At 32.2% G+C, this 72,089-nt stretch overlaps 3 protein-coding genes across 5 annotated transcripts in view; 1 reads left to right on the top strand and 2 right to left on the bottom strand.

The window, feature by feature from the left end:
* The first annotated feature begins 10,976 nt into the window (after positions 1 to 10,976).
* Positions 10,977 to 32,511, top strand: LOC106102416 (elongation of very long chain fatty acids protein AAEL008004-like). 2 transcript variants are annotated; one of them, XM_013281888.1, is made up of 9 exons: positions 10,977 to 11,124; positions 23,785 to 23,930; positions 24,111 to 24,218; positions 24,482 to 24,562; positions 24,826 to 24,882; positions 26,833 to 26,938; positions 30,249 to 30,385; positions 30,853 to 31,008; positions 31,957 to 32,511. In XM_013281888.1, exons 2-9 carry the CDS (start codon positions 23,790 to 23,792, stop codon positions 32,101 to 32,103), a joined length of 933 nt encoding a protein of 310 aa, XP_013137342.1. In that variant the 5' UTR covers positions 10,977 to 11,124; positions 23,785 to 23,789; the 3' UTR covers positions 32,104 to 32,511. The 2 variants fall into 2 exon arrangements, with proteins under 2 accessions (XP_013137342.1, XP_013137351.1); XM_013281897.1 differs by lacking the exon at positions 10,977 to 11,124 and adding an exon at positions 23,616 to 23,704.
* Positions 32,512 to 38,456: 5,945 nt separating this feature from the next.
* Positions 38,457 to 46,144, bottom strand: LOC106101923 (mucin-2-like). 2 transcript variants are annotated; one of them, XM_013281311.1, is made up of 3 exons: positions 46,064 to 46,144; positions 41,260 to 41,481; positions 38,457 to 40,776 (listed from the first exon to the last, which is right to left on the bottom strand). In XM_013281311.1, exons 1-3 carry the CDS (start codon positions 46,104 to 46,106, stop codon positions 39,026 to 39,028), a joined length of 2,016 nt encoding a protein of 671 aa, XP_013136765.1. In that variant the 5' UTR covers positions 46,107 to 46,144; the 3' UTR covers positions 38,457 to 39,025. The 2 variants fall into 2 exon arrangements, with proteins under 2 accessions (XP_013136765.1, XP_013136756.1); XM_013281302.1 differs by having other exon boundaries at positions 41,230 to 41,481.
* Positions 46,145 to 67,866: 21,722 nt separating this feature from the next.
* Positions 67,867 to 72,089, bottom strand: part of LOC106101785 (serine/threonine-protein kinase STK11) — a 9,764-nt gene continuing 5,541 nt past the window's right edge. The window contains exon 6 of the mRNA XM_013281124.1: positions 67,867 to 69,540. Within this exon, the coding sequence (XP_013136578.1) occupies positions 69,419 to 69,540 (122 nt within the window). The 3' untranslated portion in view covers positions 67,867 to 69,418. The remainder of the gene's footprint in view (positions 69,541 to 72,089) is intronic.

The raw sequence follows: 72,089 nt of genomic DNA on the forward strand, positions 1-72,089 counted from the left end.
TGGCTAGGGTTTAGGGTAGCATCTGGAGCAAACAATCGCTTATATTTATTAAATACAATGGCTAGAACCACTATCAATTAGGAAATGTTTGTACTATATGATTGATGACGAGAAAACATAGTCACACACATACAAAGTAGCGCCATCATTTCAAAAAGCTACAGGTAAGTTCTAATTTCAAATATCATTATAAAACTGGATCATGCAAAAACTAAACGGCTAGTAAGAAAATGAATTCGCAAACATTCATTAGGTTATTTTCCACAAAAAAAACCAGACTAAAACATGTCTGTTAATTCAAAACAACCAAACAAGATTTGAAATAATCCTTTTATTAATTTATCTCAATAAGGTCGTACGTAAGATATTTTTAAGCAATTATTATTTAACAAAACAACACAGAATCTATTGTGACCTGTTTGTAGTGAAGTATTGTTATTTGTTATTGCATACTAGTTTCACTTTAATAATATTTAGAAGTAAATCTAATAACATCTTATTCATCTACTACCTATGCTGTAGAAATTTATTATATTGTTTTAAGTGTGATGCATATTTCCAGTGAATATTAATGAAAATGAAAACCAGATAATCATTTTAATATTTTTATAACTTGCTGTATGCTAGTTGCTTGACACTTATATAAATAAAAGAAAGATGAACCGAATTACTTATTGCCCAAAACTTTGTTATCTTATGACGCGAGTTATCTTATTATTTTCCACTCATCTGAATTTTTAACCATAAGTATAAATTCAAAAAAATATGCATTGCTCTTTGGTCTTAAAGAACTTTTGTCATTCTTATAAAAACTGCAATTTGAAACTAAACATTTATAAACCGGACATCTAAGTGAACAAAAGCAACAAACAACAACAAGATCTCTATAAAGACCTTATTTTATCTTTTACAACAAAATTGCTTAACACGATTAAATTCGATACTAATCGTGACAAGTACTTAAATTCCTCGATACAATATGATCTTTAGCACTTACAAGTCGGAGCAACATGCCCATCGCTCGATAAACAAAAAAGAAACAATAAAAAAGTATAACATCTTTAATTATAAAAATATCGGGCATACGAGAGATAGGCATACTATGATGCATGACGCAAATAGACAACACCAGAGGAAGCCTTTAAGGAAGAGTTAGGCACGCTTCATAAAGAACCGTAAATTGGAGTACCCTTTTTGGTTTCAAGAGGGTCAATCTTAATATAGGTACACTGCCCACTATTAGGAATAGTTAACTTTTATCTGTTTCACCCCCTTGGAGTGTCTAGTGCGACAGGCGGAGCTCCGGGAGTTTTGGTGTTATATCAGTGCTCTATTTCGTGTCCCCAGGTGATCTCGGATTATTCTCAACCGTCACCCCGCTCTGTCCCCACGTGGATACAGGTGAGAATAAAACTTCATCTGTCCTAGCTTTTGCAACGAGGGGACGGTTGGAACTTATTAGTGATAGTGTGACTAAAAGGTGGGACAGATGAAACCTATTATTCTCACGTGGGGACAGAGCGGGGTGACGGTTGGGAATAATCCGTGATGTGCACAGTCATTTCCCATTCGCGGCTGTGTTTAACGGGCGTTGAAAGAATACTTTACAGTGTTAAAAACATGCTAATGTGAATCGTACATCGATTGGTTTTTCCAATTTTAAGAGATTTTTATGAGTATCTTATGCAGTAAAGTTTTTACACCTTATATTAAATAACGTAATACCGTAATTATTATGTATTTTTATGCAACTTGTGACATATAATAACGAAAAATTATTTGCAACATTATAATCCTAAAATTTATTTAGTATTGCTATATTATATCTATTGTTTTTGAAATAACTATAACATTTAAGAACCTATAGGACATGCCTAGTGTTCTAGGTCCTAAAGGACAAAAGGATAAAAAAACGCCTAATTTATAAGCATTAGTCCAAACGAACCGTAAGTACGTAGTCCAGGGGTCAAAATATCAAGGAGGTCAATTGGTATTCAAAAAGAATCTTATACCTCTGATATCTAACAGAAAATTGTGAGATTCATCATCGCATCAATTTTATTGATTCTTGTAAAAAACAATAAGGAAATTACATAACAAAAAAACATGCAAAGAAAATGATTTCGAGCGAATGCCAAAAATATTTTACAATTTCAATTAAATGTATATACAAAAACATCAAGATACAAAAAGTCACAGTAAAGACCTCATAAATAAGAGTTAATCCTTTTAATAATTTCCTTGATTTTTTCTGCATCAAAACCTTACTGTATGACTTTGGATCTTCAAAAAACATTCATGCATTTAGATATTTAATCATTTTCGTTCTTTTCCCGTATTATTACTTCCTTATGTAGATGCTTTCCTATAACAGCAGACCTTTGTTATATTTTTGTTTATCCCTTTATTTTTCAATTTCTCAATGTAATATAGAATCTCTATTGCTTAAGTTAGTATTTATCAATACTTAAAACATTATCGTTAGGGTTGGTTATGAATATATCGGCTGGAGGTAGCACGATATCAGAATTACGACTATTCGGGACCATGTGTGGGCGTTCATGGGTAATGTTGGTTTTAAGGACACTCACACCTCTCTATCAGATAGCATCGATTTACAAAACTAGTATAATATAAACAATGTTCTCGCAACGAATACGCATTTTCAGAATGATTGAAGTTCTCTCGAAAGTCGCTCGGCAGCGCTCGTGTTCTAATTATGAAAATTAATTTTTTCTTCCGATTACGACAAATGTATTAAAAGTAGGATTTAAACCAGTAATTAATGATCAAATATACCATCTTAGTTTATACTAGCTTTACCCGCGACTTCATCCGTATGCTATTAAAATCAAAATTTTTACGTATCAAGTAAATATATCAAGACAGTAATTAAGCTCTGTGCAAATATCCGATACGTTTATCTGTGTTTGTGTTACGTGGTATTCCCAATCATCCACCCAAATACTCGCATTTTTACTACAATTTTAGATTTTGTCCGCGATTTCGTTAGCGCGTAAATGAAAAAACAATCAATAAGTAGATTGTTTAATTTTTCAAACTATGTACTATATGTGGGCTAAATATCATAGAAATCAGTTTAGTTGTTCTGGAAATATTTTCTAACAAACATCTGTCCATCTTTCTATCATCATCATCAACTTGCCTCGGGGTGCAAAAGGGTCGGCACAGTATGTGCTGCTCTTCCATACATCTCTATCAGCAGTCATATCTGAATCCACTCCCCTTTCACACAATCCATCCATACTTTCTTAGGTCTTCCTCTTTCTTTGTCCCATCCACATTCATTCTTAACACTTTCTGGTTTATGTCCCCATCGTCTCGTCGCATATGTCCATACTACGCTAACGTATCCGTCCATCTATCCATCTTAACTTAGTAAGAACTGATATTAGTAAGGTTTACATAACACAATTATTTAATTCGAACGTAATATGATCGATGTTGTATATAAAAACATATTAAGGCGATCAATTTTAATAGAACGATATTGTGAGTTAACCGGTTCTTAAAATTTTCCGCGGAAATACTTCGCGTGTTATATTTAAAAAATTTACGGTTAACATACAAAACATAGCTTCACTTCTAATTATAACTAGCTAACCTGATATAGAAATATCAGTCAAAATTAAATTAAAGGTTTAAAATGTTAAATTTAAAAACGTAGAATATTCTATTTTTTTGCTCGTCTGATTTTATTATCTAACTAGCTGTTCCCGTGCGACTTCATCCGCATAAAATTATAAAAATAACATTTTAATGTTCACATTTGTCAAATTATAAATTTCAAATGTCAAAATAACATGATAAGATGTCAAACCTTGGCAATCTTGCTTCCAACAACTTATGGTCTCTTTCCCACATTAGGGTTTTTATCCAAAATATTTACCCCTTAAGTTTAATAGCGTGAAAATATTATGCGTAAAGCGTGACGCAAGTATAGGGCTTTTCATTAAAAAAATAATTATTCAAAAATATGTTGTAATTGCTGACATCTTAGGCAACAAAGAAGTATGTGTTTACGCTTTATTATAATAGTATAGATTAACGTAAGTGGTTTTATTTAATTTAAGTAGAAACAATTTAATTGTTTATTCTTAGTAAATTATTAGAGAAGAACCATCGAAACACTGATTTTATTATTACCGCAGATTTAATTTTTATAGTTGGCATGTTTAAATAGCTTTTGTATTTATTAATTGTAGTAGGTTAAAAATCAATGGGTATTATAAAGAAAAATTTCTTCTTATAAATTGCGGAAGAAGGAAAAGTTGTAATCAAGTCCTTGCAAGGAACGGAAATCCCTTTGGAGCTAACAACAAAATTTCATTCCCAAAGTCAATTATCGTCTCAACTAGAGGTAACCAATTGGTTTACAATAACAAGTTTTACTTTATTGCTTGGTTGGTATTTACTTTGACTGAAGTATACTCTTATTAATAACAATAGTGAATTAACGTTGTGTGGTTATTTCGTCCGTCCCTTTTTGTTTTTATATTGCATAAGGTGGAAACGAGCAAGCATCCACCAAATTACGCCAAAATAGTAAAGTGACCGCTGCCCATATACATCAGCATTTACAGATGCGTTGCCTGCCTTTAAACGACAGAGGAGGGGGGCGGATATCTCTCCTGCATACTATTCTATCGTATTGTTTTGCACCTTACATTCCCATCCTTTCCTTACAAGAAAAGGGGTATGACCAAAATGAATCTTTGTTATAACTGATGTTGACAAGTCATCGACCTTTCGATCTAATGCTACATTATCTTGCTATAAACAACACTAATAGCCTTACCACTACTAAACTGTGTATAAATGCTTTGTCCCTCTCATTCTATTTGAAAAATACAGAGATACCTATATGTCCACGTGTTTCAGCTTACGGTAACCAGTTACATGTGAAAGGCATCAAAATAAAAATATCTTTAACATTGATCCGGATATTTTATATTTGACATTGATTGTGGCAAATATTTAAGTTATTTATTTATCTTTACCGCATTATTGGCTGATGACTACATATCTAGTTAAATATTTTGATAACTTTAATGGCGTTATATTTTTATAAGAAACTAGCTTTCTCCCGCGACTCCGCCCGCGTGATATTAAAAAAAAACAAAAGTAAGTAGCCTATGTGTTCTTCTAGACTCTGCTCTACATCTATGCCAAATATCATCCTGATCCGTTCAGACGTTTAGGGTACAAACTCTAACAAACATCCATCCATCTAAACTTTCGCATTTATAATATTAGTTAGATTTCTGGAGTATTCTATTTGTGTCTTGGTAGTTTAAAAACACACTTTTAAGGTGTTATATATTTAGGAAGCGGTCTGTCCTGGCTTTTCACGGATATTTATTTTTAACAATATCATATAGGATATGTTATTCAAGGATAATTTAATTTTTGACGGTTTTCGAAATCGATTACGTATTCTTTCAATTTATTACTTACATACAACTCTTTATTCATAATAGTGAAAATGTAGATCTGATAAATAACAGGCACTTTTGTTTTATAATCTTTATTAATTCACATTCAAAGATTTTGGCGATTAAAGATGCTGTAACCAGTACGTGGCGATAAGAGCTAAGTTTCTTAATCTCATAATGATAACTGCAATCTACAATTCACGTCCATCACAACGTGGCTTATCATTTTTCTCTAACAGAGCATATCGCTCTCGATTGTTGCCTTTTAAAATATATGAAAACAAAAAACAAGCTAAACATCCTGTACATTAAATAAACTAATCATTTGAAAAATGAAATTGTTTTTTTAAATGTGCTAAAATTAAAATGAAGACTTTTGATATAGTCTTAAGTAGAGATTCCAAAATGTTTTTCTCGGGGCCCTATTTAAAATTTTACTGTCTTTGGTGAACTTACTGCTGATAAGGAAATATATCCAGATCATTTATACTTAATTTAATAATCTAATGAGACATATCTATCTAATACGAATATCGAATACTATAAATTTAAAATAAGATTGTTCGCGTCAATGACCTCATTCTGTCGAAAAGCATTACAGATTTCAACAAAAAATATTATTTTATATCTTAGATTGAGATTTAAAATATGAAATATCTGTTCCGTCTCTACAGTTTTTTTTTTACAATTTCAGCGTAATTACGTCACAGTATAAAGCGGGTTCATACTTTCATTCGCATTTTAAAACGTACCGAATTCTGTACCTTTTTTGCTGTATAAAATACACAAGGAAGGCGGATCCGATGGGCCAATGCACCGAATTTTATACCAAGGATTACTAATGAATTATTTTTTTCTTTTTCGTTTTAAAGAACTCTCTAACTCTTTGGAATCTTGGTTAAATGATACCAGTTATCACCGGGTGATTGACTTCTATGGTGTATTATTTTATTACGACTGTTTTTATCTAAAGTAAAACCGACCGATTCAATCAATAAACGAAAATATAAAACTCTTTGAACCATATTGACAATAGGTAAGGCTGTCAGTATCTTGCTAATATTATAGTTAAATAGTACAGTAAGTACGTACACAACTTTTATTTTATAAGTCAATTTACCACTTTTTAAAACAAGGAGGATGTTTATTACGTCATTGGCATTGCTATTATTATTTAATCGGAATGTTTTCAATCCAAATATAACACGATACTCAAATCGTGAGTTTATCTATTTTTTTTTCAGATGATCGGAAGTAAATTCGACTAATTTATCTGTGGTGTTGTAAAAAATTACAAAAAAAAAATACGGTGTGTTGCCGTTGCAATATTATAAAGCCTTGGCAGTAATTCAAATCGTGTAAGGTTCTCTCGATATATGATTCAAATCGAGATATGCTTTAGAAGTAACATTGTTAATAGCATTGTTCTTACCTTATTATTGTAGTTCAAACATGTATTTTTGTTTTCCTACGTAGTAATAGAAATAGGTGTGCAAAATATTAAGTCTTTAGGCCTAGTAGTTTAGGCTCTGCTTTGATATAATTCTTTCTCTACATACTAATAAAATTGGAGTGTCAGTATGTATTGTTTCAGAATGGATGGATTGATAAATGTTTGTGTGTGTTGTGTCCAGAAAGGATAAACAAATGTCGTTAAAATTTGGCATAGATCTAAAATATAGTCTACTAATACCATTGAGGTTTATTCAGCGTTTAGTATACTAAACTAGTTTTTATGGTTTTGTATTGTTATAAAACTCGCGCGGACAGAGTCGTACGCGACAGCTAGTGTCCTATTATTACTCTCAATACTTCTCGAATTCTTCATTCTTCTTGGAGTTGTTGGTACAAAGGTCATCTTGAAACTTCGCGTTAAATATAAGCTATTACATTTATTTTATGACATTTACGGAATACTTAATTGTGTTTAATTAATGAAATTCATTGCTTCATAATATTAAGATTTAAATCAAATTTATTCCGTTTCTTTCAAAGTTGCAAAGCCATTACTAAAAAACTAAATTAATGCGAAACGAAATGATCGTGCAATAAAATCTCGTGCGTTTTTCTGCAACGATGTATTATATTGATAGATATCATTTAGCAACAATAAATTAAAACTGTTATAGAGATAGTAGTTAATTAAACTAGCTGAATCCGCCCGTCGTCATAATTTGCAAGAGAACGTCAAAAATCATAAGACCAATGTCAAATAGTTTTATTAAAACCGAAAACATTTTATAACCTAACTCTAGCGCACAGTGCGGATTATTTACCAATTCTTTTTTAATAGATCTTTGAGCCATAAAAATTCAATAGCGTCCTCAGGGTGTAGTTATTTCAATGTTATTGTAGAATATAATATACTCTTATTTAGACAATTACATTTACTACGGCTGACGATTTCATCATCCCTACATACATCTACGTTTAACAACTTTTAAATTATTACAACTATCCAGTATTCAGCTTCCGTTGTGACTTGTCAAAACAATGTAATTTATGATTTTTATATGTAATAATAAAATTGTTCTCGTAAATTGAAATAATTCCGAGCTACTGTGAAGTGCATGGAATCGAAAAAGTAACAATTAATTTTTTTGTGGACGAAAACAATAATAGTATTCCGAAATAAATTGTATTATGTTATCAAAATATTTAAATGTAACTGAAGTTGAAATTAAGATATAAACGAAGTTGCGCCAAAAGTTATGAATCTTAATAATGTAGGAATAATTAAAGTAAATTATTCTATATAATTAAATAATTAAAGTCAATTCTTACTTAGGTCACTATGAAAAAACAATTGAAATATATTAAATATTTATATCACAGTTGCCTATAATGGGGTATTTTATCTTTGTCTGATGTTTTTATACTTGATATACAAACTAACTATCGCTCGCGACTTCGTCCGTGGGGAAATTAAACTAATCTGATTTTGGTTCAGTTCACATGAAGCGTAGAGCAGAGCATATTTTAATGCAAACAAAATTGAGCTTTATACAATTGAAACAAGGTTTAGTTTTTTTACATGTCTTCTTACGCTAGCTGTTAAGAAAAGATGTAGTTAAAATATAGACATTTCAGAATTTATGCATATGGCATACTAAATAGTGTTGTGTTCGGTATTCGGATTGCCCTTAAGGCCTTACGTTACCGGTAACTTTATATTTAGTAAATCAACTTAGTTATATGACCTAAGAATATCATACGTATAATTATTAACCACAATTACTTGTAATTATACCGGATAAATTGCTATTTTCCGTAAATTAATTTCCTTATTTTATGAGAGTGTAACCATTGCGTTTAAGCAGTTATAGGGATCAATTGGCAGTTAAAAACTCATATAAGTCTTTATGATTAATATATTTTTTAATCACTTAATAAATGTGTTTACAATTCACAAAAGAATATGTTTGTAGATATCTAAACAAGGTTTTCTATATATTCTTTACTAGCTGTTGCTCGACGTCGCCAGCGTGAAATTAAAAAAGAAAAAAATGTTAACCATTTAGCATATGTTACTTACAGATAAATTACCTTTCTAATGATGAAAGAATTTTTGAAATCGGAAAGTAGTTTTTACGTGAATCGAATACATACAAAAATATAAATCTTTTCTCATTAGTACTAGTTGTTCCCGTGCGGCTTCATCCACATGAAATTATGAAAATTTTATTTCATTGTTAACATTAGAAGTTTAATCCAAAATATTATCCCCCTAAGTTTATTGGCGAGAAAATATATAGCCTAAAGCGCGACGTAAGTGTAGGGCTTTTTACTAAAAAAAATTATTCAAAAATGTGCTGTAATTGCTGACATCTTAGGCAACAAAGAAGTGTGCGTTTACGCTTTACTATAATAGTATAGAAGACTAATATAATAAAGCGTAAATACACACTACTTCGTGGTGTAAAATGTCAGCAATCACAGCATATTTTTTAATAATTCTTTCTTTAGTAAAAATCCCTACACTTACGACTCGATTTAGGTTATATATTTTCACGCTATTAAACTTGGGGGTAAATAAATTTTCATCGGGGAAAGAGACCATATATTACAAGCTGACAACATTAAGAAAGCGAGGTTTTTAAGGATACGGCAATTTTGACATTTGCAATTGAAAAATAATCGTATGTCCTTTCAAAACAATTAGATGTCGTTGCACTTATATGATGGAAATATTTGCGTACACAAGTCATGTAGATCGTTAGTATAATTGATAACTATAATACAAACACTCGATGATGTCGGCGTTTATTAATGTATTTAAGTTTTTCTAGAGTAGTCTTTCGACGTAATTGATCTATGGCACCATGAATCGAGAACCTTCTTAATGCGAATCAAAACAAGGTATGGCTCCAACTGTGAAGCAGTAAAAAACTATAGTCTGTACTTAATTTGTTCTGGTTCAAAAGAATGTCTTAATTAAACCCGGTCTATGCAGTAGCTATTATTTTTTTTTGTCATTTGGTCAGGACAAGTGGTAATCCATATCTATACTAATATTATAAAGAGGAAAGATTTGTATTTTTTGTATTTGTTGAAGTAACTCAAAAACAACTGGGCCGATTTTAAAAATTATTTTACCGTTAGAAAGGTAATTTATCCGTGACTAGCAAAAGCCACGGTTTTTAGTGTTTTTTTTCTAATTCCACGCCGACAAAGTCGCGAGAAACAGGTAGTCATTCGTGATATTAAGAGTCTGAAAATTTGACGTTCCGTACTCAGGCCAGTCGTTCCAGTGAAAAAAAAAATCTTCCTCGCAGCAACGTTCTTTATTAGGATTATTGTACAGAAGCTGTTATCGAAATTTGTTATTTGTTCAGTAATGTACTAAATGCGACTTACCCGAACTTACTTCATCGAGATCCTCAATCTGATGAAAAGGAGTTCTTAATTTTTACTTTTAAATGTCTTGCACTTTCTTTAATATGCAATTAGATATGGCATTTTCCATTCCCATTAGAGGAGTAGTGTGCAAAGGTAACTCTGTTTTTGCGACGCTTAACCTTTGACCATCTAATGTAATTTATCGTTTAATTTACATGATACATACAATTAGTTGTTTATAAAAATTATTTTTTATTAAATTTCTTATTCAGATTTGTATCCTTTTTGCAGACACGATAGCTAAAAAACACTCAAAAAATTGCAAAATGTAAGCAATATAGTACCTTAAAACTCCTTACTGCATCAAAATTAACTATATTTTTAAATTCTTTCAATGGTTGATGGTTCTTTCTTAAAAAGTGTGATTTTAATTCTTGCACTGAGAATCTGTGCCGCGAATCTCCGCACTTTGAACATACAAAAACATTTTTAACCTTATACATTTGTCGATATTTTTAAAGGGCGACAGTTTCGAAAGTATTTATAAGAGCGATTTTGATAGGACACGTTTTTATGACAATCAATGCGATGCTGCGTAGCCCTTATCGTGTTTATGACGTCACAGATGGTAATGATATATAGCCGGGTATAGTTGCGCGCGCGCACATTACCAGTCCTACGCGAGTGACCAACGCATTGACAGGCAACGTCTCACATTTCGCGCAAAAGGTAGCCAGGTGTGGACGGACACTTTTATTCGTACAAACTTTTTTTTGAATATACGATTAAGTGTGCATTTTCATTTAGTGACTTGTTATAAACTTAAACGGTAAGTGATTTTATTAACCAAATTATTATTAAGTTGATTTTATTTATTATTAATTCTAATTATATTAATGAAATTTTTTTATAAAATGAGCAAATAGACAATGTAAAATATTTTTGCGACTTTTTTTATTACGGTTTCACGATTATTATCTTATCTCTCTTATATTCTAATAGCAATCTTAGAAAGCTTTGAGTAAGTCGAATTTTGTTTACAATGGCTTTTAAGAGCTTGGGAAAAGAATTAGAAAAAGGAATCTGAAGCATAGTTATGACTTGTAAAACGACATATTCCTATATGGCACATATTTATTTAATATGGTATAATTCATATTACTATATTTTTCTTTTCTACGTAAAAAAGAAACTCTAAAGCTTTATTACTATTTGGTATATAATTGTATCACACACCTTATCTATAAAACTCTATACATATGTAGTTGCGTCTATAATCGTATCTGAGTTGATATCGGTTAAATTGGTTCGTTGTATTCATGTCGTTTAAACCATCTTTTACTATGACCTAGATGCACTAAAAGACAATTGCTCTGGACCTTTGAGTACAAGATAGTGTAACGAATCTAAAATTACCTCGTATTACTACGCGAAAGTTCCCTTTTTGTCCATTCACCGAAGGGTTGACATTGAAGAGAAATCGTCTCATATTAAGGACGGCATACACGGACCTTAGTTTGTAACAGAAAGCCACCGACTCTACAATCTATCAAAAGTTTCAATAAAATTTGTTTAGTGGTATAGAACAAATACAGGACAAAATCAAAGATATTGATTTTCAATTGTATGATGAAATACGTAATTATTATTTATGAGTTTCCTTAATTACAACTTTAATAATATCATTATTAACTGACCATAAAATGTGCAATAAGGAGAACCAGATTTATAACAAGTTATAATGTAATGACCTTTGATTTAAATAAAATGTCTTATTAAGTAAATGTATTTTAAAATATCTGGAACGTCACCAGATTTTAATTCATATTATAATAGTAATTTATTGTTACATTTTCAATTTAATTTACTTCTTGATTGTTTAATCAGACAAGTTAGGATAACAAAAGTGTCATTAAAACTGCTCTTTGATTACTAAAATATATTCATACTTCTTAAAATATGTATAAAACACCTTATCTTACTAATATTATAAATGCGAAAGTTTAGATGGATTTATAGATGTTTACTAGAGTTTAAAGCCTAAACTTCTGAACGGATCTTGACGAAATTAAGCATAGATGTAGATAGTTTGAAAGAACACGTAGGCTACTATGCCTTTGTTTTTATTTAATTCCACGCGGACGGGATCGCGTGCAAAAACTAGTATGTTATATTAAATTTACGCGTGTAACATATAAGGAAATTCTAGTATTTTAACTTTATACAGGTATTTTTTGACCTCGTTTCAAAAAGGAAGTTCAGTCAATTATTAATTAATATATATCCTATTATAATTCAAATTTGGGATGCAAACTATTAAACACTATTTGACCTCTTAATGTGTGACATCGAGACTGACCTTGGGTATCTTAAACTTGGAGTTGAAGTGTCTATACATATGTAACTCTGCAATCGTCGACCTCTAGATAGTTATATTGGCCTTAACTTGTACTTGGGTAAAGTTCAAATAGATTTTCGCTAGTCATCGATCTCTTGAACCACCATAACACAGTGACTCGCATATTGGATTTCGCAATCTATTTTCGTCTATAACTTTATTTCTTCTACAAATATTTTACGCTTGTATTAATAAGATACTGTCTGTGATATATTACATTTTCCTAACATTATTCATGTATGTTGCCACTTTTAAGATAACAAAAGTCTCAACATTTTTCATGGGTTACATTGTTTTCGCAATCCAATAAGGCTTTAATGCTCTGATACTTTTACAAAAGTCATTGACCAAGTTGCATATTTATAAAATAAAAATAATATACAAACAATTCTCAAAAGTTATTAAGCACAAGGTTTCTATAGATTATTTCGTTTTTCGATATATTGATGTATAGTTTGACAGCGCAAGTTACATTGTGATTATGTTAATACATTCCAAGTTACAATCGTTCAGTATAAGTTAAAATGTCTAATCAAATATTCATATTTAAGTAATTGAAATCAAAAGTGATATGGTAATGTCGCGTAAAATATTACAGTAATTTTTTCTATTGGATAATTTCGAAACACTGATTTGCAAATGCGTACTAACAGATTGAGTAATTTAAGTTAACACGAAAGATGTGACTAAGTTATACGTTACTTAGCACGTATAAGTACAAATAAGGGTAATAGTAAAGTTATACAAATATACACGAATGTACGTATGTAGTAGTGTTTGTCAATGTGCGTATATTTAATTAAATTTTGTATAACTTTTTTCATTTTTCGTTCAGTAAATCTGTCTATCAGCTAGGCGTGTCAGGCATCATTGAGTTGGTTGCTTATTTTGTAAAGAAAGTTTTCAAAGGGGTTAAAACAAGTACAAACTTCATTTACTAAATGCCATGAATGTACAGAAATAGCATTGGTTTTTCCGTGCTTCGGTCGTTGTCGCCCCACGATTTGAAACCTTTTTTTCATGTGGGCACATTAAAGAACTGGAATAACTTGTTACCTCAAAGTGGATTGCTAGATTTGCAATTCATTTGCGATATTTGCTTTTTAATGATCCATAATACTTTAAAGTTTCTTCTTTTAATTCAAAAGATGTTTTATCCTTTTTTTATAATGTCCTTAAGTAAACTTTTGCCAATGGGCAAAAAAATTATTAGTTGATATTGTTTGTTGAATATGATATACTGTGAAATGTTCTTGTTCAATTAATATAACTTAACCTTAACCTAAACATACGTATCATAATAAAACTAATAACATAGAATTAAACTGGATGGTTTTATAAGTGACCATGAAAGAGTACCATGACCTACCTCAGGCTGTTGCCGTCGTAATTACATCAATTTGTAATATTACTAAACGCTCGTATCGATGTCGCCATTATATCATAGGCTATTTAGTTCGTGCTCTTAATTTACGAGTATGTAAAAAATTAATCTATGCAATATTTCCCCGTGAGTCAACTTCTAGTTTTTTAACCTAACTAATAAATGCGAAGAGTTTAGATGTACGGATGGATGTTTGTAACCTAAACTGCTGAACGGATCTCGATTAAATTTGGCACAGATGTCGAAGATCGTCTGGAAGAGTACTTAGGCTATTTTTTTTTTATTTCCACGTCGCAGGCAAACGTAGTGTATAAGAAAAAAAAGTAAACAGAAAAAATATAACATCCACTTTCATAAACCAAAGGGATAAAGGTAGATAGAGCTATACGTTTACAACAAATTCGCCCTTTTTTCACATACTCAAACCGAAACCTATTTCCAATTTATACTTATAGTAATGTTATACAGTGGAAATATTTATATTTTTGTATGTATTGAAATAACACAAAAACTACTAGGTCTATTGCATAAATTCTTTCACTGTTAAAAAGCTATTTTATTACTGAGATAGGCTATGTTTTTTTATTCTTTTTTAATTACACATTTTGCCAAGACGCGAGCAACAGCTAGTTCCTGATAATTTTTGAATCGCTAGTAAAACTTACAAGGAAACTAACTATATTACTACTCATATAATAACAGTGAACAAGTCTATTACTATAATAACTAGAAACAATAGGTAAAGTAGACCAGATCGGATATGACAATTATCCACTTGGAATTTACTCGAAACATCTATGTGAAATCGTGTAAGAATGGAAAAACACGCTGAGTAATGATAAATTACTTGCTCCAAGTTCTTCCAGTATCACAATCAGCAACGGTATTCGTTTACATATATTTGTGTTTTAAGATGGCATTACAATAATTACAGACGCAGAATAATTTATCGATGGAAATTGTGGTTTAGTTCCTGCATTGTTTGTTTACGCAGAATACCACATCCTTTTATAATGGACGAGTTGCAGATACTAGTTCACTCCGCTTACAAGATCTCTATACATAGCTTATTGTTTATACACAGTAAATTAAGTTAATGACACATAGATAAATATGTTGCGAGCTATATGTTTCGCATACTTGACTTTAATACCTTCAAGATTAAAAATACCTAAAGAATATATTTGGTATTATTAGACATTATTCGCATTAATATGTGAATGACAACCGAATTCACACAATTCATTCGGACCTAAAAAAACAACCGATCGGTATGATGATGGAAATAATACAAATTGATTTAATGTTCCAAGTTTATCTTAGAAGTATGTGTAAACTTTTTTTTAATATCCCCAGATTAATACAACTGCGTTTGACAAATAAGCTTAATGGTGCATTTTCGTAATTTCTTAATAATTTTTACGAGAAAACCCATTTATATTTGAGATCGTACAATAACAAAAACGCCATTGCAATAACTTTTTGTGCAATTCAACTTTTAAAGAACTAAACGGAATTTATTTGAGGTACTCAAAAATAATTACATGAATCTCAAGCTGTAAAGCTCGTTGAGTTCAAATAGCGATCGCGTCAGCTGGTGGCATTGAACTTCCGGCAAAGCCTTTCCGAATTCGGCCGGAATGCGCGTGCGCCGATCGCCGCATGTTTCGTAACATCTCGTCGCACCACTGCGACTCGACATCGCCAATTAAAAGATTTTGCAATTGAAACTACACGACAGCGGCTTCAAGGAGAAGTTAACATTAATTATTCAAGTTTCTTATCACAATAAAAGCATATAACAATGAATTGAAGGTCTCTTTATTGTGGAACCGTCCGTTGATGTTTCAAAAATCGCACAACTTTGTTTCTATGATGTCGCAAAAGTGACAGCCTTAAATATACGACATCTGTGGAACAATAAAATATATTTCTTTTGTAATAACTCAGATCAACACTCAGTAAGTCATAGAAAATACTAGACTATGCTAAGTAGATCAGTAAACATGCAAAAAATTGTTTTCCTTTTCTTCCAATCGACAGTAATTTACGGAATTTTCTACGTTGTAGGTCGCACGGATGTGACCTCGCCTTTGCTCGCTTGTATGGAAACGTAACTTAATTATGAATACTCTAGTCATACACATGTTTATTGAGATGAATAGAAAACATTATGGCGTAATAAATAACCGGTTCTTTATAAATGAATAACGACATACAAAGGCAATGTCCGACGGTTTGTTTTGTTTCAAATGATGTGGGGCCATACACATAGCGGGTAAATTTTTAACATTATGTTATTTCTACACTAGTTGTTACCTGCGACTCCGTCCACGCGTAATAAAAAACAGTAGTCTATGTGTTTATTAGACTAGATATGTTCAACATCCGTTGAATCTTTCTTGAGGAACCTTCTAACATACATACATCCATCCAAACAACCAAACTTTAGCATTTCTCGAACATAAATATCATTGGTCTCTCGTAATATCGTGGTGATATTGTAAACAACAATCTAAAGAATACGCCTTAACTTATTGAAGACTAAATTATGGCGTTAACATAAAAAAAATCACAAAGGTTTTCTCGGTTCATCAGATTAAAATATTTTTGCTCAATTACGCCCGATGACCGCGTCATTTCTACCACAATGAGTAAACAACGTTCGAAAGACTCCATAAAGATGGCCGACCAGATGAGGAAGCCACGACAAGGTTAAAAGAACATGTTAGGAGATAAATTAATAATAGACCCGTTTATTGCATGCAAAATAGGAAGTTAAACATATCCTAGTTTTTTTTCTTACTAGGAAGTTTTCACAATTTAGCTACTTCATTGTGCTTTGAAAATTATCCGCGATGTTTTTCCCCATTTCGTTGAGGAGATTTATATTCATGGTTTGATATTTTTAGTCGTCATATTTGGAGGGCTAAAAATATATTACCACTACTGTAACTTTACTTTGGAAATCGCTTTTAACTTTGTATTTACGAAATCTTTGGTTAATTTAATTGCAACATTTGTAATCGCTTCCACAATATCCGGATAATTTTGTATTATTCCCCTTATTCTTCTTAAAGTTACCATCTTCTTTCGTAATTCGGCGATCATTAGGGTGACTTGCGTTTTTGACACCGCGGCTCTGAAAAGTGAACGGGTGTTCTTTCCAAACCACTGGAGTAGGTTTTTGTGCCAGGACGTTCTTCTTCGACCTATACTTCTCCTAATATGATATTATTTAAAAATTAGTATAATTCAGATATTTAAACCATCATTTAAATAGCTTTATGTCGGAGAAATTATGAAATGATTAACATCTGGAAATGTTGCGCCATTAAATATATTGCAGTGCAATGTGTCTAGTATATAAAAAAAAACTTTCAAAATCCTCCAAATTGCATCCTCATATTTATTTATGTATTCAATATACTTTTAAATGCCAATGCATATTGCAATTTCAATATAGAGACCAGTTTAGTCATTAATATGCAGTATAGTGCTATAAAATCAATTTTCCTTTTATCTATAAATGATATTTGTTTTCAATTATATGTTTTTTGTACAAAACTAGCGATCCGCCCCAACTCTATTTGGATGGCAAAGAATAAGTCTTTTATTATTCCCTTCCCGTTGATGTAAAATATAGGTTATGTTGTTCAGTGGCAACGTACCTTAACAGCGAAGCTTTTTTAAAATCAGTTCAGTATTCAGAACATATTCAATGCAAACAAACAATCAAATCGTTTCTCTATCAAATCTTCAACCGTTAAATGGTATAACAAAAGAGTCGTCATAATTACTGTCCATAATTTCTGAGGATGGTAATAATAAATTGTGTTTACAAAGTTCTAGTGTATTATGAAGATTCACTTATCGGATTTACTTAATAATTAATACTGTTTTAATCTATGTAAATGTTTAAAATGATTTCAGGGTTTGTGAGTCAGTACCATACAATGTTTTTTTTTTAGTAAATTATACAATTCCTCTAGCATGGAAGCCAGAGCCTTTATTATGCTTTATATAATTCATCTGCATCATTACATTTTTATCTCATACATTTTACTTTTTATTTTTACAGATTTTTTAAAATACACAAGCTAAGATACATTAAGATTAAAATAAATATTACTAAGACTACAGGTACAATATTAAAATTATGGACATTATTAAAATTATAACTGGTAAATGAAATGTAAAATAAAATATAGGATAAGTATAAAATGAGTATAAAATAATAAAATTACAGTTAGAATGACTAGATTGGCTATACATTAAAATGACTAGATTCATATGCTACGTTACAATTCACTAAAGTTTTAATATGACTAGGTTTAAGGCACTTTATTTTTACTAATTAATTTTGTTGCTACATATTTGCTAAATTCTAAAAACGTTTCCCTTGCACTTGTATTTCTAATATTGGCCAATTCTATCTTTTCTCCTATTTTCACTTCAATTGCTGCCCTGCGTGCCTACCATACAATGTTACCAATTACTTGTATAATTGACAAATTATTAGATAATTATTAATTGTCGTCTACCAGTGTATAGTAATATAACTGACGAGCTATTGACCGCATCTTCGTCCGCGTGGTATTAGAAAACATACGAACTATATAAATTACAAAAAAACTACGTATCCCTCGGTAACCGGACATATCTCGGGGATGAAGCTTATCCCATGTGTACTCTAGACTTTGTTTTATCTGCCAAATTTCAATAAGATATGTTCAACCGTTGCAGAATGATCGAGTAAACATTAAAAAACTAAATTAATGGATCCCACGGGAACCATAACTATTCCCGGGATAAAAAGTAGCCTATGTGTTCTTCCCGACTATGCTCTAAACCTGTGCAAATTTCATGGAGATCCGTTCAGCCGTTTAGGCTACAAATGCTAACAAACATCCATCCATCCATCTAAACTTTCGCATTTGTAATATTAGTAAGAAAATTAATTGTCGTCTACCTGTGTGTAGTAATATAACTGATTAGTTTTTACCTGACTGAAAAAGTGTGTATTATTTTTTGCGTGATGTAAGTTTGTTTGTACATGGTGGTGTAATATGTAAATTCTAATTCATAGTATACAATTTAAAATATTAAATAGTAATCTAAATTTTGTGTTGTTCAAATAAGCGAAAGAATTATTACACGATTAGGGAAGTGCCGTAGAATATGATGCTCGGTTGATTTGAGCTATGAAAAATCTCGATTTTTACACCTTACAAACTCGTTACTCGTACGTTAGTCATAAAAATAACAATTTTTGCTAAATGCTATATAACCTCTGGGTCATAGACATTCAAGTTTGCGTAATGTTTTCTATTCAGTGAATACAATTTTAGTGACTAACTAGTTGTTAGTTAAATCTATATTTCATATTGTATTCATATTTATATGCAATGACGTAGAACAAAAATATGCAAGAATAATTTTTGTAATTATTATAATAGTATTAAGTATAGGTTAAATTGTTAATTAACATGAAAATTTTATATACTTTCTTAAATGTTTTAACTAGCTGGTGCTCGCGTCTTCATCCGTGCGGAAATAAAAATTGTAATAAAGATATTACTTAGTGATAACGTAACTTTTTGTTAAATGAATTTTGAAATCGACTCAGTAGTTTTTTTAGTTATTTCAATACATATAAAAATACAAATCTTTATATTAGTATAGATATAGACGACAATTTCATGATGACAAATGTATTATATGCGACTATTTATAATAAGTAATAATATTTATATGTTTTAAATTAAAGGCTTTTAGTATGCAAATTGTTGTTACTTAGTTGCTAGTCCGTTGTCGTATGCATGTGGCTCATAAAGTTGTACATTAATACGAGCTATGTGGGAGGTTTCGCACGTGGCGATCTTAATAGCATCTTATGTTCACTTTACAAGAAATCCTCGACGCAATTCCTTTATTGACAGTTTTATTAAAACAACCATATACATATTCAAACCATATACATATTGGACACAGAGATGCAAAGTTAGTTTACCTTTCAACGTTTTCAAGTCCTGTGACTTTTTTAATGCAAAAAACTAACCAAACTTTTACCAGACATGTCACTGTTGTGTCTGGTTTACACCAAACGACCGTGGAAATGTAATCATGATAAAATTAACATTTGAATATAACATTAAGTTGAAGTTTGGCAAATAATTCAGCATTTCCCAGCGCGAATAGAGTGTGCAACTGTATTTTGCAATTTTAAATGTTCATCATATATAGCGATGCAGTTTCACGAATATTGTGTCATTTTTTTATTTAATTTATTTTAAAGGTCTGTTGAAATTTACTGCTGTATAACACAATCTCTAAAATTATTTTAATTAAATTAGTAACAAAAAATAAAATTTCATAATTCGGACTTTTTATTTCTATCGTTATTAGTAATTAAATTTTAACATTAACCTAAGTATTAATTACTAGCTTTCGCACGCGACTCCGTCCACGTGTAATTTTTAAAAGTAGCCTATATGTTATTTCAGACTACCATTTACATTTATGCCAGATTTCATCGAAATCCGTTCAAGTTAGGCAACAAACACTAACAAACATCTATCCATCTAAACTTTCGGATTTATAATATTAGTAATAGTAAGATTAAAAAGTAATTAAAAAATAAATAGAAATGGGCTGAACGTAACATTTCATACTTATTTTGCTGTAACAATAAGAATTGTAAAAAATATTTGAAAATAACCCGTTTAAAAACATACAACAAACTTTAATTCATTTGATTTGTAACGTTCCATTGTCATACTAATATTATAAATGCGAAAGTTTAGATGGTTGGATGTTTGGTAGAGTTTGTAGCCTAAACGGCTTAACAGGTTTCGATGAAATTTGGTATAGAAGTAAAGGATAGTCTCAAAGAACACATAGGCACTTGTTTTTTGTAAATTTCACGCGGACGGAATCGAGGGCGAAAGCTAGTTGTAATATAAATTCATTATGTGTGAACTTGACTTAGTTTCCCGTGGGGCAGACGATGAAGAGATTGTCGGTTAATACCTGGTTACACAAGCCATTGTCATAGAAGTAGCTAATTAAAACTAAGAAATAGTCGTAACTGAAAGTACCAACTTTGTACAATGGAATTGATATTAGTCACCTGTATTTTCTCAAGGTATTGTATTTCATACGTTTACATATAATTATAAACATTTTCTTTCTATCTTTTTATTCTTATATTATTACTAGCTGTTCCTGTGCGACTTCATCCGTATAAAATTATGAAAATTTTGTTATTTACATGTGTCAAATTATCAACAGCAAATGTGAAAATGACATGACATATGACAAACCATGGTAATCTTGCTTCTTCATGTTGGCAGCAACTTATGGTCTCTTTCCCACATTAGGGTTTTTATCTAAAATATTTACCCCCTAGTTTAATGGCATGAAAATGTATAGCCTAAAGCGTGACGCAAGTGTAGGGCTTTTTAAGAAAAGAGTTATTCAAAAATATGCTGTAATTGCTGACATCTTAGGCAACAAAGAAGTGTGTGTTTACGCTTTATTATATTAGTATAGATTATATTTCTCTTATTGTGAACGATTTAAAATCGGAACGGTTTTTAAGTAGGTAATTTTTATGTAATGTGAATTGTCCAACGTGCTACTAACGCGGTTTGTTGCTGGCCGTCGCAAGCTGAGAAGTTAATCAATCATGTTAAAGATATAAATAAACATATTAAGTTGTATCTCTATGACACTTGAATATGTTTTTGTTTATCAACTTCATATGAAGTCTTTAAAAATATTTGTACATCTTTCGCATATACTGTTGTTGTTTTGAGAAAACATTAAACAAAAAACAAAGCTATGTTAATATAATAAGTTAAAATATCGCTTACCGGATTGCTCTTAAATAGACCGTATTTCCCCAGGGTTTTTTTCTTTTCCGCTTTTATGTAAACACGCAATAATTCTTTGCAGCAATAATTAACACCCCCGGAATATTTTTGTATGTCAGTGCTACGTAGTTAGCTTATGTATTTAATTTATAACATACTAGCTTTTGCTCGCGACACCGTCCGCGTAGAATTAAAAAAATTAATAGCAAGTTGCCTATGTGTCCTTCCAGACTATGTACATTTTCATCGAAATCAATTCAGCTTGTTTTATAGTGTCAAACAATTTAAAATCATATTGCATTTACATATATATTAGTTATATTTTTTGGCTATAATACAGAGTGTAATATTACAAAACTACATAGTTCCACACCTTTTTAGGAATAAATATGTAATCATTCATAACAAATTGCTTTTACAATGTCTGTTAATATTAAACGTGACTATTGATTGGGCCACTCGCGTTAGTGTGCGTAGCCAAGGGCAATAGAATCCACAAGGGATTTGAAAGTGTTTTAGGACGTGTTTGTAGAGTGATGGTGGACAAGTGTGGAGTCACGGCCTGCGCGGGGGAGGGGCACAATGACGTCGTGTGTATGCGCCGGCTGCTCTTGTGCCGCTCAATGAGCAATAAACTCGCTAAGAACGGCATCGACGCGTGCTGTACCTCGCCCCGTCCTCTCGCGAGGTCCCACTTTGATAACATTCAATTATTTTTTATACATGATCAATTAAAATATTTTTAAATACTTACATTTGTATTGTTAATAGAAAAATCAACATAATACATCCAGGGTTCAAACTGCGCAATTTATGAAAATGTACGATAACTCTTATTTCTTGCGATGTGGTAATAGAAAAAACCTTTTCAGTAATAATACGAGTAATATTCTATTTGGAAAAATTAATTTAAGTTCACATTATCAAAATATTACTTTAAATTTACGCTGAATAAACACACAGTAATGTACAACATTTGACCACTTATTTATTTATTCTTGATTTAATTTGTTTGCCAAAATTTCTACGTATTCATGCTTTAGCTCCACCAAAATCATACAGCGTAAATACTTAATTTATGCTAAGTAATTTCTTTGAGAAACCATAATTGGATTTTTTTTTGCTTATATGAAACACAGTACATCATGTTTTTGGTATTGACAAACGCTAAACGGTAGGTTAAATAAATTCAAACATACATACATGTTGCTTATCGTGAAAGCCTAGTTTTAAATTTCTAAAAGGTCTTCGCTGGGTTTTTTCTAAGTTAATGTAAATGTTACATTTTAACTATTTAAATAATAATAAATTGTATACGCTAGTACTTATATAAAATATTGCAAACCGGAAATAATTAGAATTACTTAACCGGTTGACAAGTGTTAACATAACATTCATTTGCTAATTACCGTCTAAATGGCAATACTAAAACACAAAGTTTGAAGGTTGTGAGCACGATTTTATACAAATTGGATCTAAATATTCTACTACAGTATTAGTAAACATATTTAAATTGAATACAAATGCATTTTAATTGAATTTTAGCAGTTTCGTTAAATGAACGTGTTTACATATGTGATCACAAACTGACATCTGGTCCTCCCTGACATTCGGTAAACTTGATTCAATAAGATACACTCAAAGAAACTCGAATATCGACACACCGAAATGTCTTATTTAGCAATGCGTTCGCATCCGTCGAGACGTTTAGTTTAAAAAGCTCTTGTTTAACAAAATATAAATTATTTCCGTACGTATATTGTATACAACGGTAGTGTTTTGTTTTTAATCTTTACCAGTTTAATTATGTGAATAAATTGTTTGTTGCAGTGAAAATGGATATCTTAAATAGGGTAGTGGCTGGATATCACGATTTGATGGACAACAAAAGTGATCAACGAGTTAAGGATTGGTTCTTGATGTCATCCCCGTTACCTACATTAGCAATATGCCTCACATACGTCTTCACAGTTAAAGTAAGTAGCCCTTATTAAAGCGGGAATAATTAATAAAACAAGTTTACTGATTTGCTTACAAATGCTTATTAATATGCAATTATTTTATGGTTGTAGCAAGTTCAAGACAATTATGTCATGTGTCAATTACTTTACGACATTGTAATTATTCAGCGGAACACTAATTGTGATCATTTGCAGGTGCTCGGACCCAAGTTGATGGAAAACAGAAAACCATTCGAACTGAAAAATGTCCTCCTCTGGTACAATCTGTTTCAAGTTATTTTTAGTTGCTGGTTGTTCCATGAGGTAATTATATTATTACCTTTTCTCTATAAATTCTTTATCAAAAATAAGCTCTTAAGATACTATTCGGTTGGGATATAGAACCAGGAGTTCTTAACACACGTTCTAACTTTAGAAGTGAAATTGAAATCGAGTAAGAGGTGAAATGTAAAATATTTCACTTTGTTACCTTATACTTTTCTGTGGAGATTTTATTTGAAACCTGAAAACGATCTTTATAAATTGATTTCTTTTAAAAATTGCCTTTTATTTTTTGGTTGTTATAGAGCATAGTTAGCGGTTGGTTTACTGGATATAGTTTCCGTTGTCAACCAGTCGACTATTCGAGATCACCTGAAGCGATGCGTGTAAGTATTTTGTTCACATATAAACCTACAATTATATGTAAATATTAACGAATTCCGTAAAAATCATAATACATATTTCTTATTTCCAATTCATTGCACGTACCATTGTAAACTCCTTTAGTTAAACGCTTGAATATATAAAAGGAAAATTGTAATTTAAGCAACGTAGTTTAAAAAAAGTACAAAAGCTCTATATGTTGAAAAACGTTGTTGGTTTTAATTAAATTGATTGTAAATGATTACAAGTATTTTTTTGTTTCTAGACGGTGAGAGGATGCTGGTGGTATTACTTCTCCAAATTCACAGAGTTCTTTGACACGGTAACTAGCTTTCTATTGTACATTAAGTACAGTCAGCTACATCAATATGCAAACAAATACAAAGTCTTAGAAACTTGTACCTTTAGTTTGAATAATATTCATGCGCGTATTCGTTCGTATGCTTCCAATCATGTATTAATGTTATTAACGGAGACATAAGTAAGTTTTGAAACCGAAGCCCTGTGAAGGTTTTTAAAATTTTGTAAATGTTGATAATTTTGCAACTGACTGTACATTTTTATTTACCTTGCCTATTTAATTTTCAATCATAGATGTGTTAGAAATGTTTGTTATCATGCTTGTTAAACAGACGTCAATAACAGAAATTCGCAGTGTTTGTGTTCGTCATTAAATATAGTACAAACAAGACAGATCCGTCTTTCCATGTGTGAAGCTTAAAATGTAACCTAGGAAACCCAGCCTCGATAAATTGATATTACTCCATATATTATTATTATTCATGAATTATTCTTTAGTAATATTAATTACGTAACAAACGTTCGAATACTGAAACGACATCTAATCCTGTGAAGCATCTTAAATAATAAGTTGCGCTTAAGAAGCAACAATGCGATTTTGTTTCCAGTATTCGGTCGTAAGTTATTTATTTATTTACTAGCTTTCACCCGCGAGTCTGTCCGCGTGCAATTAAAAAAACCAAAAGTATGCATATATGTTCTTTCAAACTATGTACTACGTCTATGACAAATTTTGTCCAGACGCGTTCGGCCGTTTGGCCTACAATCTCTAACAAACATCCATCCACCTAAACTTTCTCGTTTATAATTAAAATAAGGAAAAAAACATTAAAACCGTGTCTTACAAAACTAGATATACTTTGACTGTAAGATTGATTTAATATTAAGGTAACTTTTAAAATCTTTTTTACGCAAAACGTTTTAATCTTATATTTCCCAATTTATCCGTGACCAAACAATAAGTGTCAACCAATCCATTGTAACGTTTTAGTCAAATATTTGGATATTAATTTAGAGAATTGTAGACATTGTTACTTATGCATACATGATATTATCAACATTACAAAATCTTCAGCCCACAGTAATTTGAAGCGGATATAGAGGACAGTCAGTTTGTAAATTCCTGATTACGTAAGATCGATTTGCATATATTTTAACTGCTCATAAAACTGCATAGTTCAGTTATGACGCAAAATATTAACGCTTAAAATAATCCATAATATTTTTAATAATATAGCTATTATAATGTATTAACGTAAATGTTTGTTGTCTTTAAGAATTATTGACAACACTTGCAATGTAAACTGAGGACGTTAAATAAATATTAAGTGTGAAATATAAATGTTGCAGTGCTACTATAAATAAAGAAGTACGTCACAGAGTATATTACGTATTAGTTTACAGAACAATTTATACCTAGACACAACGTACAAACACATGACAGTTTTTGTACAGTTATATGTTTCATTATTATCACCAGGTAGTGAGCTTAGAATAAAAGTATAGTGATATGTCCCCACTGAGGGGCTCGGAGCCTACCCTAAGTTACGGTGACTAGGCCTTGTTCAATCACGCTGGTACACTATAGGTTTTTTACGGTTTTTAATTTGTAAATGAAAAGATTTTTTTTAATGATACAATTTATTGCATCTTACATTATATTGCAAAATGTGAATGAGGTATAAAGAAATCGATTAAATTAACCGGAAAAGTGACTTCCATGGTCATAATAAGACACTAGTATTAATATAATTACCTACAATTTATTTATATACTAGTGGTCTACGATAACTTATAATCGAAGGTTTTTTTTTTTTAATAAAAAGATCTTTATGCACTTGTCCTCCGTATTAACTTCACCTGTGTTAAATTTCACGTTCAACTGTTTGCGTTATTATGACGTCATTCATGAGAACATAGACAGTTGTTTATTTTTTTAATAAATCTATTTATGCGAATGATTTTGTTTCAGATCTTCTTCGTAATGCGTAAGAAGTTTGATCACGTGTCGAAGCTGCACGTCATCCATCACGGAATTATGCCGATGTCGGTCTGGTTCGGCGTCAAATTCACGCCCGGTGAGTAATGTTATATAAAAATGTAAAAAAGTTCGATACAATAATACAATAACTTAAATGCTTTAAATTATAGCATCAAATACGAATTAAGCATTTAGTTATTCTATCTGCATTAATACAGCAAGCTATTATATATAAAAAAATGATAGTCGTGTTAGAATTGAAATGTTTACTATTTTAGACGTAAGTTAACTTAAACTTTGGTGTTTACTTGTTTTTTATTATTGTTTTTGACTTATTAAAATTTACTATTGATTTCCTTATTTTTGGCAAACATGAACGAGCACGTAACCTCTCAGACTATTTTGTAGATTAAATATAATAAGATGTTGACCGTGTCAGTCATAAAACAGCACTCTTATAAGCAAATACGCATCGACGAACTCTTATTTGAACAGCTATAGAGGACGAAGTCTATGTTTCGACGGTAGCCATCGTGACATAAGCTTTTAAACTTGTAAATGAATGTTCTCGATTAAACTCGCAACAAAAAGTCTTATGCTGGGTTTCTGAAGTTTCCAAAAGGAACTTCAACGCAGTAAACTCAGATAACGTATTTATAAACTTAGGGTAGGCTCCGAGCCACTCGGTGGGGACGTATAGTGAGCTGGTTATGATGAAAAACACTATACGTAGGTGGGAAACCGGCAATTAAATGATCAGCACTTTGATCTTGCTTAAACGAAGATATCGTTATTTAATTTATATTGAGTTAAGTTAATTACACATACATGAAGACTATAATTTTAATCTAGAAGCAAAAAATAGAGCAAATAAAATTACTCATTATTCACAATTCTAGAAACTAATTGACGACGGACGGTGATACAGCCTTTTTCTTATCTGTAAATAATATTGAATGTCTATATATAATATCAAAAAATCATATTTCATGCTCATGATATGTTTCCATTACTTATATCTCGGAAATGTAAGAAACGTAGAATCATGGTGAAATAAATTAAGCACACGTTAACAAGAATGTTCTGGTAATACTTTGCTGTTTAAATTAAACCGAACATTGCATACTAATCTCGTTCTATAGTTATCCTGGTTTCTTAGTGAATGATTTTAAAAATATACAAATTTAAGTGAACCCATCTCTATGGATATTACGACAAGAATACCGTATACTTGTATGACTGATTTGTTATCTAAATGGACTTGGGAATAACTCGTCATAAGCTCACTATATGTCCCCATAGAGGAGCTCGGAGTCTACCTAAGTTAGGGACGAGGCCTTAGTCAACCTGTTAAAAACAACAAATATGTAACGTGTAAATTAAAATAATCTATACTACTATTATAAAGAGGAGAGATTTGTATTTTTGTACGTATTGGATTGGCTCGGGGCTGCTGGGCCGATTTCAAATTCTTTTACCGTTAAATTGGCTGAGTTGTTTGTGAGTAAAATAGTCTAAGTTTCTTTATTATTTTTTTTATGTTATAAACTAAGCGACCAGTGATCACACAAAAATACTGTGGGTTTCTGTACCGCTTATAACATTTCTTTATTGTATTTATTAAATTCATGGTTTTTGTCCAATAAATAAAAAAAAACCCTCTCTAAGTGCGGCTCGGTTGATTTTCACACATGTGTTTGAATTTCTTCGCCTATATGTGTTGGCATCACGATGTCCTTTTATTGTATGGTTGAGGAATTGACAAAATATGATTTACGTTAAAATATTTCTCATATTCAAGAAATTCTTCACTATATTCACGTCAAACTAAAGCCATATTGACGTCAATTTAATAACTTACATGTCTTTTGAATTTTTTTATTTTTTGAAAATGAATAATTAAGATAAGGTATATTAAAATTTACCATTTAATGAATATTTAAATTTATCTTATAAATTAAGTTTTGCCATATTGTTATCGTATTATCTACACAAAAAGTTTTGCAGCCACACTTACTTGATGCTTAATATACTATTAATTATGCATTCTCTTTTCAATATTTTCTTCCTGTGTGGATTTACATAAAATTATATATTATTAAATGAATGTAATTATTATTAACAATTACAGCAGTGAAAAGTTTTTGTTAAATTTTATTGAACCAAGGCCACTCGATTGGAAAAAATCCTATTTTAAGGAAGCATAGTAATACATTTAAAACAGCTCACAAATCACTGTCATTTTTCAGTATACACCGCCAGTTATTGTAGAATTCCACTACTGTGACTTGCATTAATAACTACCTGATCCCGTGCGGCTTTATCCGCATGAAATTAAAAAGAAAACTCTATTTTATTGTTTATATTTGTCACATTCTGAATTGAAATTGTCAAAATTACCGTTATTATAATAAACTTGCTTCCTTAATGTTGGGAGCTTGTAGTTTGTGATCCCTTTCCCACATGAAGCTATTTTCCAATTTATTTACTCCCTAAGTTTAATAGCGTATAAGTATATAGTCTAAAGCATGTCGTAAGTAAAGGACTTTTTTTAAAGAAAGAATTATTCAAAAATATGCTGTGATTGCTAACATCCTACGTCACGTAGTGTATACGCTTTATTATATTAGTATAGATTATTGCTATCCCTTACATTCTCTTTGACAAAACAGAGATATATATAACATGTAATAATAAAATTGTTTAATTAGTGGAATTGTACAGGTCAACAATAAATTAAATTCAAAACTGTATGATTACTGCATGCTAATAAGACACATTAAACTGTTTTTATAACAAGCAAGATTTATTCGATTTTAATAAACAAGTTGCGGCTACGCGTTTAGATTACTTTTATAATATTTAATTTAATTGTGGTAGTTGCTTTAAATAAATTAAATTTGCGTGCTCTCGCATTTAAAATTTATTAGACTTTATAGTTTTATTTTGTTTTGTCCGTATTCACGTTGCCATAATGTTGCCAAAAAAATCTGTAAGTTGTTTATAAATTTACTACATTATAAAATTTTATAAGATTGTTGCATAGTCTTTATTTTAGTAGTATTATCAACAATCAACTTAAGTTTTCTTGAGAATGTTTACATTAAGTTGTCTAATATTTTATTATGAGGCACCAAATTTTATGTCAATTACTGGGTCTTTTACCTTAGTGCTTAATAGTATGTCTGTTTCATATGTAGCAGCGATTTTTAACTAAAAATGTATTGTGATAACGTTTGGAAACACAATGTAAATCTAAATACATTTTGCAAGTAACAAAATTCCTTAACCCCTAAAGAATACAAGAAGTAAGAAGGAAATGACTTGATCGTGTAACTCTAAAGGCTTAAACTTATATCTACTTAACTTGTCATCATTAGTTAATCCATTTTGTTGTCTCCACGCAGGTGGTCACTCAACATTCTTTGGAATGCTCAACACGTTCGTGCACATTATTATGTACTCGTACTATCTGCTCGCCGCGCTCGGACCTAAGGTGCAGAAATTCCTCTGGTGGAAGAAGTACCTTACTGCACTACAAATGGTAAAATTACGCTAACAATTAATTCATATAGTTGTGTTCCTTATTTTTTTATTTATCTTTTGTTTATTGCTAATTAACAGGCATATAATACGTAATATGTATTTAATGATTTGATATTTTAAAATTAAAGCTTTATGGTTACCCCTGGTTAGGTTATATGCCAGTTGGGGTCACTTGGAGTAAATTATGTTTTGCATAAAGTCTTGCTAAATTGCGAGCTGCTTTTGGTTTTGATGGCATTTAATTAAACTTAAAAATAAACGTATCGTTTTCCTGCTGTAAACATAATCATGAAAGCAATTCTAATATAAAGTCTTACATAGTTTACAGTTTGTTTTATAATTATGACATCTAATAAAATAATAAAACCGTTCCTAGAAAAGATTCACGACGTTGTATTCTAAAGTCTTATCTTTTTTGCTTTAGTAACGATTTGCATTAATTTACTGTTTATTTTAACATTCCAGGTGCAGTTTGTGTTGGTGTTCTTCCACGCGTTCCAGCTGTTGTTTATCGACTGCGACTACCCGCGCGCTTTCGTCTGGTGGATCGGCATGCACGCTGTTCTCTTCTATTATCTCTTCTCTGACTTCTACAAACAGGCTTACCTTAAGAAGGCCAAGGTATGAAAAGATTTATATATTTATTTGTTTCGAACTGAAAGAACTTTTCCCTAGACAAAGTAACATTCGATTATCGATACCGCTGATTGAAAAGTGAATTATGGAACTGAAAGTTACATTTGATAAGTCACGTGCTAGTATTTTTTATACATTATCTGTTTATTTTGTCTAGAGGAGCTAGAATAAGAGCTATCAGATATATAGATCAAGTAAAAGGATTATTCCCAACCGTCACCCCGCTCTGTACCCACGTGGAAGATGAGAATAAATAGTTTCATCCGTCCCACCTTTTAGTCCCACTATCACCAATAAGGTGACAAATAGAACGGTTATGAAATAAAATAAGTTCCAACCGTCCCTCGTCGCAAAAGGTGGGACGGATAAAACTTTATATTCTCATCTCATTTTTGGGAATAATCTAAGTAAGAACCTATAGTACAATCTGATTTCCGAATATCAATGAAATTATTATTGCGTGTTGAAAGCATCAGATTTTAGAATTCAATATATTTTATCGCTGTGAATGTTAGTAGCCAGCGGCTCTTAGCCTTGATTAATAAAAGGAAATCTGCTCTTGTGTCTTGATTTTTATTTAATTGCTCTTATACTTCCTTGTCTTAAAACGAATGTAAAGTAAACAACTCTACCAACGTCATTCTTACAAAAGAGTGTTTCCATATTTGCTTTTTTGTTGGCAGAACAGTACGAAACAAGTGTTTTTACGATTAGATTCACGCTAAATTTATTCCTCTTATCTAAACTAACGTCTATAAATTACGAATTTACGCAAACTGTATTTTACTAACGTATTTAAGACGTGGAACTATTTAAATGACAGTATTTATTAGAAATTTAAATTACCCAACCGGAAAAGTCAAAGAATAAAATTTGCGTTATATTTAAATTATTTCTTAAGGACAAGAATTATAAATAGTTATTCCTCCACAGATCGCGAAGGCCAAAGTGAAGGTAGAGATGGATACGTGTAAATCGGAGACAAAAGAGAGGAAGTTATCTTTGTTGAATGGCTTCAGCAATGGCTCCGCGTTGAGCGACGTGCGGCAACGGATGGCGGGAGCTGTCGCCTCGCAGTGACACAATTCTCTTGTTACTTTGAAATATTTTAACTGTGATGAACTTTCCTGGCATTAGTCAAGGTATACTTAAACTACTGCCATACTCAAAGACCTTTTTTAAAGAATCCCTTAGTGAATTGTCGTACTAAATCTAAAGGACTTCCTTAATGTCTCTGAGTGTGGTAGTTATTCGGCGGAAGAAGCTCAATTAGTGACAATAAATTTAGTTTTAATTAGATATTAAAATAGCTCTGACATTGTAGAGTTTTTATTTGCAATGGTAATGTAAGTTTAGCATATAATTTAGTTTTAAAAATGTTGTAGTTAAGTAAAATTGTCGAACAAGACTCGTAGGTATAAATATACTTTTTGTATTAAGTTTCATAAAAAGGGTTTTAACATCGGTTATGATAAAAAAATGCTCGAGTACATTTAAACTTACCTTATATTATTAATTTTTTTAGAACGTTTTTTTAATCCAAAGGTCAGTTGAATACAAAATGTATATTTGTATATAATTTTTTACCGACAGTTGAAAGTAATTTTAATTATCGCAATTGCAAGCAAGTCAAAGGGTCAAACAATACAGTTATTTACAAACGCCCCACCGTCATGACTTGTTCTAATTAATTACGAGTTAAATACCTTTTCCGTAATTTGTAGTAGAAACCAAAGCATGATATACATTTTTAAACAGGGTTAATGCAATAGAACATACATATGTCATATATTTACATAAATACGTCATCGTTGGTAAATGTTAATTACATTGATATTTTAAACATTTTAGTAACAAATATTTTTAACATCATGTTAAAGAAATTAACGTATAAAGACTACAGCGTCAACCAACACCAAAGATCAATTCATAACTTGTAACCGTAGATTACCACTGTGTGAAATATATTGACATCCATTTCATGAGCGTCTCCAGGAAGGGGGATAGGTGAGAAAGGATAGAGAGGATGGAACTTCTCCTGGGTCATTGGATGGTGACGCTCATAATCCTTTTCCTATTAAAAAAAAAATAATGATTTTGTACATGTAAACAAATAAGGTATAATACGGATTCACTATGCTTACCGTAGGATTTCACTGATTTAACTTACTTCATCACGATTTAATGTCAGCGAAATTAAAAAAAATATATTAGTAAATATAGGCTATTTTACTGTGGACTAGTAGTTTTTGAGTTTATTTTTTACAAACAAAATTAAAAAAGAAAATCTATCCTCTTTGTAATATTTGTATAGATATAGAAGACTGTTTCAGAGATTGGAGAGATGCCAATATTATCTGTACATATGTCAACGCAGTGGAACTCTACGTTTACAAACTATCTGCGCTGGATTGTCTACATGTTAGATTTAATTGCATCAGGAAATGTAACTGCATGTGTGATCTTTGTTTATGACTTGCAGTCAATATTTAAAAAACAACATTGATGCAATTGTTAATATTTTTTATTTGCAATGTATTAAAATAAATGTTAAAAACTTATTCGCATTTTTATTGAACAATCTCCTCTATTACTCGATACTTGGGAAAAAATCTCTTTTGAAATTGTTTTTACGCAAGAAAACATGTTAAAGCTATGCCCCGCTTTTCCATTTTAAAAGTGCATTTAGTAATGAAGGTACAGGCGTTTGAATTTCCTCACATTCGACCGGAGAAAAGTACATTTCGTACAGTAACTGAACTGTGACAAGTCCAAAAATCTACGGTATAAAAAGTAAACATTAAATAATCTAACAAAAAAAAAACATTGCTTTAAAAAGATCCACAGAACAAAGATATTTAATAGTTTAAATATTTTTGTGCACTTTCATAAATGTACCTATATCAATTAGACAGCATAGTAGTGATGCTTAAGATTATTACTATGGCAGTGTTTGGTACATTATTCATCGGCATCAAATGAATATTGGATTTGTTTGATCACTTATTCTATAAAAACGTAACTAATAATCGCTTTCCGGCCTTAGGGTAATCGAAGTTCAATCGAACAAGGAAACATATGGAAAAATTCCGCCATCTCATTACAGAATGAGCCTTAACTATTTGCGGACCGTGACCCTGCCACTGCCATTGCCACGCGCACAACTTGTTTAGTGCCAACTGAGGTCATTTCTAATGCCCATTTTAATAGATGTGTAATTAATACGTTTGCGATACCGTTTGACGTAGATTTAAAATTACTATTTACGTCTGTACGATAAAAAATTAAAAAGCAAAATAGTAAATAAAATCATTCTTTATTTTATAAGGTGGAAAACTCGTAAGCGGTCTTATTTTGTTGGCGTTGAGTATGTTCATGGGCGTCATCAATTAATATCAAGCAATCCGTTGCTCGTTTGCCCGCTTTTTCTATAACAAAATCGTTAAAATAACAAAGCATTTCCCACATAATTCTTCGAGATATCTATGAGTTGTCAACCTTAATTACAGGGGACGTAAAGAAAGAAGTTTTGCCCCTTTCATGTCACATTATCACAGACAGATTTCTTGCTATCCTTATTATATAAGGATAACAGGACAGGAGATGATTAAAGATTTTAAGTAGCTTGAATGCTTTGATTTATTGCCTTTTATTTTTACGTCGATAACACAGTTCTATATTCTATTTCTTGTTTATTGCTCTCCCTCAGCGGATTGGGCCAGTGTAAAGTGAATAACACAGTTATTGAGATTTATTATTCACAACGGTATATTGAATAAATAAATACTTCAGATTATAACGAGCTATATTTATCAGAATTTAAATAACAACTTATTAATAATTTTGAGTTGATGAAAGATTTATTTGCCCACCGTTTGCACGAGGAAACTTAAGTAATATATTATTGTCTACAGCTTATTATAATTTTTGTATATTGTGCGTGACTGGCGATTAATTAGTTACGGTAGGCGGGTAATAGATTAATATTTTAATATAATATTTTTTGTTTTTATTTTTGATATAATCGAGGTTAAAGTAGCAATCGAATACTTTTTGTACAAATACATATTTTTTTCTTTACAAAAGAAATAAAAACATAAACAAAAAGTAATTAAAAAACCTGTTTTTAATAAATCATTTATTTTATGTTATTTTAAATAATGCTTTAAGATTGACATAGAGTTCGCTGCATCTTGCGACGTGTTCACCAAAGTTACCCTGTCGTTATATTTATATGTATAATGAAAAGAGCATAGAGTTTTCCTCAGATGGTGCAACATTATGACATGACATTGCTCACTAATAGTATTCTTCCGGACACTTAAACCCCTTTACAACTGAATGAGTAACCACAGGCGATTGCTACCTTTATGGGCGATGTTAGACGTCGTCCCATTTCCACTAGCGCGTACTCTGCTTATTGAAATTGTAGTAGTTTGTAGTTGTGTAAAGTTTACATTTATAAAATGTAGCTTAGTTTCAGTTGGTTTAAAATATTATGATACTTTTTAATTTAGGTATTTACTTTAGATTATACAAAGCTTTTTACATTAATTTTAACTTGATGATAAACGCGATGTTTTTCATTTCTCGTCATCATTTTAATTTAATTTTTAATTAACAGAATTATATTTAATATTACACTAAGTAACAATTACACATCAGTAAGCAGTTGAGAAAAAACGAATCACTTGAAGTACCTAAGTGCTGTATTAATTATAATTACTAAGAATCAGTTTTTCAGTTCCTTGACTTTAGCACTCAGGTGGTCTGTGCTGAAAAACATGTAACGATATAATTACATTAAGTGATTTTACTTCGTTTCAACTTTTTTAGTTATGTTTATGTTATGTTTTTTAGTAAAGTTAACCTACAATTAAAAAGCAATAATTTAAAATTACGATAATTATAATTGCATATTTCAATTTCGCAGACTCGAAATTGAATGTTGTGATTTTAGAAGTTGTAGAACTCACTTCTTTTGTTATTAAAAATAATTATTTTGTGGACAACATAAATATAAATAAATCTTAACGTAAAACATGCTTGGACATACTAGAAAATGTGTTCCTTCGTCGTGCTTAAAAATGTAATATTACCTATACGCAAGCTTCTAAGTTTTTTAACTTCATTTATTAAGTTATCTGTAGAACTATTACGTTATGCATAATTCATATAACACAATGCTGCGATCTACAAATACGTTCGATATTTTTAGCAGAGCCGGTGGTGATATTAGTGGCGCTCTAGGCGAGTTTCTTCTTAGACCCTTAACAGTAATACAAGACGATAAGAAAAAATATAAAGGGACTCCCAGTCCATTCATATCTGGCGCCCTGGGCGATCGCCCTGCCTCGCACTGCCCTAACTTCAATACTGGTTCTTATGTACTGAACTTGGCTTCGGGCCAAGACAATTATTCCAATTAATTACGTTATGTTTATAAAGGCGTAAACTTATGAATATGAATAAGTGTAATGCAAATCTAAGTAAAGTAGCTAACTACTTTACCCTTTTGATCCTAGGATTTATGTTTGTGTAGATTTAGTGCTGCTCTTTAGGGACGTGTGAGTGTACGAAGGCGTGTTACATTCTTATATTAAACTTTACATTTACGTATTTATTTAACTTAACATTGTAAGTTATGTCGATGTGATTTTATCCAATAACTGAAGAAATCAGAAAATATTACCTAGAATTTTCAAAATTATCTTATATAGGTTTCCATTTTGTATTTATCTATTTAACTTCAATCTTGGTATAGTTCATTTATAGAATTCATTTTCAGTGCGCCATCTAGTGTTGAAAATACTCAACAAGTGTTTTTTTTCCCTCATCGTTTCTGCTATTTGCCACTAGATGTCAGATTTTTTTTTACTTTATAAGGTGGCAAACGAGCACCTTAATTCGCCAGAATGGCGAAGCGACCGCTGCCCATAGACATTGGCAATTGCGGATGCGTTGCCTATCCTTAATCGACGGAGGCAGAGACGCACATAAAGAGGATATTTCCTCTTCCTATGCGTTTCCTCCACTGTCAAATCCTCGTTCTCTTTCTATCCTATTCTTATGAGAAAAAGGGTGGTGGGATACAATATTATACTGTGGGTACCAATTAAATAATTTTATTATTATTTATTGTATTATTATTTTGGGTGACACACTAGCAGCTAGTTAGCTGATGCGTGTGTGTTGTATAGCTCGGAGATTTCAAGTTTGTCTAATCTATTTTTAAAAGCATTGACTGTTGAAGCCGCCACTACAGTGTCCGGAATGTATGTTAAGTAACTATATTATTTTATTGCAATTTGGTGAGGTTAGAGTGGATACCAGAGACTATATATAGATTTGACGTTCTACTTCTAGCAAATAATCATATAGAAAAGTATAATTTCAAATATTCACCACTTTAATAGTTTAAAAATAAATCACGTTTTTCTGAAACAAGCCTTCATTATCATATTGATTTGAGATTCAAATAGAACATTTATCTACATTACTATGTAAATTCCATACATAACATACAACTTGAGATTGATGATTGATGGAGAATTTTAACATAATTGCAGTTTTAATCCTAAATATGAATTACCTTTATGATGTAGGTGAGTATTAATTATAAAAGGGTTTAACCGAAAATACTTACGAGTGTGATTGTACCAGGGACGAGTCTAAATGTCATCAGAGTGTGTCGCCATCGGATTCAATGAAGAACATCATTACCTTTCTAATTACTACGATTTAACTTAACGTATATTTACATACTACTCGAAAACATCATAACTACTTTAATATTATAAATGCGAAAGTTTAGGTGGATAGACGGCGTAAGTCGAGATGCGAAAACCGTTGGCATAGATAACTGGAGGACCGCGGCTAGAGGTCGAAGTGGAAGAAGTTGCTAGACCAAGCAAGGCCCACAAAGGGCTTTAGAGCTATAGAAGAAGGAAGTTTAGATGAATGGATGGATGTTTGTTAGAGTTTGTAGCCTAAGCGGCTGAACAGATTTCGATGAAATCTGGTTCAGATGTAGAGGATAGTCTGAAAGAACACATAGGCCACTCACTTTTGTTTTTTTAATTCCACGCGAACGGAATCGCGGGCAAAAGGTAGTTTACTGTTAAGAATTTATATTCTAATGTTATCATAAAAGCTACAATGATCAGATTATCCGAACAACTTTTTTTCTTTCACATCTTATGTTTCTGTATTTATAAATTCTCAGCTTAGTCATAATAGAGTCATAATAGAGAGATTTTTACATATTTACTTTCTACAAGGAAGCTCCAGTTACCTTTATCATACCTTTATCATAAAAATATAAAAGCTCTTAAAAAATTGTTCTAAGACAGAGCTAAGGTGTATTGTTCCCTACCATTCAAGTAACACGTTGACTAATTCGCACGCCTTGAAGTAAATATTACAAAACATCATTGTCTTTATAATTTTTTTATTTACAATTATTTATTTTACAATACGTCGTTACAACTTACTTATCTCGTGTGGTAGATACTTGGACAGAATAATTTCACGACTACAGTATCAAGGCTTGCAAACATTACAAAATATAACTTAGACTATCTGGAAAAGACATATTCAAATATAATATCACAAAAATAATTTAGGGTAACTTTAATACACGCAAGCCTCAATAGATATTTTAAATAGAACTGGCAACTTTTCAGTCTGAATGAAGCATAATTTAATTTAAATAAAACTGTAGGCGTATTTACAAATTAATTGTACTTTGTGTTATTTCATCTTACACTATATTTGTGACTACTTAAACGATTTCATACAAAACGTGCTCACGCAGTGATTATGTTAATGTTAGAGTTAATTTCAACACTTGTATTATAAAAGCTTGAATGTAATTTGAGTATTAATTCTTAAGAAAACGTCTAAAAACTTATTAAAAACATTTATCGCATAAATCGATGCTTCGAAATTATAACCTAGAAACAAATTTACTGAGGCAACTATAATAATGGCAATCTGTAACTTACGCTTTAGTATTAGTTCTACCAAATTCTTCTATGTGGTCGTATTCTGAGAAGCCAGGGTCGGAATCGTAATATGCGTAATCGTAGCTATTGTCCTCTTTATTAATAGGCTTTGAATGATGCGGGTGATGGTTGGGTTTGGGAACAGGCGTGGATGGAATAGATACAGGCTCCGTCTGTCTATTTTGATTTCTCGTGTTTTCGTAAGTCCTCGAGGGTGACGCACTTGTTATTCTTACGGGAACGTTCTCCGCGTTAGTGCCTCGTCCCGATGCTTCGAAAGGTCTAGAAGTTGTAGTATATGTTTGGTAGTAGTCGAAAGTCCGTTGTGTGTTTTCAGAGATAGGTCTGGTGGTTGTCGGATATGTAACTTCAGCGGTGCGCGACGTTACAGTAGGCGCGGATGGAGTAGGGGCTGGTCTGAACGGTCTCGGTGGAGACGTTTTTGCGATAGGTTTTCGAGAAATTTGATATTTATTTTGCTCTTTTTGGTCTTCGAAGAGCCTGTTACCGCTAGCGGCTATGTTAATCGAGTGTGCACCCGAAAGAAGCTCTCGTTCATATAACTCAGGCCTGTACTGTCCGTCGTCTTCTCCCTCGGGAGGTCGGTATTGACCGTCGTCTTCTCCGCTGTCCGCGAAGTTTGACGTTTGTGCATTGAAGGCATTATTAGTGTTATATGCTATAGTATTTAGACTTTGCGGAGGCTCATATCGTGTTGTCGTTGTGTATGCAGTCGTGATAGGAGAAGATGTTGTTGTTGGATTATTGTAGTAATTTTGCTTTGAGCTTGAGAATTGATTATAATTGTTTTTCTCTGGTTCGTACGCGATACTGTTGATGTTTTTGTAAGTTGACGTAGTAGTAATATAATTACGAGTAGTAGTGCTGTAGTCAATAGAATTAGGAGTACCTCTTTCAGTGTTGCCGTTGAAAGGCTGGTTTCTGAGGAAGTCGTTTTCGTTTGGTACGTCAGGTACTACGCTAAAACTATTTCTTAGTTTGAATGGGCGATTCTCGTTCTGTTTTAATCCGGGCGTCGACTGTGTATCATAGTTGTAGACTTCACCGAAACCATTCTTTTTCGATTGTTCCGTCGTCGGCAAAGTAAAAGGTGTCGGCGTTGGATTGTTGGGGAAGTATCTATTCGGTTTCGGCGTAACTCTGCTCACTTCAACGTATTCATCCTTGTATTGTGGAGGAACATTCGGCGTCGAAGCTATACTTTGAGTATTTTGTGATGGAATTCTTCGATTATAATTTTTCGGTTGTTCGGAATAAACTTGCGGAGAGAACGTATTTGGAGGGAATGTCACAGGCGTTTGTGTGGTCGTGTAGATGGGGCGCTTTCGCGCTACTTTACGTTTCAGCGATTGCTCGTAACGGTTTCCCTTTGACGTTGCGAGCACAGGTGAAGAGGAAGGTGATGGGTGATATGTGGTGTACGATGTAGGAGGGGGTGTCGGGCGTGAAGTAGTGGGTCGACGGAAAGATTGCCGCGACTGCGGGGCCTGCGCCGATGGCTGCTGCGCTTGCGGGGCGGACTGCACGGGGTCATCACGACCGCGATCTCGCTGACCACTGAAGAAGTCCGAGGAGTGTGCGGCACGGAGGTCGTTAGAGGCGGCGGGGCTTGCGGGGGCAGGGGCGGTGTGCTGTGCCAGGCGCCGGTCTCCGGTCTCCGCACGCTGCAGACCAAACTCGGTCTCATCTTCGCGATTGCCTTGAGACAGTTTCTTAGTGTCAAAACCTGATTGTAAAAAAGCAATTGAGATAGTTTATTATAGAATATCACTTTATGTTTGTTATTTCTAAAAGCCTCGCATTTAAAATCGCCTCTACCATTTTGTTCAAGCGTTTCACTGAAGCTTAGCGTTTATTACTCGCAAGTTTTTTTACCGAGGCGTTTGTATTGTAAATTAGGAAAAATAAACAATAATTTAAGCATTGAAGTTAAGACTTTTGTTTAGATTAAAAGCGCCGCATTTTGCGTTTGTCCGGAATTGACCTTTATCTTGTTACCTTAGCATCCTGCCACAATTCGCACGTTATTGTTAAGTTCATGTAAGCATAGCCTAAGATAATTTCAAAGATTCTTCCGAGAAAAATAGGCATCACCTGGCAAGAACAACGAACGATATCTTCTTCGTTTCTGTTGTAAGATAAGCTTAAGTTAAAAGTGCGTTAGTAGCAAAGCGCTCACCGGATCCGATCTTGTAGAGATCGAACTGACCGTCGTAGATGTCGGGGCAAGCGAGGGGGTCATCGTCGCCCCAGTCGGTGCACGTCTGCGCCTCCTGATGGAACAACGTGCCGGGAGGACAGAAGAAGCGGAAGTCGCGCACCCCGCCGCCCGCCACGCGCACGCACACGTGGAACGCCTTGCAGCCGGACTTCGCGTCCGCATAGTACGCGCCAAGGATACGCCCGCGGCAGTTGAATCTTTCCGCTCCACCTGTGTACAACATTTAATAAATTCTATCATTATTAGAAGCAATACAACCGAAGGTCGGAACCTGGTCCAGTAAATTTTATGATGCCTACATTTTAAGATGTTATTATATCCACGATACCCAAATACTTTCTATATTACTTAACAATATAGTTTTATTTTGTTGTCCTCAGGACCTCTTTCTGGTTTGCTCTAGATCTAAAAGTGTGTGCTTAGCTGCCAGTATCAATTTACATTTATACTAGCAATTAACTTTCATCGCAAAATTTTATGAAACAAATCAAAATTGGTTATTATTTGAATTAGCGTACAAGTGAGCGCGATGTGTGCAGCGTAATGGCGGCGGGTCAGCCGTTGATCATCTCCGCTCACCTATCGAGGTCGATTACGTGATCAAATTCGATATGCTGTTTACCCAACTATGGAGGTATAGGAACATTGTATCTTCCCACGATCTCCTTACAATTATTGATAGCGTACTATATTAGACTGTCATTGCATATCTACTTCTTAATGTCAAAAAACTTGCCACACCTACCACAGGCAAAATGCTAAGTGGCGTTGTTAGAGGAAAACCTAAATAGATTTTTCCAAATCACTCCAAAATGAGGGACCGGTTATGTTTAAGTGCGACAGTAACGTCTTGCATTTACCAGTCGTAATACGTATAATAATAATAATTACTAAGGTTAAGAAGTTTGTTATACCACACAATAAGAGTTTTGTAATAGTTTTAATATAATTACCCGCAATATGTGGCGAAGTCATAACGCATTTCATCTGTGTTAACGTGTTACAATTCGATCTCAAACTAGAACACTCCCACACTGAACTTACCAGGTGACAACATTACTACGTGATTAAATATCACTGTTTTATGACACAAGAAATGCAACATTTCAATACAATTTTCGCAACTAATCTATGTTTATTGCCTACATTTAGCCCAAATTGCTGTATAATTATGTGCATTGGATATTTTTTTTCTATCATTAATCGTTTAGCAAGCTAGGAATTATATGTACTTCTGTATTTATATTGTTAGCTTTTAGTATTGCCTGATCTAAGTTAAGAAAGCTATCAAATTAACCTAACTTTTGCTATCGTAAACGAGTAACATTTTAAAATCATCAATCTCCAACGATATACATAATTTGTATACAATCAAAATAATAATAAAAAGATAATAATTTAAATTTCCTGTATTGTGGAGGAGGCCTTACGGGTCAGATTTAATGGTCAGATGTTGCATCAGTACACATAATGTGGTGAACGTTGTAAGAGCGGCGTTAGACGACGGAGGTTACTCGGTTCCCAAGCGTGCCTACCGCTGGGAACATTAACACTTTTAAAAGATTAACTATTATATGCCAGTTTAAAACGACCTTAACGTGATAATTATTAATTAGTGCCTTTTTAATTAACAGATAATAAAACATTTTAATAACACTTTCTTGTGTTTGTTAAATACGCAGTTAATCCTTTAAGAGTATATTCGTTCTTTTACATTAGTATGTTAATGTTAAATAAACGCAAAACAATGTGTGGTGGAAGTAAAGAAGGATAGGGAAGACAGAGATAAGATCAGAGTGGTTTTGCAATCTCAGAACGCCGCAAGGTGCGTTAGCATCCTCTACAAAAGGTCAGCTGAACAACGATTGTTTTGTACGGAATAACATAGCTTCATTTAATGTGAGTTTCCACTACATAAACAACAGCCCAAAAATATTAAATAGTTATAGCTTTACCAGATATATAAGAACCGCCGTATCACGTTAACAAATGGAATTAATTCCTTCACATTCGAAAGTAACGATAGAGAAGCTAATTGAAGCGACCCCAAGCCAGGCTTAGTATGTTTTTGCTACGTTTAGTTTATGCTACGTCTTTATTGTTGCAGAGAATATGACCGAAGACAAATGTTTTTGTATGTAGGTTTTATTATAATTGTAACTCAAGGCTTAACATATGAACATCTTAAACTCATCACCTGATATTACTTATGGGACAGAGCAAAGCTTACTTCTTACTAATATAATAAATGTGAAAATTTAGATGGATGGATGTTTTCTGAGAGTTTGTAGCCTAAGCGGCTGAATGGATCTCGATGAAATTTGGAATAGGCGTAGAGGACTAGAAGATTACATAGGCTACTCACTTTTGTTTTTTTTATTCCACGCGCACGGTGTCGAGGATTAAAGCTATTGTAAAGAGAAATTTTAAAAATGCATACGGGGATGTTAATACTCGCTCTGATGGTAATGATCTCTTTAACACGAGATCATCTTATAAAGATCAATACTGATCCGAACATAAAAATACTGTATTCCAATAATTATACAGCTCGGTCATTCCGAGCGTAAAATTGTTCGGAATAAAGAATAACTGTGCACGATGTCATATGTTTCCGTGTTAAGCCGAATCGGGGAGTTTGCGTTTTTTACACGTACGTGTAGTTAACATGCTTTCCAATTAGAAATTTATGTTCACTTACACTTTCTTTCACAAAAACGTTAAAGTATCTACCGCCTTCATTTACGAAATATAACATTACTGTCACTTTATAACCCTTTCATTTATTAAAAAATCTAATAATTAGAGTTATGATACTATGTAACTTTTTAATACAGCGATGTATTAAAAAAAACTGGGAGAAAATGATCCGGAAAGCATCATGCGTAAAGATGAAACTTCTAACATCTTTACAGATAATTTTTGTTATTACAGTTGCAAAATTCTTTTTTCGTCAACGGAAATAATGTTGCATGTATTTGTTAACATTTGTACTCTAACCGTTGAACAATCCGATGCGACCTGTCATTTGTTTATGACATAACGCATTGTTGATGAGTCAGTTCGTATTATTTTGACAGGGATCATTACATCTCTATCATTCAGTGTTACGAATATGGATGTTCACGTAACGGCTTCATAATGTACAGATACATTTTTCAATGTACGTAGATGTAAGTGCCTGGTTGATTTGTTGATGCAATTTTTAAATTATTTGCATTCGAAAAAGTGTCCCATTGAAGACCGAGCAAGACTAGCAGGATATTAAAATAATTAGTTTGGCATCGAGCTCGAAAAAGATATTATTTAAGCATAATTACAATGACATTTTCTTAATTACCAAGCAATTAACCTAGATTCTCACCGGACTAAACCCGAAAACTAATGAAAGGAAAGGATCTTATGTGACCTTGTACTGATCATCCGTTCTCCAACAGCCTAATAGGCCGGTGAATGGGTCGTGAGAAAATCACTTATGTAAATGCAAGTCCGGGGAATCGATTATCGTCGAATGTGCGATGTGCGATCGGTGCATCGAGTGCGCTCGGATGGAAAGTGCATCGGTTAAAGATTGCGCAAGTACAAGCGGCAGGCGGCTCGCAATGCAATACTGCAGCGTTGTGACCCCGTCAAATGAGATGTGACGAATATAATGTAACCGTGCGTTTTTACTGCTAAAATAAATGTTTTGTACAAATGGTTTGGCCGCGGAAGCCCACGTTACGTATTATGTATCAAGTGTACGCGTGTCGCTTGTTTTTTATTAATTGACCCTTGATGCTAAAGTTAAGAAGTAAATCTCTTTGCTGTTATCGTGACTGTACATATGTACGTAGATATAGGTAGATAAGATAACTTTTTACATTGATTAGCCATTTAATTAAGCGAAAGTTAATTAACAGCAAATCTTAATTTCTCGGCATTTATACACATTTTTAAGTCATAAGAGCTTAGTAAAGTCTAACAAAACTTATTAACATTTAGTTATTGAATACAACATAATACATCACAAAACTAATGAAAACAACTCAAGCTAATAATATATGTTCATTAAATATGCATTAGAAAAAGTATTAGAAACAATGCGTGTTGATACGATAATGTTTTGCCTTTGTTTGTCAATTCAAGTATAATACTTTTTATCTACATTAGCAACATTAAATGGCTTCCTCATAAAAGTTGGTATACTTTCTGAGTCAGTGACATGCTAGTTAAATAACTTCATCCTGATAATATAGTAACGTTATTTTATTTACAACGTATTTGAGGAAACCGATAGTCTGCATAATTATCACCATAATCTTTAGACTATGTCAATGAAGGTGTCATTGGATCCTTTAATATTCTTCAATTTTCGTGCTCCCTTCAGTTGTAAATCACAATGAACGGACGTACTAAAGCGCGAAAAACTTCATCCCTTTATAGTCGTGTAGTAAATAAAACAAATATTAAAATTGTAAAATTACTGAACTATTCCTTTGCTTTGATATATTAATTATTTTTAATCGATCGAGTCAGAATCATTTAAAAAAGGGATAGGAAGAAAAATCAAATATAGGTCACGGTAAATTATAAGCGTGATAAAATGCACATTGTTTCATGTTAACAATTACCAAGTCACATAATCATTTCCCTATCAACATAATTAATGTTGCTTTCCCACGCGCCCGGACGTCCGCACGGTATTTTTGATGCGCGCACGCAAAATATGACACGTAAAGTCCCTCACTTACACATAACACGTAGTGTTGTCCCTTTTACGTTGAGCACATTTCACAGCACTAAGACTTACCGAGGACGGGGAGTAGGGTGAGCACTATCCACAGGGGAGACATGTCGCCGCGGTGAGCGTCGCGTTGCAACTGGCGGTGGATGCGCGCGCGCCGCCCGCCCCGGCTTTGGTGGGGGGGCTGAAAGCTCGAACTCGCCCGCCCGTGCACCAACGCTAGAACAGTGTTTCTCAAACTTTACGAGTAATGTCTAATTTGAGTATTAATCTAATCATTATTTTCTAAATGCGCCAAGGTTGTTGAAGCATGTAATGTGTCTGAAAATCTGAATATTTATTATTATTCTACCTATGAACATTTATTATAAATTGCATGTAACATAGTTTTCCAACAGTAAGTATGTATATAGTTTTATTAATGAAGTCTTTTATTCCTCTTTCTTTAGCCAGTTTAATTATTTTTTTTATTTAACACTTTATAATGCTCAAATATATGTATAAATACGTAAATGGTTGAGAACCACTGACAATGACATATTGTAATACAAGAAGCGCCCTTTGCACAAATTAACAAGTTCTATGACTATGTAAGGGTCAACTTGATAGATCCGTGATAGTGGAATCTACAATCAGGATGTTCATATTGTTAAATGTCAAATAAAAAGTATTTGTTAAAGTAAAGAACAAACGATCGTTCTGTATCTAATTGCTTAGAATTTTAAACTTAGTGTAATGAAGGGTGCTTTTATATTTTTCCGTAAGTATCCAGTTTGTAGTCTTTTAGATTAACTTGTAATATTTATGTAAGTACTGTAACTATTGTTCTGTCATAAACAATGGTTATCGTACTTATTAAAAAATAAATGCTACCATATTTAACATACTTAATATGTTATAAACATATAGTTTGATTTAAGATATAACAGTATGTATAATCAGACTAACAACATATCTAGTGTTCTCCGCGGTGTTACAGTTATATAGTTCATATGACACATATAGACAGTTCAGACAAACATTATCTCTTTACTTTGACGTAACTTAATGCATTGTCGCACTCAATGCATACTTGCTATATGATTATAATCTTTACGTCCGTCTTTTCTTGCATTAAAAACAAACGTATATTTAAAACACATAACATTTAATTTAAGTAACTTTTAGCGATATTCAGTGAGAATTTATTTTATGAAGGAGTAAAGCATTGTTATTCTATTTAAATAGGTAATTTAAACTTGTAGCACATAAATACATACAAATGTTCATAAATCAACTAAGCCATGAGGCCAATTAACTATAAACCTATCTTACTAATATTATAAATACAAAATTTCGATGGATGTTTGTTAGAGTTTGCAGCCTAAACGGCTGAACGGATCTCGATGAAATTTGGCATAGAAGTAAAGGATAGTCTGGAAGAATACATAGACTACTCACTTATGTTTTCTTTAATGCCATGCGGACGGAACCGCGGGTGAAAGCTAATATGATTATAAGGGATGGACTATCCTGTCAGGCAAACAAAACACGATCAACACTCCCTCGTTCTCAATTTTAAATCTAACGTTTTATTGTCAGCTAAAATTAAAAGTTTAATAAATCAAATGTCACTAAACAAAGTCTTCGTTTGCATGTCATTTAAAAGACTATGATAGAGTCGTGTTAGGTTTCCGTGTCCTTATTGCACAACCCCGGCAAGACGTTCACACAACTGCTTAAAGAGTACCTCACGACGAAAGCGCACTTCATTCTAACATGCACTTTGTACCCGCTTCACCTTTCCTCACGTTGTCACAGTAACCTATGGTAAGAAAAGGCATTTTATGAAGCTAGCTATGCGTTCCAACTTAAGAAAATTTTTACGTTTTAATTTGGAGCAAATTATAGGCAAGTGAATAAACTTCACAGATTTCGTGCTTGTCACAGACATTTTGTGTCATAAAATGTTTATATTAATAAGATATGGCTAGAAACATTATTAGAGTTCGTCAATTTTTACTTTTTATCATAGAGACTTTTTACTTAATTTTATTTTCTAGTGGACACTTCTAGAAAAGTAGAAAATGTTTATCTTTGTTTCATTGCATCATTATAACCACGCACGGGCCTAAATGTCGGTGATTACAACATTCTGTTTCTTTGCTACTGTACGAGTGTGCGCTTATAACAAGCTTTGTAATAATTTGTTGTCAATAAAATAATTATTCGGTAAAGTATAAAGTATTTAACTATTATAGGGATAGGTGGAATGTAACATAAAACATAAACATTAAATTACCTACAAAATAAAGTGGTAATTGTACCTTTGGTAAAGTTCTTAAAATTGTTTTATATGTGTTTTATATTTAAACTATTTAAATCATTTAGTATATTACGAAACAACCCTAAACATTCGAAGATTGCGTGTTTATAAAATAAAAACTAATTATTTACGTTTGAAGTATCAGACGTTCCCACGGTATTTTTGAACGTCGACTGTTATGCTACTCGGACTAGAAATCACCGTGTCTATTCACAGAGCACTATAATAATGCTACTTTTGTTGTCAGAGGTCAATGAAAAATGTAATTATTTCTTAACATTTCTCAAGGTTATGTCGATAAAGGTTATTTAAATGAAGATTGACGCATCCATTCATTTCTCATCCATAATATAGTACCAATTTGTTTAACACGATTGTTAAAATACTTCAGTGACATAAGTTTAGACTTAATTTTTTTAAAGAATTGTTAACATTTTAAAATGCAAGCGTTTTCAGTGCCATCTATTTTAACATTCCAGTGTTGTAATTTCTTCTTCTTGTAATTTCGAGGATAAGGATACCATCTCTAAAGTGGTAATGAAATTGCAATATGTTCATAGTTCACAATACATAACACCATCCATATTGTACCTCATTTCTGTCACCACACTCCTTGTAAACCGCAAGTATTGTGCTGTTGACGAACAATTTATCATGAACCAAACTTTGTGCCATTGTAATAAGACATACAAAACAAACTAATTACTCAATCCCCCACGTTGTGGTTATTGCCTATTGTTAAGTTTGCAAGTCGAGAATCAGAGATATTACTTCATACTTTAGTATTCAATATATACACAGGTATCAGAAATTAGGTAACTAAAAGTCTATTCTAATCTTCAAACAATAATTTTCCAGACAATACCTTAACTGTTTAGATGAATGCCAAATGGAATTTTGAATTTTACTTTTTAACATTAAATCTCTTCGACTTCGGCCGCGTGAAAATAAAAAAAGATTAGTAAAAACTAATCCACAGATGTTGTAATTCACAGATGAATGTTGTGTGATGTGTAATTCACAGATGAATTACCTTTCTAACGTTGAAAGAATCTTGAAAATCGGCCCAGTAGTTTTTCAATTACTTAAATACACACAAAAATATAGTTTTTTTCTCTTTATAATATTAGTATGGAAGTATAAATAGATGGTAAAAAATCATTATTCTAATAATAGTTACTGTGTTAAATGCAATTATCTAATTATGTGCTCTACTTTTTCTTGCAAGCGTGTTTTCAAGCTTGAAATAACATTGTATCGGAAAAACAACCGAGAACGGATATTCTTACGCACGCAAATGTATAGCAGGTTATTAAAAATGTATCGCTTATTAAATGCCGTCTACTCATTAACTTACTAATTATAACACATTTTTACCGTGAATCGGTACTACCCAAACATGGGTAAAAATGTTTTTCCTCTATTTTTTTGAATTCGCTTACTTTCAAAATTGTGAGACTGAAATATTATAAAAATTGTCATTAATCTATGGTTATCATAATAAATCTTACTATAAAGATGGCACCATAGATATTCGACCGGTTCTAGTATGTTAATACGCCATTTCATCATAGAGCCTCACTGACCCGTCCTGTTACATCTGAGCTTTACTTGCGGTACAGTGCGCGGTCTTAACGAGATACTTTCATTTCTTTAACAACATGAGCTCACTTTTGCATAACATAACCTCTATAGATTATAGATAAAGCTTTTATTTAGTTTTATCTCGACCGCTCCCACTAGATATTTGAGTTATGTGTTGTGTTTGAGACGATGTCGTTGAAGTCTTTTATATGAAAGAGACACATAAGAACTGATCACAAAAATACGCATTTCCTGCTTTTTGTAAACATATTACAAAAATCGAAAGTGTGTGGTGAAAGTTGTGTCTCAACATTTTCTTCATCTGAAATATTTGAGAAATAGTCCGAGAAAAGTTGAGAGCGCGAGTTAGTCTATAATAATGTTTACATTGTATCGTTTATGATGAAATAAAATACTAGATAATAGGCAGAATACCACCAATATAACCAACAACAAACTCTAACAAGCGACCTCACAGGAATGTTGACGATGTTTAGTAGTACTTAAATATTATAACAGCCCGTCTCTATGATAATCATCATTGCGGGTCATTACAACACGAAATCTTATAAAATGTCACAGAAATTACGATACATTAACTAAGATGGATCCATTTTAGTTAATTATGTTCGGTAATCTACAATATAACGAGATTCTAGATTATTACATAGATCGATAATAACGTTCTATATTTGCATCTATTGCATATAACTACAATTAAAATACCATTTGTTAGTTAAAAAACACAAAATGCCTAACTGGCAATAAGTATGATGGTCAGAATAAGAATATTCATAATTTAACATTTCACTCTTCAAAAGTGGTACAGTTTTTAGATCAGATGAAGTCATTTTACTTTATTATCTTTGTATAAATCCTGTACATTGAAAGTAACAAAAACGGTGCAAATGTTATTTAAATCTATCATGTTATTATATTGCATGGTACGTGTATACTGAGTAACTATACTAACATGGTCATATGCAATAAAATCCACCATTATGTGTACATCATTAATGTCAGCTCGTTCTTGTTTGATTCATTTACGTAAATGTTTATGGATGGCAATTCGTGTCATTCCAACAGAGATCCTTGTTTACAAATAAAAAGGTCGTCTCAAAATGAATTGAATTTACTTAGTTTTGACAAATAAATAGCTTTTGGTTACAGTTACTGTACCGTGATATTGTTAGAATGAGAAGGTTGATAGCCAATACATGATCAAAAAGTGAGTGATGACTGAGATGACGTATGATAGAGTTATTTAGAGGATGATGATGATGATACTGACAGAAAAACAAACTGACAGAAAATAACATTTTTAATTTCAGATACGAATCCACAGTACTAAAGATATGTTTGAAAGTCTATAGGCACTTTACATGTGTACGGATGTTTGGAGTATCTTTTACATTGACAAACTTCTTCGACTATTAAATCTAACAATAATCTATTTTGCAAGTCTGCAAATTTAATACACGGAAAAGCATAAAATCAATTTTGTTGTTAGTTGAAACAAAAGTCATAAAGTTACGCGGAGTTATGACAACGTGCAATATGTTTTACGATGTACGAAACGACAAACTGTTACCGGTTATTGCGTACATTACGAAACGCGCTTAGAATTTAGCCCAGTCAATTAATTTTCTAGAAGTTTAAGATTCATCTTACGGTCTAAATACATAAATGAATTTGTGATATGATTAACAACTTTAGAAACGCTAAATTTGTATTTAATTAAAAAAATATATATATATACTTTAAAAGGTAATATGTTAACTGAACTGCTTAAAGTATTTCGATTTATATTATTTCTTTGAAATCTGAACGATTAATTTTTGACTAAAAACAGGCAAGCCATGGCCAATCAACAATTTCTAATTTGTGTCATCTCGATATGACTATATATGGTTTTGTTATTTACGTAAACATAAACCTAAAGTAATATATTTTTCAAATTTCGAGGTTATGTTTTTATCTGTATTCGATAAATCTTATTTTAAAGATTACATGTCAAGATTTTATATATTTATCACGGTTAATTAATAGTGTTCGCTTTAAGTTTGGTGTAATTCTAAACTATGTTATTGGGTAATATTTAAAAGCTTGCAATTATTCGTAAATGGTAAACATTTGCCAAACGTTACGATAAACTTATTGTCTAGGGTCATCTTCACGTGACCATTTGTGGACGATGCTTGCTTTGAGAATTCCTCCGCTAAGCCGTAGATTTAATCATAAAGGTTACCTTTCATAATCGTGACATTAACGACTTCATATTCTTAATTATGTTACAAATTATGTGAACCAAAAATGTTAGCTCAGCTTTGATGTTACCGCCAGGGTGTTGGAGTGAAGAAATCTCATTGTAGGCTTTCGCTACTAGAAAAACACTTCTTTTATTTTAGTGTTTTTTGCTAGTTTAAATTACAGAAAATCTTTATTTACAAAAATTTTTTTATAATTATAATTTAGACGCCTTTATATAAAAAAAAAACAGTAGCAGGTGCTTTTAATGGTAATTTATGCACTTGTATGTATGTACGTAATATGTGTTAAAAGTTTAACTTTAGGCAAAACAATGTTACATTGTTATAATATATTTACTAGTACTAACGAGTACTATTTTATATTGCAATGACCTTTCGATCAGAGGATGCTCGGCTCACATTCCATAAATTGAACCATTCTCAGACACGACCCGCTGTGGATTTCGGTCACGGTATTCAATAAATATTGCTACCATCTTGTCAGTTACCTCTCGGGATTGTTAGGTACGCCGTCACAATAAATAATTTAATTTTATACTAAGTATTATATTATATTATAAACCTTGTACATTTTTCAATCTCCGCAGAGAAACTCGACAGTTGTCTTACAAAGATTAAAATCGGCATCACAAATTAAATTTTTGATTAGTATATAATACCTGTGCATTTTGCCTCTTTGATGTTTATAAAAAATCAGATCTTTTAAATAAAACGGATAGAAAATGATGACGTTAAAATTTGTAATGCTTTCTATAAATTATGACAAGTTAATCCGATAACGATAAACAATTTGGAATAATTATTTTGGTGATCGAACCTAACGAACTTATAGTAACCTCGCTGAGACATCGTCGCTCTGTTTTAAATTAATCTCTGACCGCACATAAGCTGACACATTAAGTAAGAAACGTGCTTATTAAGTAATAGATTCTAAGGAAGAGATGTTTTTTTTAACTCTTACGCCATAACATACTATACAGCTTAGTGTTAATGATCACCATATAGAAACATACTTATGATGTTCCGTAATAATTTCATTTCACTTAGAAATAGGTTGAAATATGTGTAAAAGTTTTATATAATACACGTAAAACTCTTAAACTTATCAAAATCTCTACGGTTATTGGTCCTCAAAGGCCTTTTTTTTAGAGGGGAATGCTTTACGTATACTCCGTGCTTTGAGGCAGGCACGAGAGTTATGTTGGATTCTCCCATAAAGGGGCATACCCACTAAACCCCTCTGTTTCCTCCTGGCCATTGTGTGGAACATTTAGCCAACGCTGACTTCATGAGTTCACTGGCGCCAGTTAATATTTACATAATGCCTGTTGAATACCAGATTTTTAAACACTGCTGGCGTACTTTACTGGCATACTGTAACGAAACATTAGTTTATACAATAATGGACAGATTAAATGCGCATATTTTAATATCTAAAATTTATATCAATTCATAAGATAGAATCACTGCTTGCTTTTTCAATTACGTTTGTGGTTGGCGAGTCTTAAATATGAACGTTGTCTTAACCGTACATTTGTGTACAATAGTGAATCATTGTTGTAAAGAAAACAAAAAGTGCCTAAATTAATTATCTATCAATTGTTATAAACAATACCCTTTGTTATAAACATTAAGAACGTTACATTCGTAATTTAAGAATTTTCAATTAATATTTTACTATCTGAATAGAAGGGGCTTCTACAATTTTCTTTTTGTATAATAACAGAAAAGTGTGAAAGTGCGTGACATAGTATGAAGCGAAAATTCTCAGCATTTCTGCAGAGGAATTACCTAAATAACTATCAAATTACTCTGAATTCTCCAGTTAGAATATTTCCAAAATTGAAAGTATGCAAAGTTGCAAAATTCGCATGGGTTATTACGCAATGCAGGTCTTCTGAGAATCTAAGCATATCAAATTTAATTCGTTGACCAATGTAGATTGAAACGGGCATCAAATTCGTGTCACCGGAAGCAGTTATACACATCGTACCTTTTAACCTCAACGTACGGCAATTTAATAAAAATAATTTAGCATCTTATTGCCACGCAGAGTCGTTAAGGGATAACAAAAAAGTACCTTATTGTAAGTGTTTTATTCTGCATCCAAATATTATTTTAGTAACCACCTTTCGAATTGTCACTTTGTTGAACTTTAATATAATCTTTGTTTTATTAACTAAATCCTTAAGTAAGGTATATTAGATTTAGGTTCAATATTGATCGAAGTTTGAACGTATCTTGTTGGTCATTAGAAGTCAGATATGTAAAGGTCTACGTAAATGCCTTATAGGTAAGGATTACTCCATCCGGATCATGAACTAGTTTCGAATAGCCAATGAAAGGCATCACTTACGGATGCAACCCGAGGACGGTACTGATTTAGTGTGTACCTAAATATCTTAATACTAGCTGTTCTAATGCGGCTTCATCCGCAGGTATTTATAAAAACTTCATTTTATCGTTCACATTTGTCAATATATTGACATTACATTACATTACATGATGCCAATCCATGGCAATCTTGCTTTCTTGATGTTGGCAGCAACTTATGGTCTCTTTCCGACATTAGGAATTTTTATCCGATTTACAATTAAGTTTAATAGCGTGAAAATATATAGCCTAAAGCGTGAAGTTAGTGTAGGGCTTTTTATTGAAAAAATAATTATTTTAAAATATGCTGTAATTTCTGACATCTTAGGCAACAAAGAATTGTGTGTTTACGCTTTATTATAATAGTATAGATATAGATAAACACGGTGAAATGTTTATCTTGTTGATTTAAGGTTAACGCGCATTAGTGCACTCCTCGCACCCGATTTAACAACTAGACCATAACAAACACAAGGTTGAGAAACTACATAAGATAGACGATAACGGATTCGTCCAGGGCCTAATTAAATATTGTAGGTTATTTTTTTTTAATAAAATAAAATTTCGAGGAACCATATATTCCAAATATTTAAAATACAATGCATAATTTTAGGAAGTAAATATAAGCGAATCGGCCTTTACTACCGGAACCCACAATGTTTGTAAAAGGTCAATTGTGTTTTTATTCATTTTTAAATTAAAAATGAAAATCAGTTGTAGTTACTTGAAGTGAGGCTTGTCTCCACTTTAATGTTTAATAGAATTCGCGCCAGTGGGAACAGTAGTATCTTTTCTCGACTCCATGCAAAATAAATCGACCAAGCGTTCAGAGTCATCAGAAAATGCAGATGGAATATTTACTTAAATGTTAGTTTTTGGCACAATCCCATTCCAACTACGAGTTTATTTCACATGTCTTGCAAATTTGATGCATTTGATTAATATAAGTAAGCGAATAGCGTTCAAACTTTCCCGAATTCAAACGAAGACATCAAAAAACTTAGCAGAACATTACTTATAACTATTTTACCTATTTATAAGATTTTTCGGACGTACGGACGGCCCACGATTAGTAGAAACAAATGACATACGCCTTATTTACAGGTTTGAGCGACTTCTAAAAAAGAAGACTCTAATTTATCCACATGTAGACATATTACCTGTTATCTCTTCTTTACTATTCTAGTCATGCATCAAGTATTACAGAGATTTGTACTGGTTTAAAATCTTGTAGCAGAATATTTTGCTAAGCTTAACAACTTGTTCCATAGATAGATATCTTACCCTGGAATTCCATTGCTGTAAATATAAAACATATTTCTATCTCTATTCTTACCAAAGACAATGAAAAGGATGACAATAGATAAATGTTACACAAACTTCTTTTATTTAAACATGTATACAATAAACGCTTTCGTTTAACATCGCATTGTATCACGTTATAAGTAGTGTAATTGAATACGAAGATTGAAGCATTACAACAGCATGCAAAAATCTGCATTCGATACGCGGTGCTGGCCGTGAACCAAATATTGTTCACGGTGGTTGATCAGGTCAGTACAGTCTTCTTCACCGGATACTTTACGCTAATGATACAGTATTAGCGAATTTATACAGATCTATTGTTATATTTTCATCACTAAGGAAAAACAAGAAACAATTACCTTATCATTCGAAGAAAAATGTAACAAAGAGTATTTCGTCCTGGGTTTTTTTACTTAATACTACACAACTGATATTCTCTCTGTTAACGCTTGTCTAACAATAGCATTGTTATGGTTTGTTTTTTCAAATTAGTTAAAAATACCATTAACAATGCAAGTTAATAATCACGAGAAAAGACTATTATTTAGTTAAATATTTTCGAGAAATACAAAAACTTGCATCCTACAACTAAGGTATGTGTTTCTTCAATATTACCTATAAATTGTTTTTGCGTGGTAAAAAGTTTCCCATAGCTCACAGCATTGTGTTGTAACGATTGCGGCTTCGCAAAAACTTTGTAGCATTGTACTGTATTGTGCGCAGATAGTCGCAGCAAATAAATCTCATTACTGGGCTGAGACTTTGATAAAATAGGAAACATTTTAATAAGAACGTTATGCAAAAAGGTATGAATGAAAGGTAACATAAGATATTTTAGCCAAGGTGCATGACCTAGGAGTATACCTACATGAATATTTCCTATTGTACTAAATTAAAGGCCAAAGAAAGCTTGGATTAAACATTATATCAGTAGTGTCAACATGTCATGGTATAAATTGGTATTTAAATATTTCAAGTTCCTAGCGTTTATTAAAAAATAATAATGTAAAAGGCGTTTCATTTCGCTGTAGGGTGCATCACGTCTCTGATGCTTCCGATACGCGGTCGGCAAAGGCGTGGGAAGTTATCGGTCCTCACGGATGTAAACGTGGTCTCATCGTTTTTTGTAACACCACCGTGCCTAATATTAAAATAAATAAACATCTATTATAGACAAGTTTAACCATTTATTGGCAAGCTTATAATTGTCACTTTTATTAGAGAGCCGTAACCGTCTCACAAGCTTTTAAAAAAATGATAACTACTATGTTTTACATTGCATTTCAAAAAACTAGTGACAGGAAAAACAGTAGCTCGCTCATTGATTCTACCTTTGATTAAATCTAGCCCGAATAAGAAGAGCCTTTGCGCTCGCTTTCAAAAAAAGATGGACCTTAGATAAAAAAGTAATAAATTACTAAAAAATTACATTTGATACTCCCATTGTAAATCTATTATAATGACGTGATAAACCCACGATCCCTAAATGTCAAGGATGAACCAACTATATAAATTATAGTGTACACGAATTGGAAGTTTTTTGTTTACTATGAAGAGGGATCTTTAAAATTTATGAGTTAATGAGGAACTAAACTCACGGATGCGATGTTATCGATAGTTATCACGTAATCAGATCATAACCTCGAGAATTCTACAAAATAGTTTACTAACTACATCGCCTTGACGAGTGTGGTGCCGGAGGCCTAATTTTAGTCCGTTTCCCTTTCGATCCTTTTCTTAAGAGGAAAGGATGGGAAGGAAAAGAGGATTTAACGATGGAGGAGACGTATAGGAAAGGGAAATATCCTCTTAATGTGTGTCTCCTCCTCCGTCAATAAAGGGTAGGCAACGCATCTGCTATTACGGATGTTTATAGGCAACCTTCTATTTTGGTGGATTCAGGTGGCAGCTTGCTCGTTTGCCACCTTATATTATAAAAAAGTTGGATCTGTCGTTTCGAATAGTAGAACCTTTAGTTATTACTCGGTATAATATTTAGAGAAGAATACAAAATAAATTCGTATAGGCCTTTTAGGTTGGCTTTCTGTAGTAACTGCATGTACGTCAAAGTACATTAAAATTTTTGTGAACTATTATGGAATCAGTTTTCTATAGACATTCTTAGAGTTCCCCTCTTAAGACTTTAAGACCTTCAATTGTAATGAAAATAGACTCGAAATGAATACTGAAACGAATGGTTATTTATATTCATTGATTTTAGATTAATTTTAATAGAAACAAATTCATTATTAAGATGACCTAAGGATATAATGTTATTCTTCGATTATTCGTACAATTACCTAACCTCTATTAAATATAATAATAACTTAAAGCAAATTAACAATGTAAAGTATTATCGCCCCGAGCTTAGATTAACAATTAACACAATGCTATTTCTAATAGTTTTTTAGCGTTGTTTTAAAACTGAAAGAATGTTTAGGGTGCTTATGAAATCAAATATTTTTTTGAGCATGTCGTAAGTAAAGACAAGATTTATCCACGACCTTCGGCAGCCGTGAGAAGCTACGCGCGTGCGACTGTAGCTTTGTCTCGCTTGAATCGACGCGACTAAACGTGTCGCAATTGCAACTAAAACAATGACGTTATAAAGGTTAACGCACATTTAGTTGCATCGCGGACATTGTACGTTATACAGATACAGACACCCAGAGCTTAGTACTTTAAACGTTGCGATTAAAACAGTTACATCTATTAATTCTAAGGTAGTTCTCTTTTCGATTATCGAAAGACTAGCTGTTGCTCGCGATTTCGTCGAAAAATAATAACATAATATAGTCTATGGTACTCATTAAATACATGGCTTTTTAACGGTGAAAGAATTTTTGAAATCGGACACTAGTTTTTGAGTTAATTCAATACACACAAAAATGCAAATCTTTCCTCTTTAACTACATTGTTAAGTATAGGTAAATGTATGTGTAATGTTTGTGTTACTGTGATTGTAACTTGCGTAATTAAATCGCACTAGAATGTTGTAAATTAGACAAAATTTAAAGATCTGCTATAATTTTGCACCTGATATACTTTTCAGTCAGAAATCAAGCGAAGAATCGTGCTACAATTTTAAATCCGCAACTTCCGCAGTGTCTTCCTATAGCGAAAACTACGTTCGTAACTTCTTAATTACACTAATGACACGCAAAAATCATGTAATACATACTTATGAATTTCTAATCGTAAAATTGTAGACAATTTTCCAATCAATTAAACATATAGTTAGGAAGTTATTCCTAAAATCAAATCATGCCAGTGCACAGCGATTTATAGGGGTATCATAGTCTTAACAAGGTCTGTTCTACAAAAAAATAAACCTCCGAAAGACCTTCAATATAATTCATTTGTATAGTCTACATTAGGTTCGTCGGAACATCTGGTTTTATAGATATGACGTAAAGTTATAAGAGCGTACGCACACCTTTAACTAAACTATCGCACAACTGTTTTTGTCGAACTTTGATTGCTTTGAACTTATATGGAGATGCGCTCACTAAACGATTTTTGCATCAAAACAGTTGAATGGTTTCCGAAACAATTAACAATCGCACAACTGTTGTGCGACAGTTTACTCAAAGGTGTGTGCCCGCTCTAAATGTATATTTATTATGGTAAACAATTGCAATCGTTTATCGCGAGTGCAGCATTTCCCAGCGCGCCCTGCGCCCAAGGCCACCTTATGTAAGCGTAGCACTTTCACCCGCTGCCCGCGATCGCGATGTCACGAATAGAGATGAGACGTGCTTGCGATATAGTTGACAAGTTCGTCGTTGAGGCTATAACTTTCTACAAGAATTTTTCTTTCACATAAAATGGAACATTAACATCTGCAGGTTAGGTGGAGGTCTTCTGTATTATCTATGCTGGAAAATGTTTAACCGAATTATTTCCTAAGAACAGTAGTTCCGATATTTCATAACAGTAAAGACTACCGATTTTTTTGCCAAACACACTTTTTTTACTGCATCGAATCTACAAACATCACTAGAATCAAATCAAATGCCCTCTGCGGCGGTATACTTCCGCGAGGTTAGCGCATCGCTGACCTCGACGACCTCCGCCGTGCTCCGTGCTCCACTGCTTACAAGTACGCAGTGAAAGCCCACTATAAAGACTTGAAGCTATTGTTGTACAACAATACATTGTAAAACTTAACTAAGCGTTCGTCTGAATTAATACTAAATTCATTCGAAACAATCGAGGAAACACTTTTCGTTCTAGAACGTTGCCGTTGTAATTTTCACTTTGAGTTCTGTTTACCAAATATGTATTTTTATGTATTAAAAGTCTCCCACATTGTTCATACTAAAAACACTGAAATTGTTATTGGTGTTATGTTAAAAAACCGTTAAAATCATAAAGAAAATAAAATAACAATAAAAAATTTACAAGCAGAACTCGCGACCACAGTGATCGAAAATCCGTTATAGGCACTTTTATAGTATCAAATGGATCAGTACCTATTTGACCTCCTTCCTATTAAAAGGGAAAGTTACTAAGTAAACATAACTCCTTCATAAATAAGTTGATCACAAATGTTGGTTATCGGCGGATGTTATGTCACATTGTTTTGAAATAAGGCGCAGAAGCTGCGCGGCGGGGTCACGCTGGTCTGCTTCCGACAACGCACCCACGTATTCAAGTGTGGCGTACGCGTGCCGAGTCAGAATAACAATTTTTTCAACTAACCTTTCGACGGGAGTAAAGTTAAGGTAAAAACAGATCATGGAGATATATTAAAAGAAATGTTAGAACAATATGGTACTGGTGTGATTACAATTATTTTCGTTCCAAGAATATCTTTATTTCCATGTTGCAGATCTGCCATAACGATTTACTTACTCGTAACAAGGGCGCTATATACTCTACATTATAGAAGATGATTAATAATTATAAATAATAGTTTTATTAATCCTGATTTGAAAAAACCTTATATCAGATTCACATTTAATCTTTAGATCGCAGATTGTATTACTTACAAAAACGTGAGTAAACAAAAGTCTCGTAATCGATTGTAGTTTCAATAACTTATAAACACATCAATGTGTAGTTCAGAGGAGAAAAGGTTAAGTCAATCACGTATTGGTCGTACAGTTCGTATCTTCGCTGGTCGTTTGCGTAATGGCTGAATGTAGCGTGTGAATGGACGAATGTACGAGATGACTAGCGAGATATTATTATTAGCCGTTATCTGATAGCGTTGTTTACAAGGCAATTGAATTCTGCGACTGAGAAAATAACTGCGGTCTATTAAGTTTGACTAGGATTACTTTATTGTTGTACTAAACAAAGCAATAAATGCAGTAGCCATTTTAATTTTAAGTACTAAAATAACAGATTGATTAATATATCGATAACACTTGCAAATTAAACAATAGTTCAGTAATTTTAATTTTAAATTTGTACAATATCAAAAAGTGTGATTGACCGTTTTAAAACGAACTATTTAGAAGACACTTTTGAAGTCATATCTAGACAGAGTGTACATATAATTTCTTTGACTTGTTTCTTAGACGAGTTAGTACTTAAGTGAGCACTCGACTCGTTAGCAAAGATTTAAGGCACGAGCGAGCTCTCTACAACAGACGTGAAGACGCTCCACTCGAAATTGCAGCTTACTCAAGAGTCTCAGTCGTGTCTACGTTATAGAATATTCCATTTAATTAAATAAGAATCAACTGCATCCAATCTTTAAAGTTAATTAAGTACAGTCATAACCATTTAATAAATAATCGTGTTTTTATACATATTTTAGGTATTTCCAAACCAATACGACTTAGGGTCCTTCAAGAAGCGAGCCTACAATTCGGTCAAAGGCCAGCAACGCATCTGTAGTTCCTCTGGTGTTGCGGATGTCCATGGGCGTCGTTGACCACCTCTATGGTCCCGTTGCTTATAAAAAAAAATGCAAAAAAGTGAAACTTTCAAATAGACATATGTCCATAACTAGAGAATAGATAGAGTTATCACAGCATACAGCTATCTTCATTCTACATGCATTATTTTATATAATACTAAGAACTGAAATAAACCTAAAGTTTGTGTCATTTTGAACATGTGAAGACGACTGTACAATTCAATAAACAGATTTGTTACGAATGCCAATCTTTTATATCTAAACGTCGAATGCGGAATAGAACAATGGAGGTCGGAAGATACGGTGGGTTACCGTGAACATCAATCGCGAATCAATCAACGCCACAATGGTATTGCATTGTTGCTTTCACTACGTCTCATCACCTCTTAAGAGCTATTCGTCTAGAGTTCAAAGCACATTAATTATGTAGTAACAGCTGTAAGGAATTATTAACCTACTCTATACGATAGAATCATGAGTTATTGAGCATGATGTATCGATTTAAAACGATCAAATGTAATGTGACATTGTCTATACTAATATTATAAAGAGATAAGATTAGTACATTTGTATGTATTAAAATAACTCAAAAACTACTGAGCCGATTTGAAAAATTCTTCCGGCAATAAATAGCTACGTTATCAGTGAGTAAAATAAGCTATTTTTTTAATTACACTCAGACGAAATCGCGAACCCCAACTAGTATAGGTATAAGACGGTTGGCTTGAATAATATACAGACGTTTTGTAAACGAGAAATTAGGTCTTATACACCTGAGTATAGATGAGTTGTCCATCGTTATTAAAGTTCAATGAATAATCTACTACATCCTGTTAAATTGTTAATTACGTTCGACCAAGAACAAAACGGATTTCTTGTACTTCTTCTCATAGTTGACATTTAAACGACCTTTAAGTGAACAACGCCTGGGAAATAAGCAAATACCAATTGAAGGATGACACAATATTTGTTTTTATGAACTTAAAACGTGAATATAATATGCAAGGTTTATTTTATATTAGTTAATCTTTTAAGTTCACACTTCATTTTAAGTGTTTATATTACTTGGTAAGTTAGATATTAACAACAAGCATGCGTTCAACAGCTTTACGTAATTTTCTTTTTCGAGAACACTGACATAATAGAAGTCATCCTCTTTTTGACAACAGAATCAGCATTTTTTCTGCAAGAGACTTTTCAGTCTTTCCCTAATAATATAAATCATAATTTTCTGTGATATGAAATATAAGTGGCTACAAATTATGTAGCGACGTTCAAATGTAAAGCGCAAATAAACGTTCTAAATTGAAAAGGATACGACGAGTGTCGAAGGACGGTAGCGTCTTGAAGTTATCCTCGACACAGAATCCGATACTATCGCATAAGCGGTATTCTCACTAACGATCAAATCGTCCTTTTTAAATGCGTATGCAAATATTTAAATGTGAGTTAAATTTCGTGAATATTGCTCGTTTATGTATAATATATTTTTAGAATTTCTTACATCATTTAGAAAAACATACTCATAAAAGTCATTTACTATTACGAGTGCTAGAGTTAAATGTGTAATTTGTATATGGTCAAAATTGTATATTATACAGGCAAGGACAATACCGTAGTACATAAACATTCTAGCATGATAGCTGTTGATTGCGACTTCTTCGGTGTGAAATAAAAAATATAGCCCATGTTATTCACTGATAACGTAGGTTTTTAATGGTGAAATTTTTTTTGAAATCGGCGTTGTAATTTTTACGTGTATCGAATACATACAAAAATCCAAAAGGTTTCCTCTTTATAATATTAGTATAGATATAGATTAAAAAAATCAGATGGAATGCAACAGAACTATAGTCAGTCCAACGCCTAAGTCGAGAATTTGGCTTTAGAAAATTAGTGTGATAGTGACAATTTCTTTGACCAGTTTAGATGTTTATGGACGTATAAGGAGAGTTGTCGGTTTTGCAGTCTTATACAATTACTGTCGCATACCTAAAGATACATTTAAAGGTACAGATTGGTCATAGAGCCAAAGTATGAAGTAATTTATTAATCATCAATATTACTCATACGCAGGTGGGCATTGCTATTTCAAAGGCAATTCGGTAAAGACCTTTAAATTAGACATTGATTGATTTGATAATTGTACAGATTGCAAATTATTTTTGATGCAACTAATTTAGGTTTTGTTGAAATTCTTTATTTGTTAATTAGAAATGTATTGATGTAAAATTGAAATCGGTAATTGATTAGAAAGGATATATAATATTAATGTAAAAACACTATACAAACATTTAACATTCTGTATTATAAAAAAAATACAGAAATTGTTTTACGAAGGGGAACGTATAATTCTGGTGATTACCTAAAAAGTAGGTTAACAGATTAACACTCGAAAAATTCGTTCACCTTGAACTTTATGGTACTGACAATGAGAAAAACGATAATCTCCGTTCGGCAACCCTTCACTTTGTACGTAATGAATGAAGCGGAGATGACACCATTCCTAACAAAACGCAATTACAAACGACTGCTTGTGTTTTACAAAATAAACGATGCGTGGTGTGCATAGCCTTCCTAACACAATGCAAATTTTATACCACATTATTCTACCAAGGAATATATTTATTACATGTTAAATATCCTAACACAGTCGATCTTTACAAACGTTTGTACTTGTGAACTGAAAAGCTATGTAAAGTGACTCTAGGATATTATAAAAGCTTTATTTGTGTATGCATTGACACATAACCTTTTTCCATTAGTTAAGAAAGCTCGGTGACAGATGCACGTACATCAAACTATAAGGAAACCGGTAGTGGTCTTATCCTAAATTAGGATTACGCCTTAACAAACCAAGCCAAGGAGGATTAGTACACAAATCTTTGAATTTCTTTGCAGATGTTTTCTTTCTCTATACCAAGACAACAGTAACATATCCAATTGATCAATAACCAGACACAAGTGACCACAATTAATTGTACAATATCAACAATTGTATAATTATGGTCACTTGGTTTGGCATAGTGATCCAATTGTAATTGCGGGGTGATATGGCGGAAGGCTTGTTGCAGCCGCGGCGCACTTCCGCGCATTGTGGCCTCAGAGCACACTTGCGACACACTTTGTTCCCACAACTGCATTACAAAGATATCGTAATAATAAAACGAGCCAAAGAAAAGCGTCACCGTGGAACTGTAGACCACTGTTAGTCTTTTTTAGATTTTTTAAAAAGCTTTTAGCTGCAATTGGAAAAATAATTTTTACGCAAAATCATTCATTATGATGAAATTGTCGGGATTTTACAATTTTAAGGACCTGTTCCACCAAATTGTAGATTGCCTGATAACAATCCAACGTTTAAAATATGTGATGGAATTATCGGATGTTCTTCCCTTATCTGACAGTGACACATTAAAGCTATCTGAGCCTCTGTCAGCCAGTGGTGGTCCAGGCCCTAAGTTTAATAATAAAAAATAAGCCATGTATTGAAAAATCGTCCCAAATATTTGATTTATCAGCAGGTTTGGATGGAAATAATAAAAAAAATCCACTTCGACATTTTATTTACAATATATTAATATTCTCTTTTTATTTTGTTTTACTTGATTTTTCCACATCAGGTTACAATCGGGCACTGACCACATAAACCATTCAAAGACAACACTCAAAACGATTTGAATACATTAGACCTCACTTTTTAAGTAGACGGGGAACTACAATTAATTACATTTATTAGCATAACGCCTTTGGCGGAAGGAGATCAACTGCGCAGTAATCTCATTAACAATATGGCTTAAGTAAATGTTAAAACTAAACTAAAATCTAGTCTAGAACATAATTAATATAAACCTATTGCACAGTAAAACACATACAAATAATTTAAACAAACTAAAAACATGAAATACACACAAAAGTTGACCGAAGTGAAGCTACGAAGCTACGTACATACAGTCGGTAAGAAAACTTTTTTGTGATTTTATATTTTTTGTTAACGACTGTATTTAGAGCTAACTCCACACCGTTCAACTAAGAAAGGATACAGACCAGTTAACGCCTTACAGGACGACATTTAACAAAGTTACGGACATGCAATATTTTCGCTACTATATTGAGAAAATCAGCCAAGTATGTATCTTCATAATCATTATTAACAATAAAATATCAAAATAAGTATAAAAAGTAGGCAATCAAATTAATTTTATAACGGCTGCATAATTTTATGATCAGAAAAATTCAGGCGTCCCAAAAAAAAAAACCGAATGCAACTGATATCGTGACGCCTGAGGGTAGCACGAAAATACGCGAAAAAGTACTCCTATCGAAAAAACTTGTGTGATATGTCGGTGTATCTTCTATTCGATAGGCATAAATCTGATACAATTATGTCAATAACGTTACAAATACTTACTCGCAAATGTTCGTGCTAGGCCTCCAACAACAACACAACTGTTTTGTGAATGAGAATTAAAAACATATTATGTTAATACAAGTGTTGTTTTCTGTGGTTATATGCTTATATCGATAATTCCTACGTAAATTATCGTAAGCCACAATTTTGCTATTCACACTTTGAGAAATTTAATTTCTATTAGTTTATATTATTTATTTATATGTATTATTATTGGCATATTTAAAAAGTGTAGATTTTGGATATCTATCGTATAATTATGTTTATTGTAATTAATAATATTTGAATTTATAGTTTTGTCCTACAAAATTTGCGTTTCATACATACAATTATTTACGTAGGAGCCACTGATATTCTTTTTGGCAATAAACAATGACAATGATTAGAAGATACGACTTGGATAATAAGTAAACTAGTAGCTCTTAAATACTAACAATTTACATTGAAAATTTAATTAAAATTCTATAGTAATCTTAAAAGTGAGGTCCGCAAGACATAAAAATTGCAGAATATTTTATAAACGCACTATTTTTTTCAATAAAAGTTGTACTTAAACATTTTTGAAAGTGTTAAATATATAGAATTTGTTTTATTAAAAAGGATTCTTGTTTTAATTAGTGTTCACTAAAATTTAATTCACGCAAACATCCCAACAGTCAGTTTCTTTATAAACTATTAAGTAATTTTAAGCCCAAATAGGTAACGATCATCATGTTCCAAGGAAAAATGTTTCTAGGAACAAACCAAACACTTTTAAGAAAATCTGGGATTTTACATATTTATATTAGTTATATGTTGAAAGCTATTTTTCAAATTATTTAAAGGTACTACTATAAAACAACTCATTTCTGAATTATTATTTGAATTCTAAATTTGCTGAGAAATTGAGAAATATATCATAACATTTATATTGACAATTGTATTTTGACTTTTCAATCCAGATTTTCATATTTTAAATTTCATAAGTGTTTAATTACTAAGCAATCAGAAAACATTAAATTTTTGAATATAAAGTAGACTTGCAAATGGACCGGTTAGTTCTTTATACAAATTACAATATTTATTGTTTAATAAAAATACAGAATTCCCTAATTCATTAAAATCTGACGGCATTATTATAATTTTAAATACAAATAGCAAAACACGTTAAAATTAAATTATATTAGAAACTAAAAATCTTTCGTTGTTTAGTGCGGACATATTAGACATGGATGATAATATTTTTGTGATCATTCTGAATATTCTCAGATGTGATACTAAAATACAATAACATTTGTGATGTAACAGTATTAATATAAAATACGTATTTTAAAATTTTCCTTTGTATTAACCCATATTAACATAAACAACAAAATTATTTCATGCATCATGCACCTGATAGATTTTTAAAAATATTACAATAAAAATCTTTAAAATAAGCATAATTATCTATTACATTTCTATCATAGTATAGAAGAAAGATAAATGTGATGTAATTCATATTGTGATGTTTAAAATAAATAAGTTCCTTACGTTATTGTGGTGCTACTGCGAAGAATAAAATGTCTTAATTCAATACACAATTAGTCTGTGAAAACAGCTTCTAGAAGCTTCTTCGGTGGGATTACTTGCTTCTGGTGAACTTCTTACTACGTATGATAAAATGCATTCACAGAAAAGAATCTCGAAAATCTCTTAGTTTAGTATACGTTGATTCAAACTTTATTGTTGCTTGGAATTTCACACAAACGTAAAATACTACTTTAGATAAGTTTTTTGCACTAATTTATGTATCTAATTGACTTAATTCGCAATGAGCCCACTTCAAAACATTTATGTTCGCAGATAATTACGAGCAACTATAAAGTTTGAATCGTATAATAGTCACAAAGCGATGTAACTATGTTCTAATAGTATGAAGTTAGGGTATGTTTGCGTGAAACTACCGGAATATAGATATTAAGTTTTTAACCGTAAGGACTATACACTATTTGTAATTGCAGTTTTTCTCTTTTTACAGAAAACATTATTTCTATTGGATTTCAGTTAAAAACCAAAACTATCGATTACACACCGTGTGACGTCATCACTTTCTTAGTCAAAGTAAAGATGTAAAGAATGTTCTAGACTGAATTTGTTTGTGATCGAGAGTTATCATGTTTATAAAGGTCACATTTTATTTCTTTAATGAAAGAGTTATTCCATCAAAAATATTAAGTTCTTTATCCTGTACTTCAATAAAATAATTAAAAGGAGTATCAATGAATCGTTTAAATTTCATTCTTTAGTATAACAAAATATTTATTTAATTTGAGATACTGAACAGTCTTAATTGAAAGATAGTAATTACAAGAAATATCTGTCCAAAATTTAGCATTTAATGATAGCCGACATGTTTGTTTCTTGTTCAAATATAATATTTTAGTTTTCCTTTATTGTCAAAAATTTAAAATTTTAAATACATTTCCGTTTCCGTATATTTATACAAGATAACAAAAATTTAGGAAGTAAAGATCTACGGAAATCAACCGCAATGTGTAATAAACCTTAATTAGAAAGAGAAGCAAAGACAAAAATACAAAAGTATGAGTGAGACTACTTGATTGAACATGAATAAGTTTTACCAAAATATTGACCGCTTAATAATCACTTACAAATTTTAACGAAAATTTTCGTGAACGACTGTACTTATACGATCATTTTTTTAAATATTTCCTCGTGTACATTTGAAAAACTCTTTAAAGACATCGATTACGGAAAATCAATCCTTTTATCATTCCAAAAGGGGAACTAAATGACACAAAGTTGTTTCAAAGCAGATGGCATGTTTCTGGAACATTCCATAGCTCTAACGCACTGAAATATTGACGAAGTAAAGTGCATTATCTGTGCGTTGTGATAGCGGTGAATTGTTGAACACAACGGCACAGCATGAAATGCTGTGGAACATTCTAGATCTTTTAGTATCACTGTGGGTCAGTGGGGAACATCACTATAGAACACTATGTATTAATGTGGAACACTGTGTATCAATATGGAGCACTGTGTATCAATAAGGAACACTGTAGACTAGTGTGAAACACTTTGTATCAATGTGGTACACTGTAGATTAGTGTGGAACACTGTGTATCAATGTAGAACACTATTGATTAGTGTGGAACACTGTGTATCAATATAGAACACTGTAGATTAGTGTGGAACACTGTGTATTAATGTGGAACACTGTGTATTCATGTGGAACACTGTGTATTAATGTGGAACACTGTAGATTAGTGTGGAACACTTTAGATGATTGCGGAACACATTCGGGAGAGTTCAGAGTTCACGTGAGGCGGCAAGAGGGCAGTCTGCCGCAAGAGGAGTGCCACCGCCTCTTGCATTGAGTGGATTCGCCGTCAGATAACTCCGCTGTCGACATCGTTCTTGACCCGTTGTCGCCAAGCTCTGAAATTGATACAAAAATAATGTAAAAAGTTGTATTTTAAACTTTCCTTATACAAAGATATCTTTTGCCTGTGACTTCGTCCACGCATAAATTAATAAAACCTTTGAGTAGCCTATGTGTTTTAGATTATGTTTTACATTAGTGGAAAACTTCATCGAGACAGTTTGAACTGATTAGGAGAACCTCAGTAACAAACATTCATCCCAATTTTCACATTTATCATATTCGTATTAGTAAGATTAAGTAAAAACATTTTATTTTATCATTAGACTATAAATCAACGAAACACTGGATATTTTCAGTTGGTTATGTGCTATGATATTGGTTCAGCTGTTTTATACAGAAAATAGACGAAGAACAATCTTTTTAAATGCGAGTTTCTTTATTTACTAACAAAAAATGAATATGTCTCCCAATAAAATAAGGTAATTTATCTGTATAATAGGCTACATTTTTTTATTATTTTTTTAATTCCACGTATACGAAGTCGCGAGCAAGAACTAGTAATATATAAAGATACATTGCAGACGTATGTTTGTACAATAATGCAGATATTTACATTTACCTCAATATCAAATGTCAACAGACAGATTAAAACTGTGTTTACTTGTACTCGTCACCGCTTCAAGTAGTTATGTCTATAGATTGTGTAGTGAGGAAAATATGAGCTATAATTAACATAGTACTGAGATACGATTAGCGAGTAATGCAATATAAATAATAAATGCATAGGCAAAATAAATAATAATTTAATGATAAATATTGTTAATTGAATGTGGATGGCTACAAAAGCAGGGGAAGACTGAAGAAAGTGTGGATGGATTGTGTAAAAGAGAAGCTTAAGAAGTCAGTGGATTCAGATATGGCTGATAGAGATGTATGAAGGAGCAGTACATACTGTGCCGACTATATGCCGTTTACAGATAAGGGCAAGTTGATGATGATTGTAAAGTGATCAAATGAACCTTCCGTATGTTTGTAATTTAGTTAGAAAAATTGTTAGTAAATAACATTTTATATTAATCTGCATTACCTAAAAAGAAATAACTTTTTTTAGGATCTCAATCTATACTAATATAATAAAGCGTAAACACACACTTCTTTGTTGCCTAAGATGTCAGCAATCACAGCATATTTTCGAATAACTCTTTTTTAAATAAAAGGCTCTACACTTACGTCACGCTTTAGGCTATATATATTTTAACGCCGGTAAACCTCGGGATTAATATTTTGGATAAAAACCCCTATGCGGGAAAGAGACCATAGGTTGTTGCCAACATCAAGGAAGCAAGTTTGCCATGGTTTAACATCATGTCATGTCATTTTGACATTTGCAATTGATAATTTGGCAAATGTAAACAATGAAAAGAATTTTTTATAATTTTATGCGGATGAAGTCACACGGCAACAGCTAGTCTTAATAGAAGTGTTAAGATTGTATTTTTTATAACCGCTATTAGTTAATATACGTCGTTTACTTAACTTATTTAATAAATATATTCAAATTAGCAAACACTTTAGCAAAATTGTATATTCATAAAATAAATTTAAATCATATAAAATTAATTCAATCACAACCTTTTTTAGCTTTAACTACGTCGCATTCGTATAGCGATTTTATAGCATTTAGTAAAGGAGTGTAATAATTCCGCTTTATTAGTTTGGTAGCATAATTAGTAAATAATTTATTTGTATTACATATTAAATTTAACGCTACCTAAACATAACCACTCCATGCAACAAACCTAACTGAGCGAGCAAACCCGGGCTCGCACTTGTCCCATAACTAGTATTTGCTCAGGCTCTGTAAATAAAATACATGTGTAGTTCTTTTAAAGATAAACTTTTAAATCATAACTTTTTAGTTACATTTTCATAGCTGTAAATATAGTTTGCATAGTAATAATTTGATCATCGACTACCATTGAATAAAACGCGAAAATATCCTTTCAGGTTTAAATAATTGTAAAACTCCCTAAATTTATGTAAATTAAGTATAAGCAAATATTAGTACAATTTTTTACTAACATTTGTGCTTATATTTCTAAGTTTAACTTTATACCGCGTTTATTTGTAAGGCTGATACAAGTTACGTATATATGAACACATGATATAAGTATGTATGCGTAAATTAGCGGCTGTTTATTATGAAACATAGTATCGTATTAATTACATGAACATGCAAATGAACCTGTTCTTGTCCCGCAATAGTCAATGATTTTGTTTGTAAACAATTACAAAAACATTACGTCGTAAAATAATCATATATAAGAGAGGTTTCTAATGAGTAAAAACTCATATAGTATTGTATTCCTTCTGGAATAAAAGGATATCTATACAAAAATCCCTCGTCCCACTCCTTGCTATACTAAAGCAATATAAATCAGGTTTTTCTCGATCGTTCAATTCAATAAATTTTTCTCTTTGGTCGCTTGAGTTTTTTGAATCTAGAAGGATTGTTGCAACTAGAAACACTCCAGAAAACAACAAGTGTATGCTTTCGGCTGCGACTTGGTCCGCGTGGAATTACAAAAAAAAAGTAGCTTAT

Source organism: Papilio polytes, unplaced genomic scaffold (assembly GCF_000836215.1).
Source record: "Papilio polytes unplaced genomic scaffold, Ppol_1.0 DF824303.1, whole genome shotgun sequence".
Taxonomy (NCBI): Eukaryota; Metazoa; Arthropoda; class Insecta; order Lepidoptera; family Papilionidae; genus Papilio; species Papilio polytes.

Bases quoted from the DNA above. Each gene is read 5' to 3' on its own strand.
- LOC106102416 (XM_013281888.1), top strand. From the start codon at position 23,790: ATGGATATCTTAAATAGGGTAGTGGCTGGATATCACGATTTGATGGAC. The intron at 24,219-24,481 runs GTAATTATATTA...TGGTTGTTATAG, and splicing joins GTTGCTGGTTGTTCCATGAG to AGCATAGTTAGCGGTTGGTT. The intron at 30,386-30,852 runs GTAAAATTACGC...TTAACATTCCAG, and splicing joins ACCTTACTGCACTACAAATG to GTGCAGTTTGTGTTGGTGTT.
- LOC106101923 (XM_013281302.1), bottom strand. From the start codon at position 46,106: ATGTCTCCCCTGTGGATAGTGCTCACCCTACTCCCCGTCCTCG. The intron at 41,482-46,063 runs GTAAGTCTTAGT...TGTTGTACACAG, and splicing joins CACCCTACTCCCCGTCCTCG to GTGGAGCGGAAAGATTCAAC. The intron at 40,777-41,229 runs GTGAGCGCTTTG...TTTTACAATCAG, and splicing joins TCTCTACAAGATCGGATCCG to GTTTTGACACTAAGAAACTG.